This window comes from Barbus barbus, assembly GCF_936440315.1.
Source record: "Barbus barbus genome assembly, chromosome: 34".
Taxonomy (NCBI): Eukaryota; Metazoa; Chordata; class Actinopteri; order Cypriniformes; family Cyprinidae; genus Barbus; species Barbus barbus.
In genome coordinates this window covers 15,073,282-15,141,328 of record NC_136762.1, presented here as the reverse complement: position 1 = coordinate 15,141,328, position 68,047 = coordinate 15,073,282, and the positions used below count along the sequence as shown (strand labels likewise).

Genomic DNA, 68,047 nt, shown 5'->3' with positions numbered 1-68,047 from the left:
AGAGAATGAGTGGAATTGTCCCTCAGGGGATCTATAGTGCACTATCTGATGCGATACTGTAGCTGACGGCTGCATGATTACAATTTTATCTCTGATAGTATCGATCTTGGAAGTAAAGTAGTTCATAAAGTCATTACTGCTGTGCTCTTGGGGAATGCCAACACCTGTTGATGCTTTATTTTTCATTAATTTAGTGACTGTATTGAATAAATACCGGGGGTTATGTTTGTTTTCTTCTAGAAGAGACGAAAAGTAATCAGATCTAGCAGTTTTTAAGGATTTTCTGTAGGATAGGGTACTTTCCCGCCAAGCTATACGAAATACCTCTAGTTTTGTTTTCCTCCAGCTGCGCTCCATTTTCCGGGCTGCTCTCTTTAGGGTGCGAGTGTGCTGATGGAGTTTTGGGGTGATCACTTCCATTTGGAACTGCCCATGAACCGTTCGATACACGATATGCATACCATTACACCTCTAATTTCAATTGATATTATGTACATGAATACACAACAGTGCATCACTTCTGTTGCAAAACAGCCTGGGTTTTTGTTTATTTGTTTTTTTGCTTTTGTTTTAGGTCAGTTGTATGTTATGATGTCCCCGCAGGAGGTCCTTACTGGAGCCAACCAGAGGTCTATTGCACCTCGTACACAACCTTACAATGCGTAATGTTGCTTCTTCTAGCCTCGTTTAATACATTTATCTTTTCAGTTATTGCTGTTTTGCTTTCTTTATTTGCATTCTTATTTTAGTAACCACGATGAGTAATAAGAAATTAATTAAAAATAATGAACTCAATTTGTTATTTTGATGTCAGTATAAGTATGCCATAAGTCTATTTTATATTAAATTGTAAAAACTGCCAGTCAGAAGTATGGAATAATTAAAAATTGGATGTTTTTGAACAAATTCCCTTATGCTCAACAAGGCTGCATTTAATTGATTAAACTGCTATTACTAGTGTAATATATTTTAAAATGCTAGTTATTCCTGTGATGGCAAAGCTGAATTTTCAGCATCATTACTCCAGTCTTCAGTGTCACATGATCCTTCAGAAATCATTCCAAGGTGCTGATTTGCTGCTCTTGAAACATTTCTTATTATCAATGATGAAAATAGTTGTGCTGCTTAATTTTTATTTTTTAAACCGTGATAACATGACCATTCAAAGCTTTGAGGTAAGATAGATAAAATAAAATTATATAAAAAAGAACAAAAATTCAGTAAGGATGCATCAAATTGATCAAAAGTGACCGTAAACACATTTATAACATTACCAAAGATTTCTGTTTCAGATAAATGCTTTGAATATTCTGTTCATCTAAGAATCTTTAAAAAAATCTATCCCGATTTTCACAAAAATATTAAGGACCATTATTAATAGAGTACCAATAGTAATTGATAAGTGAGCACCAAATCAGCATATTAGAATGATTTCTGAAGGATCATGTGACATTGAGGACTGGAGTAGTGGTTGCTGAAAATTATTTTAAATTGTAATAATATTATAAAATAGTACTTTTCTTTCTGTAATTTTAATCAAATAAATGCAGCTCTGTGAGCATAAGTGGCTTCTTTCAAAACAGAATTTAAAAAAATCTTAATTAAAATGTTTGACCTGTAGTGTACAATGTATTTAAATGAGCTGTTTACTGAACATCTGAATTAACAGATTAGCGTAGGAACAAAATGAACCCAAGGAACAAAATCATTTGTTGTAACATACTTTATAAATATTTGCAGTAAGACAGAGGGGCCAAGGACTTCAAGAGATGATAAAAGGCGAGCTCAGCACAATGAAGGTAACTGAAAAATAATTGAAAATGACTTGCGATTAGTTGTGGAAGTTATATGCAAGTGATTATTTCCAAACCACTTTACAGTTGAGCGAAGACGTAGAGACAAAATTAACAACTGGATTGTTCAACTCTCCAAAACAATTCCAGACTGCACCATTGATTCCACTAAAACTGGACAGGTATTTGTTAGTTTTGTGAATATAGATGTAGCAGCTGGAAGTACTGGATTATATCTAATTTTGCTGTTGTGTGTGTTACAGAGTAAGGGTGGGATCCTATCAAAGGCCTGTGATTACATTCAGGAGCTGCGACAAAGTAATAGCCGGTTAGGAGATGAACTGAACAGCCTTGAGAGGTTGAAGATGGATAACCAGCTTTTACGGCAAGAGGTATATTACTGGTTGCACCAATAAGGGATAACTTTAATTATCTAGATTAAATTAATATAATAATTTAGGTCTATATAATTCACTTTCTCTTGAATCATTATTTTGATTTCTCATTGATTTTGTCATGATGTTTTTTTTAAAGGTGGAAGATTGGAAATCTAAGAATCAGATTTTGAGGAGCCAGCTCCGGCAGCATGGCATAGTTGCAGCAGCGAGTGCAGATCCCCAGTGAAGAGTTCAAAGCATGTTGGAGTTTTGGAAATTTAGAGCGAACATCATTCAGTGCAGAAGACTCGATTTTCTGATGTTTTTAAACAGCCTTGAACAACGCAGGACTTACATAATGCAGTATTCAACAAACTGGTGACGATTCTCCATTGGGATCTTGCCTTTTGTACATATTTTATTTTTTATTTTTGTGTCCCTCATACTTTTGTGTAATTTAGCATTCTTTTTTATGTACCAGAACAGGTCAGAGAAATTTGTTTATTTTGTACTGTTACTTCTAAACTTTGTGGAAATGTTAAATCTTTGTGTTATTAATGCATTTTCAAATATTTCATACTTTTGAAGTTCAGGTTTTTCAGCTTAATTTGTCCGAATAATGAGCATGTCAAATAACTGCCTGTTAATTGACAATTCACAACATGGTCATAGTAGATTTCACTATGCAGAGTACTGAAATAAATAACACATTTTCCCATTACGCTATTCTCTAGATTCTGAACTGAATCTGTTGAACATCACAGCATCCACAAGTGTGTTGTTATATTATAATAGATTTTTCAGATGCCAAATATTAAGTATTTAAGAGAAATATACAAACAATCTCCCATTCCTGGAGATATTATTTTCTATTTTTGTTTGATAGCAAATATCAGGCAACTGAAAACACTCAAGACTGAAAAATAAAGGCTCATGCAGCACTGCAGGGACCTGCCTTTTAGACCTTCCTTTATAAGCATGAACATTGTGGCAAGCCAATTGAATATTTATTCCTTAAAACTAACGTCTATTTTTACTAATTAGTAGTATCTCTTCTAGGTATCCTAGTACCTATTAAGTAGACATGATGATTTAGATACTAGTGTATATTTCGCTTGATACATATAAATTAGCCATTCTGCCCAATCAGTATTACTCATTAAAAGCAATCAAAACTAGAGAAATTTTAACTATTACTAGTGACATTTGAGATCAAGATTATACTTTATTTTGATGGTCCCATAAAGGCCTCTATATTTCAAACGAAATCAAAGAATGAACCAATATGACGTAATTTCGAACAAAATAATTTCATTTCAGCAGTTCGATATAGCTTACAGCTTATCGGGGCCTTAAGTAACATTGCACCTACTAGTGGCGGCTGCTGGTCTTTCAAAGAGGGGAAGCTCATTTTTGGCCTACATCATAAAAATTGTCAATTTATTTATACGTAAATTCTGCCATCGTGTGCAGTTTGCTAGCTGGCTAGTTCACTGCCTGGCCTACTGTATGAATGAATAAATGAACAAACGATGTAAAAAACATATTAAACTCGATGGAGGAAATGTGGGAATTAGGTTAAACTGAAACAAGGAATGTGGTGTATAATTGTGTGTGAAATGTATAATGAAAATTGGCCAGCAAATTCGCCAAGCAAATATTCTATTCAAATTATCAAGAAATAGTTGCAGCAGTTTGTCTTTTGACTACACTTGCAAAGTCCACTATGGGACTGAGCTCGAATCAATGTTGCCAACTTCTTTCGATGGAAAGTAGCTGAAGCCAGTTTGAAAAGTCGCTAAATGTCGCCAGATGACGTCATGCGCTAATTAGCATATCAATGACGTCATCGCGCCATATTGCCTTTTACATTTGTTTGTCTCTCTGTGCTCATACTGTATTTTGATGTAGCCAAATTCTCAATAAAACTGTTTTCCTTTATATATTTTACTGTTTATGTTGTCAGTAAACGGGATAAATATGAAATAGTGACTGAAACGCAGCCCTTTAAGAATACATAACCAGCTCTCCCTTCCAAGAAGTTAGTCTGCACAAAAATCCTAATTTATAATCGAGCCGTCGTCTGATGAAATCAAATATTACACACAAGGTAAGACAATTCCTGTGCTGTGGTTTCGGCTATAAATAAGATGCATGTAAAATTAGAGAAACAACATAATATCTATTTGAACTGAACGCGCTGCTCCTCTCAGCCGCTCACTGAACAGAGAAAGAGGTGCGTGCGCGCTCACCTCACGCCGTTGAGGCAGTACCAGTGATCACAGAGACTCGCTAAGGTTTGTCGCTAGTCACTTTTGGGGAAAAAGGTCGCTAGGGTGGTCTGAAAAGTCGCTAAGTTGGCAACACTGGCTCGAATAGCTTCAGCATCAGCGACTTCTTATAGGACACAATCGCTGTCAATCAAAAGGAGATGCAGTCTTTCGACAGACCCTCCAATCATCACGCAGAAGCCCGGAGTCCAGCCCCGCCCACTCCTCCAATCACCCCCAGAGACGCTGAGCGTCCGGGGGCGGGACATAATCGCAACATTTATCCAATGACCGTCTAGTTTTGAAGCACTGAAAAAAACTGTTCAAAGCAGCCCCATAGAAGTCAATGGACGCTGGGCTTCAACAGGGAAATACACTGTGATGCTACGGGAATATATGAGAAGGAAATCGAGTCACCTGCTATATGTAGCTGATTCTGAACTAACTCGTCTTCGAGATGAACGTGTTCTAACGCATTTTTAATCAATAAAATGTTAACACAATAGTACATATTTGACCATAATTTTTTTGACATTATAGGGGAAGCCGAGCTTCCCTTGCAGTCTTAAAGAAATCCCCACTGGCACCTACATACTAGCTCTCAACAGAGTGTTGTTAGAGTATTGGGTTAGTAGACTGGTAGGGTTAGGGTTAGAATAAATCAATGTACTTGCAAAGTTACTGATAGTCAGGAGAATGTCTGTTGGGACACCATCTCAAAAAAGAGTTGGCAGATTTTAATCAGATAATAAGACAGTCTACTAATACTCTAATGAGAGTTAGTAGACATGTAAGTAGGGTTGGGCGATAAATCGATTTTATCGATTAACTCGAATGTGTAGTTTATGTCGACTTGTTTGAATGAAAATAGTTTTTTCTAAAAAAAAAAAAAGACGTGTACTACAGAACTCCAATAAATACGAGATAGGAGATAAATATCAATACTTTCTCTCGCAGTTATATCATTAGGTAATCATAATTGTGGGCATCAGGTAGCCGCTATTATGCATGGCATTGAAACTGCTTTTGAATGCACAATGGCTTTTTAGTTTCACTTTCGAGATTGGCGATCGCACGTATTCTGTTTTTACTATGGAGCGGCAGTAGCCTACTTGCCACACATTTTACAAGATTAGATGTTTGTCATGGTGCTCAGGATCTGCAAATCATTCGTCATCGTCCTCAGTCATCTCTCCTTACTCCATGTGGTAGGCAAAGTTAAATTTTATGTTCTGTAATGCAGTGTTTTCCATACATTGATTTATTTGTGGCGGCCTGCCATAATATCAAAACTGACCGCCACAAATAGATTTATTTATTTTTTTAAGTTTTGACTTCGTTGAATAAGCAAGCGCTGTACATTTCGGAATCGAATCGCGGTGCGGGTGTCTTTATATCACTGCATTTCTGAAGGAAACAGACTGTCTTCAGGAAATTTTGGATGTCATTTTCATTTCATCTTGCATAATGTCTGATAAAGCAGCGTTTGTGAGCAGAGCGCTAATTTGTGTACAGCGTTACCGAAGAAACCTCTATTTCTCTTGCTCTACAAGCGCCTCCTGCTGGCAGAGAATTAATTTGCATATATGCAGCCACAAATAAAGTCCAAGTCTGTGGGAAACACTTTTGGCTTGTTGTTTCTGATTGCACTTTAACCCCTATCGGTGAGCACTGAGTGTAAATAGCAATTAGATTCTAATTATACTAATAAGTGCAAATAGCTATTTTTATAGCTATTTTATACTATTTATACTATAAGTGCAAATAGCATATTTTCTTAGCAATAGATACTATTTACACTAAGTGCAAATAGTGATGGATTCTATTTACACTATGTTAAAATAGCTACATTTTCTGCTATTTATGCTAGGCTATTTATTGCAAATAGTGGCAATTATCTGCACCTCAGTATTGTAGTACATTATAAAACCGTACGCAATAATAACATATTGAGTGTAAATTATAGTTTTAATTATTATAAGACATTATACTATTATATGCACATTCTCCTGGTCAGTCTTTAAGGTCTTCTGACCTGGACCTTCTAACTTTTCCTAGAACACGTCTTAAGACAAAAGGTGATTGTGCTTTTTGTGCTGTGGCTCCAAGGCTCTGGAACTCTTTCTCTCTCTAACACTTAGAACAATGGGCTCTGTAGACTCTTTTAAAAGACACCTAAAGATGCACCTCTTTGGACAAGCTTTTATTCGGTCTCTAATTTGTTTTGTTTTCATGTTTTTATTTTATTTTTACATATTGAATGTATGTTTGGTTTGTTTTACTGATAGTGTTGTAAAGCACTTTGTGACTCCTTGTCTGTGAAAGGTGCTATATAAATACATTTTACTTAATTCAAATTATTAAATGGATGCCACCTTATTGGGACAATAAAGCCCTCCCTACACCTACCCTAACCCTACCCGATACTTTTATTTTCAACTTTTTGATTATTTCCTTCATTTTTATTGAAAATAAATGCTTTTCCAATATGAGATTTGAAAAGGGAGAAAAAAGTTTGGTAAAAGGTGGGCTCGAACTCAGGTCGATCGCATCAAAAAATATGCACCTTACCATCTACAATAAATTTCTGCTATAGCAGCATCTTTTTGTTGACTAACTCAATCGCATGTTGGTAGGCGGAGTTAGTGTAAATAGCCTTTGCCAACAAGGCAGCCTATTTGCACTTAGTGTAAATAGACACTCCGTAAAGTTCGAACTTGTTTTGAACAATTTCTTTGTCATCTGCAGATTGATTTTAAGTAGGGGTAAAAAATCGATTTAAATCGTAAATCTGATTTTTTTGTGAATTTTTTTATGATTTGTTTTTTAGGCCATATTGCCCAGCCTTACATGTAGGTACAACATTAATAATTGTCAACAGAATGTTCAAAATTGACCATCAAAATAAAGTGTTACCAAGATCAATTCTTGTGTCTATTAAATAACTATCTAGTCACGATTGGAATACTTTCTAGCGATTAAGATAACAATTCTTGTATAGAAACATATACGGGTTTGTTTAAATAGTTCAATGTTAACCCGGCTTGCCATATTACAAAGAAGCCTGTCTCTTTAAGGATTTGCAGGGTTTCCGGTGACGCGATTCAGTTCACGGTTGTAACTGTTATTAGTTGCACTATGGACTTTCCGCAGACCCTGTGATGAAATGTTTATGTGTCGCCATTTCTAATAAATATTAAGCCAAAACAATGATTTGCATACTTTTAGTTGCAGGGCATGGCACGATTTTGGAGACACAGATCAAGGTAAATAAGCGTTTTCATGTGAGCTGCAAAAAACTATGATTTCTTAACTTTGTATGATTTTGAAACCAGCGCTCGTGTAACTTTAATGCCACGTTATAAATGTATATTCAAAACAAGAAAGAAAAGAGAAGGAGAAAGTGTGCTATGGATAAGAATATGCTTGTAATGAAATGCTGAGCTTGACTAACGTTAGTCTCTGTATCGCCAGAGTGATGTTACAGGTCATGCTCATCTGACCGGAGTGCCCAAAGCTCTGTTACCTGGAGTGGGGGGAAAGAAAATATTGGATTTCTGGTGGGAAACTGTCAACACGTGAGTCATTATATTTGTGGTTCTGTACTTTTAGCATAATTGTGAAAGGTGTTTTCCATGCAAACAAATGCAATACAGTATTATTTACCCTCTCACTTAGGCGCCAGCTCTTCAGTGAAGTCTACCTGGTTACAAATGCTGATAAGTAAGTCATAATTGGCTGTCATTTGTCATTTATGCCAACCAGTCCCCCCCCCCCATGTTTATGTTTTCCTTTGTGTAAATAAGGGCAGGAAGCGTGGTTTCTTTTAAGTGTGTGTGATACACAGTGGCACCTATTAAACTTACTTAAGATTGTATACTGGTTCAAAACTGCATTCAATTCAGATACAAGCACTATGAACGTTGGGCAACAGCAAATGACTTTCCAGTGGAGAATGTTGTGAATGATGGCAGCACAACTTTGGATGATAGACTCGGGGCTGTCGCAGACCTTGAGTTGGCCATCCGAAGCCGACAGCTACAAGATGACATCATGGTGGTATGGGCTTTTTTAAGAACCTATTCGATTTGACCAAACAAAAAAAAATAGCTGAAAATGTACTCACCCTCAGGCCATTGCAGATGTAGATGAGTTTTATTCTTCATTGGAACTGAATTGAAGAAACTTAACATTTAATAATTTGCTCACCACAGGATCCTTTTTGAATGGGTGCTGTAAGAACGAGAGTCCAGATAGCTGATAAAATATCACAATTATCCACAAATCCAGTCTATCAATTAATGCCTTATAAAGTGAAAAGATATGTTTTTTTAAGACACAAAGCCATTATGATTGTATTTTGTATTTTTAGTGCTTAATCCATAATAAAGCTTCCTCCAGTGAAAAAGTGCATCTATTCTTGTCCTCTCACATCAAAATCCACCAACATGTTTGTTTAGACCTGTTTTGAACCGTTTTTGCTTTAAACGGTGGCTGATCTGTACATATTTCTTTTCTGATTCAGGCGGGAGGACTTTTTCACTGGAGAAATCAATATTATAGATTAGAGCCTCTATTAAAAACATATTTAAGCTGGAAGCAGTGATTTGAGATGTGGTTTAAACATTGTGATGATGGTTTTATATACAAACAAGCAGCTGGAGCCATGTGGATTTTTGTCATCATTGTGGTGGGGGTTTTTTTTAGCTGTTTTGGACTGACGGCAACCATTCACTGCAGAGGATCCATTGGTGAGCAAGTGATATAATGCTAAATTTCTCCAAATCTGTTCTGATAAAGAAACAAACTTATCTACATCTTGGCCTGAAAGTGAGTAAAGTTTCAGCAAATTGAATTTTTTTTTGGTTTCTTATTCTTTTAAATCTTAAATTGTTTTAAGTTGTGAATTTACGTATTGCATTTGCAGATTGCAGGAGACATGCTTTGTGCTGATCAGAACTTTGATATTGCACAAGTCATTCGCTTTTTCAGATCTAAGGTAAGAGAGGTTTGACCTATTGATTGTGTTGTTAAAAGTTTATTTAGTGGGTGAGATGTCATACACAGTAACCCAACCAGGTCCATACTGATTTGTACTTTCCATACCCAGTAATTATCGCATTTACTGTATGCTCATACTGCACACACGTAACTGTATTAACTCTCACTCATTACTATTCCATCCACTCATTTACCTTGTTGAAATAATTGTTCTAATTCTTACTCAATTCTAATTCTCATTACCTATGTTTGATACTTCAGCCTGGAGAACTTGCTATATATTATGAGCTGGAGTCGGGAGAGAAGAGCTACACCAGAGGAATTGTTGAAGTGTGTCCAAACACTCATCGGTGAGACATGACACATTATTGTAGTTTTCATGGAAGAAATATCCTCTGATATGATCTTATAAAATTAGCCAAGTTTAGCAGATTTTATATCATTTTTTTCATCTAGCCATTTTCACATGCTCTGAATAGCAGGGTTTATTGTTCATTAATTTTGTCATAAAATGGACATTATCATAAATCACTTAGGCAGACTCAGGACATCATCCAAATGCAAAGTGACAACTGTTATTAAAAATAATAATAAAATAGACATTAGAAATGTTTATAAGTGGCCAGATGAAAGAAGTACCCTCTGATATTATAAAATTAGCCAAGCTTATTAGATTCTTCCTTTTTTTATCATTTAGGGTCAAATGGCAGGTTCACGCACTCTAAATAACAGGGTTTAGTCTATTCAGTTTGTCATGGAATGGAAATATATTTTTGGCATTATAAATTGTAGACAGATGGGTATAGAAAATAGAAATAAGACATAGCCATTGAATATAAAAATACCTAAAATAGTGACAGAAAAATTCAGACAAACATCTATTTATGTTTTGTACTGTTTACAAGTAAGCATAAGCATACACATAGACATATGTATTAAATACATTTTTGGGTTTTGGAGCCTAGACTCTGCAGGACAGTGGTCCTTCAGGAGAAGGATTGGACACACTAGTCTAAGCATTCGCTACAAGCCTCTAATAAACGTGTTGTCACCAGGGTCATGCGATTCCTTGAGAAGCCTCAAGAGGGCATCACCGCTTCTCGTCTGGCCAGTGTGGTTTTCTACTGCCTGCGCAAAGAGTCCTTACCATACATCTCTGAATTCCTCATTCAACACCTAGACGTTAATGATAGAACGTTTGGCAAGTTTTGGGTCAGTGTTTAATGTATCTTTGAATTTAAAAATGTGAAGCATCAAGCCTTTGTTTTGTGTGACTTTAGATGTTTACTGGTTGTAGGAATGGCTTATAAATGAGGAGAAAGTTCCTGTTTATGGGATGAAGTTACCGACAGGATTTCAACTAATTGGACAAGTGGTGGGTACAAATGTAGCATTATTTTGGGTTAATTTTATATATTTACATGACTTTACATGATATGTTTGTGACATGATGTAAGCTTGGTAGTCTTTGCAAAGAAGTCTCTTATGCTCACCAAGACTGCATTTTTTTAAATCAAAAGTCTTCATTTGACAGTCTTCAGTGCCACATAATCAATAATTCTGAAATCATTCTAATATGTTGATTTGGTGCTCAGAAACATTTATTATCATCAACATTGAATGCAGTTGTGCTGCTTATTATTTTTTTCCAGGATTCTTTGATGTTCTAAAGGACAGCATTTATTTGAAATACAAAACTTTTGTAATATTATAAATAGCACTTTTGATGAATTTAATGCATCCTTGAATTAAATAAAAGTTTGAACAATAGTTTATAACACATTATACATAAATTTTATATTAATTCACGTTGTGCATTTTAACATCTGTTAAAACATCTGTTACAGGGTCTGTCTGATTACACGAAATGGCTCGCACACTATTCTTCAAAGCAGCAGCTGTCCCCATCTAAACCCATTACATGCTACTCATATGCCAGGTCAGACAGAACACATTAGCTAGTATCCACAAATGCCTACTTTTCATCACTGTACATAGGTCTGTGTGTTGACTCACAGGGTTGGACTCATGGGGAACCCCTCTGATGGTTTCAATGGGAAAACCATTGCTATGACTATCACTAACTTCTGGGCTGAGGTCACGCTCATGGAGAGCCAGACTCTGGTAAATAACTACAGATTGAGATAAGATATCAAGGACACGAGGAAAGCACTGTTCTTCACTTATCTCGTTCATTTGATCAAGGTCCTTCTACCTCATCCTCTGAACGATCCCACGGAATTCGGAAGCTTGCAGGATCTTTTTCGGATCAGCCGGAAAGAAGGGTTTGACCAATCATTTGTCTCTGATTTTTATTGCTTTGCTTTGGAGATGGTTTGCAAAAGGTTTGTGGTTCAACAAAAATGATTGCAATTAATTGTCTTTCAGGTATTTGGGAGGTCTGAGACTTCTACAAGCCACCTGTAAAAAGTTTTACCAGTTCTGCTCTGAACAAGGGTGAGATGCTGCAATACAATTGTAAACATAAGTTGGCATGAAATGAAAATTGAACTTTTTCTGTTAAAACACTGACTAATGTGTATTTTATGCTAACAGCATTGCTCTGTCCAAGCAGAATTTTACTCTCAAGTATGACACAAATATTCCTCGGCAAGTGGTGAGACTTATTCATATTATTTGCAGTTGTTTATTTAGAGTTGAAGTTCTGAGGGTTTATTTTGATGAAATAACTTTGTACTGCGTTTCTTTTGACTTCTAGGGTTTAGCTGGCAGTAGGTGAGTTGAACATTGACTACAAACATAAATGAAGATTAACAGTCAGTTTCTCCCTTTTTGATTTACAGTTTAACAATGTATGATAGTATTCAAGTTTCAGTATACTTGGCATTTGATCTTGGAAGTGGATGTTTGGTTTGAAACACTGTTATTAGGATCAAATTTTAATATTGTAACATTACCTTTTGGGTGTTTTCTGTGTAGTGCGATTGTGTCTGCCACCTTGAAGTGCCTGATGAAGTTCTACAACATCACAGACAACGTATGCTAAGCATTTACCAATCAGTGATTTGATTCACAACTTTTTTATGTTGAAATAAACTATTAGCTACATTTTATCCTGGGACAGGATCTTCCTAAACCAGTCAGAGCCAACTTCATCCTCAATGTAGAGACTGATGAGCTGTTCATCACAGCTGGTCTACAGGATAGAGTTGTGCAGGTATGTACATTGATATTAATTTGACTCATCAATGACTCATGATGAACATGATTGTCTCTATTAACTTTCTAATAGGTCTATGAAGGATTGGTTTACATGGACTTCAACAAAAAGCTGATGGATGAAAGGGGTTATGGTACTGTTTTTGAACCTAAATATTTTTCTGGCCAATATAAATGACAGTTTTCATTACTGAATATAAACCTGGTATGTTCATCATTCAAAAGTGTGGGGTTGGTAGACTTTTTATGTATTGGAATGAAGCCTTTTCTGCTCACCAGGGATACATTTATTTAAGAAAGAAATAAAGAAGTATTTTCTATTTGAAAATATTTAAAAATGTAATTAATTCCAGCCATTACTCCAGTCTTCAGTGTCACATGATGTTTCAGAAATCATTCTAATATGCTGATCTGCTGCTCAAAAAACTTTACTTATTATTTTCAAAGTTGAAAATGGTACTGTATTTGTACAGCAATAAAAACTTGAATTTTAAGAGGCTTTACTATATGTCAAAATGTTAATTTCTATAGGAGAGTACATTCCCTTGGACATGAGCGAACTTCCCTTGTTCTGGCTAGCCTATTTGGGCGATCCAAGTGATTCTGGACGAATTCACAGTAATGTTAGACAGCGCTGGTTGAATGGTAAGTCCTACTTCATCCCCTGGTTTATGTGCTAATTGTAAAGAAATGAAGCCTTTCATAAGTCGTCCCCTTTCTGAACAGGTGAATCTGCTGTTGTTGAAGCTATGAAATCATTTGCTGAACTCACGGATCAAGCCAGGTAGGTTTATATTTGAGCATTTGCCCTTCAGTAATTGTAGCGTTATATTTTTCATGCTGTAATAGCTCTTGTGTCTTTAGGCTGATGATACACGGGGCAACTTTTTTGAGCAATGTTTTTTGGGCACTTTCCCATTGAAAATGGGTAACACATTTCTACCTGGATACTTTAGATTGGTTGTGGGGCTTGTGTCTCACCTGGTTGCCTGTTGACAGCAACATTGCTCAAAAAGTTGCCCGTGTATCATCAACCTTACTGTTCGTTCGGGAGAACAAGTGGTCATTGAAAAAGATGCTTTTCTTACTGTATGCAGGGCTGCCTTTCAGTGTAAAGACTGGCCCAGACTTGCACAGCTCATGGATGAAAACTTTGAGCTACGGCGGTATGATGCCATCCATCAAACTCTCATACAAAGCTGGATAGAAGTTTGACAGCATTTTTTTTAAACAGTTTAACTTAGAAATAGCCAAAAATGCCACTGTTGAGGTTGCCATTTGTCTATCAGGTCAGTGTATACTGATGACTGTTTGGGCCCTGGAAATCTGAAAATGGTACAGCTTGCGAGACAGGTAAATAAATGTGTCAATGCATCATTTCCTAAAGATCTCATAACTGATACCTGAGTTATTCCATGAATTTCTTTACTAATGGCATGAGAGGTAATATGACGTACAGAAAACAAGCAGCACATCTGAATGATTCTTTGTTGTCTATGTAGTTTGGATCTGCAGTCAAATTGCCTGGCAGTGGTGGTGCTGTGGTTGGATTGTGTATGGACCCTGAGCGGCTGGTACGGTGGATCTTTTGATTTGTTTTTAATTTACATTATGTGTGAATTACTGTAATTAGGAGGAAACAACCTACTGTGTAGAGATTCTACTCAGAGATCGTGTGCCATTAGAAATTGTTTCTATGGCAACATTAATACTTCAATATTTTTGCTCATTATACCATTATAATGTATTTGGTTTAGAATATTTTTTTTATATTATTCTGACATTACGAATGCAATTGTATCAAACATAAATATACACTTGAATATACATGTTTGAGTTTGGTGGGATTGGTAGGATTTTAAAATAATTTTTTAAAAGAAATCTCTCATGCTCACCAAGGCTACATTTTATTGGATTAAAAATGCAGAACAGTAATCATGAAATATGAAGTAACTTTTTACTAGTTTAATGTATTTTAAAATGTAATGTCACATGATTCTTCAGAAATCATTCTAATAGGCTGATCTGGTGCCCAAGAAACATTTCTTACTATTATCAATGTATGTTGCACATTATACACACAAAATTTTTGTCATAGTGTATAAATCTTTATTATGTTTTACCACTAGGTGGAGATGAAGAGGGCTTTCCAAGAGGCTGCATGTGTGTTTTGTCTTATTGTGCCTTATGACCCATCAGTGCAGAGTCATAACTGATCACTCAGTGAAAAGATTTAATTGTTTGTTTGCCAAAAAGCTGTTTGCTTTAAAGTCTCTGCTAGAGGAACATTCCTTGAAGAGAGAGTTCAAAATAAATAAATAAAAGATAATAAATAATTGTCATAATTTACTCTGATGTATGATTTTCTTCTGTGGAACACACAAAAAAATATATTTTACTATTTTTTTTTTTTTTTGTCCATACAATGAAAATCAATGGTAACCTTTGTTTTTTTTTTTTTGGTTACTTACATTCGTTTGTGTTCCACAGACAAACAGTAAGTTATACAGAGGTTTGAAATGACTTGAGGGTAAGTAAATGATGACAGACTTTTCATTTCTGGGAGAACTATTCCTTTTAAGTTTGTCTTTAGTTTTGAACTCGCCACTGTTTTCCAATTTCAGACTCATTTATCACAGGTCATTGTTTAACAGAAGGTGGGGCCCCAATTGTTTCAGATAGAAATAAGAAACAAATGACTTTGCATTGGTAGCCTTTCACACCCATCCTGTTCTTGTGTCATATAGACATTTCTGTGCAGAGCTGAAAGTGTTTACTCCAGTAGACGTGATTGCGAATGGAGTTATTTAATTAAATCTATATATTATTAGTCAACACTACCAATTTTGTCATATTTATGTCAATATGATAATGAATCAAATAAATCCTTTGACTCACTTTACATTAGTAGCTATTGAAATAGGCTACAATACTATAAAAGCAATGGTATACGTGTATTTATTTTGCTCAATTACTTTTACTTTACAGCTTTAGACTTTTAGGTACATTAGGCTAATTAAAGCAGGTTAGTGTCAAGCATAACGAGTAAACAGGTCTGCTAGTTATCAGCCTTTGACACTCATATTACTTGGGCTGTGTCTCAAAACCTCGTGACCTGCCTACTTAGACAGCATTTTTGGGCATACAGGCTCGTTGCTCAAATGTGCTGCCGTATCCTGACTTGAAACCCGCCAATGGTGTCCAAAATGTTGTATGGTAAGTAGACAGCTCAATAGGTTTTTGAAACACAGCCATTATCTGTAGCTCGTTCATCTACTGTATAACTACTGTATACAAACATACGCTGCCGCTGTCAGGAGGAGGGACGATTATGCTTGTAGTCATAGTGTAAATCGCTAAATAAGCAGATGTGGATGTGTGGTCTTCGACTGTCGTCAGTATCCTTTGATGGGACTGAAGGATGGCAGCAAAAGAGGATCTTTACTCAAAGATTATTCCGCGCAGACTGAGACAGAACAGTTGCGTCTCTGTCAAACATGGATCCAATCTGGACGTGCTGCTTTCGATGGGATTTCCTCAGCAGAGAGCGTAAGTGCCATATTTATCATATATAATTACGTTCTTAAAATATTCATTATATAAATGAAGAAAATGTTTCGTTCCTCAGGGTTTATCTGTAGGGTGTCTCAACACGTTATTGAGCCTAATTGTCATTGAGGTGAAGTGAACTACTTAGATTTCAAGTCGTAATAAAGTCAGAATCTGCCAACAGTGATTATCCTGCACTGCAAATATGTGGTTTGTTCAAGAAATACTTTTAATTGTTTGTCATTCAGAACACTGACGTGCTTTTGCAGCCATATTCAGCATCTTACAAGAGAAAGTCTGCAAGCTATTTTTGGTAATTGTGTCAAAAAACCCACAGAGAGATGTAAACTAGAGGATTATGTCTAAATCAGTGATGTCATTTGCCATTGTCTTAGCATATCTGAAATATATATTAGCCTATACATGTAAAAAGAAAATCAAAATGTATAATTACAAATATAAAATTAGAGAGAGAGAAAGAATGTGAATGAAATCTAAGTAAAACCAAAAAAGTAATAAAATATGAAAAAAAAAAAAAAAAAAAAAAAAAAAATATATATATATATATATATATATATATATATATATATATATATATATATATATATATATATATATATATATATATTTTTTTTTTTTGTCAGATGCTTTGTAAAATGTATGTCTTATTTAGGCTATGAACTGCCAAATAGTGTATTATGTCAGTCTTCAGTATGCCCTCGGGCAATTAAAATAAATATAAATATTGTATGTAAAGGCACCTATGCTTTTGTATTGACTGTGTCAAGTGTAGTCATATAGTCATAGGAGTTATTAATATGCTTTTCCTTTGTCTCCTTTATGGATGTATTGACCCACATAATGACAGTGAACTGCCCTGATTTCCTGTGAAAGACTCTTTCATAGTTAAGATCTTTCAGACTTATCAGTTGCCCTGGTGGCCCCCTTAATTTTCATGTTGGCCTATTTTTTTTTTTTATTATTACATTTCATAAGGCACTAAAAATAAATAAATTGTTGTAATCATTTAATTTTCCATTACTGGAAGCATCACAACCAATATCATGTTTATTCTGATTTTGATATACTCAATTTGTAAGTGCTTGTTATACATCATGTTCATCTTTGTGTCATTAACGTCACTGGTTGTATTTTTAAGTTACAATAAAGGAAGTTCACTTTCATTAATCATTTCTATAAATTACAAATTGTAATTTTATTTTACAACACTATTAATGGTTAAAACATGTTTGTGTATAGAAGATATGTAATTACAATAATATTTAAATAAATTAAAATAATAATAATAAATTTAGCTGCAAGCAGGGATTCCGGGGCCAAGCCTGTCTAAGGGTTCCGAGCTTAAATACAACAATGTCACTACTGTAGCTTTTGTTGCTTGACCCCTAGTGATAACAATAAACCAACTTACAAATAATCATTTCACATTTCTGCATTTGGCAGATGTTTTTACTCAAATCAGTTTAGAGCATATCCAAGTTATCCACTTTTATTTGTCAGTACATATGTTTCCTGGGATCAAACCCATGACTGTTGCATTGCTAACAAACCACGATACTGCTTATCGATCCAGTACTTTAACGGTATTATTATTGGTGCTTTTTGTTTTACATATATGACAGATTAGGAGCTGAATTAACATTGCTTTATATTCTGAAATGTAAAATACATTTTTAATTAAATGAATATAAAACATCAATTTGTAAATGCACAATTTGTAAATCTCGAAGGAGCTGACTACCCACTTTGTGACCGTTTGTCACTGCGTCTGCTTGCTCTCGGACGGCTCTCTTTGAGGAATGAGCTTTCACTAGCGTTCCTCATGGTGCCGGTCCCGCTTTTGCAGAAGAAAAAGGAAAAAAAAAAAAGGGCGGCGCGGCGGCTGCGCTCATGGGAATCGCACATGGATCTGGTGGAGGGAATGAAGACGGACGAGCCCCTATATTCTTCCTTTCCCATCAGATCCAGCGTCTGCTCTCTGTGTTCGGAAGCCCGCCCCATGGTTTCTTCCCCCCAGAGAGAGGGCTCGACGCTCCGCCTGACTTCCTCTGAGGAGGTGGACGTGTAGGACATCGATGAGCTTTGTAAAGCTGCAGTGTTTGCACAAGCATATTATGAATGACGACATCATTATATTCGCGCTGTCAGCTCTAAAGATTAGGGGCTGATTGTGCTTCTCCCCGCCGTACGATCTCGCGGTTCCGGTCCGCCACTGCTGAGGCACTGCGGCGAATGAGATCGCGGGGATTGCAACATGGATCTGGCGGACGGGTTGGAGACGGGTTTTATCTCCACCTGCATTCCCCAGATCTAGCACTCTCGCTCGGGGCTGGAAGCCCACGGTGCGGTTCTTCCCCCTTTGAGTGAGAGCTCGCTGTTGCAGCGTGCGTTGCCGAGGCGACACGTGCATTACGTCATTCTCATTCTTATTATGAATCCTTTTAAATATCAGACCGTATTTGCTCGTCTGGTTGTCTTTCTGCATTTAATTTTGAGAAATTAAATGATGTATTTCATCTAACTAGGAGAAGTTAGATGTGTAGATATGTATACATATACATATATGTGTGTATAGGAGCCTCTTGGGACAGTTCTCAAGTGAGAGCACGATGCTTTACCTCTCTTCCTCTGAGGAGGTTGAGCTGATCAGCAGGGGCTGCTGGGCGGAGCAGCCCCAACCGTGTTCCAGATCCTCATTTAGGGAGCATCACTTCTTGTACTCCCCATAATACTGGAGTCAGAGTTGCGCTCCTAGCAAGGCTTCTAGCAGAAGGCGGTTCTGCAGACCGTCATTCTCGCTGGATAGTCTTTGGCTAAAACGTCCTGCTGCTTATGACCCAGGACTTCTGAGGGCCGGCCTCTCTGGGAAAGAGCGGCGTACATCACATTACACGGTGCCCGTCTCTCCTCAGTGCCCTCAGGAGATTGGTCTGCCAACCCTGCCAGTGTTCCAGGGCGCAGCGGTCTCCAGTGAGCGCTTCTCTCAGTTACTTCCGCCTGGAAACGTAGCGGAGCTGACAAGCTCGCCACCCCTGCGGGGGTCTCTAGAGCTCCTGGTTCGGCCGTCTCCTGCCGGTCCTCTGCTTCAGGGCACCGAGCTATCAGCTCTAGGTACACCAGAGGCCAATCTCAAGAGACTGGTTCCCTCAGTAGGCACTTGGCGATGTGGGAGCCCATGCCAAGCGTGTCTCATTGGGTCCTGCCTTGCAGGTTCTGGTTCTATCAGCCTGATCTTCCTAGGAATGATGCGGGTCTGAGGACCGTCGTTTCAATAGGAGGCTTCAGCTGAAGCATTCCTGATGCTATGGCCCATGACTTATGAGGGCAGGTCCCTCTGGGGACGAGCAGGTTAAACCTCATTATACGGTGTCCGTCTCCCCCCAGTGCCCTCGGGAGACCAGTCTGCCAACCCTGCCAGAGTACCAGGGCGCAGCTGGCTCCAGCGAGCGCTTCTCTCAGTTATTTCCGCCCCGAAGTGTAGCGGAGCTGAGAAGCTTGCCACCCCTGCGGGGGTCTCTAGAGCTCCTGGTTCGGCCGTCTCCTGCCAGTCCTCCGCTTCAGAACACCCAGCCAGCAGCTCTGAGTACATCAGAGGCCAGTCTCAAGAGACTGGTTCCCTTAGTAGACCATCTGGTAGCGTGGAAACTACTGCCAAATGTGTCTAAGTGGGTCCTGCGTACTGTAGAGAAAGGCTATCATATTCAGTTCGACGCTCCGCCACCTCCTTTCAATGGGGTGATTCCCACGTTGGTGGGCCCCGAGGAGGCTCTGGTCATGGAACAGGAAGTAGACACTCTCTTGAGGAAGGAGGCCATCGAGGTGGTCCCTCCTCATGAAAGAGAGTCCGGGTTCTACAGCCGGTACTTCATTGTTCCAAAGAAGGATGGAGGGTTGCATCCCATTTTAGATCTGCGTCCATTGAACCGCTCAGTCATGCGACTGAAGTTCAGGATGCTTACACTCAAACAGGTCGTGTCTCAGATTAAGTCCGAGGACTGGTTTGTCACGATAGATCTAAAAGATGCATACTTCCACGACTCCATCCTTCCCACTCACAGGAAGTCCCTGAGGTTTGCTTTTGGGGGCAAAGCTTACCAATATCGGGTTCTTCCCGTTGGCCTTGCACTCTCACCCCGCACTTTTACATAAACGTTTGGTTGATTCTAGCTCAATCGGAGCAGCTGGTGATTCGACATCGAGGTGTCGTTCTCACGCACTTGAAAGAGCTGGGGTTAAGACTGAACGGCAAGAAAAGTGTGCTTTCTCCAGTACAGAGAACCACTTATCTAGGCGTGGTGTGGGATCCGACCATGATGCAGGCACGCATGTTCCCTGCTCAGATTGAGTCGATCCTCACCTCAGTCAAGAGCGTGAAAGAAGGCTGATCACTCACTGTCAAGCAGTTTCAAAAACTGCTGGGTCTGATGACAGCTGTGTCCAACGTGATATTTTTTGGCCTGCTGTACATGAGACCCCTACAGTGGTGGCTCAGAACCAAAGGATTCTCCCCAAGGGGAAACCCACTTCGCATTCAAGGTCACGCGGCGATGCCTACGTGCCTTAGACATGTGGAGACGTCCTTGGTTCTTGTCTCAGGAGTTCTTGTCTGGGAGCTCCTAGTCGAGGCAGGGGCTGAGGCCCGGGGTCGTCCAGCTCCACTGGGACTGAATGCTATGGTACAGATATGGCCGAGGCTTCGTCTGATCGCTCTGCTCCCGGGAGTTCTGGCGAGAGTGCACCGGGACGAGGTCAGTCTACTACTGGTAGCACCGTTCTGGCCGGTCCGAGTATGGTTCTCGGACCTGATTTCTCTCCTCCAATCCAATCTCTCCTCCTTCGATCTCCAATCCAGAGCTCCCTCTATGAGGAAACTGTACGCTTCATGGTGCGGAGACCGCCACCTCGACCCAGTTAACTGACCAATTGGTACAATGCTGGAGTTCCTGCAGGCCCGTTTCTCCGCAGGGGTAACCCACTCCACCCTGAGGGTTTACGTGGTGACTTTATCGGCCTACCACGCCCTTCTCGGTGGCCTCTTAGTGGGTAGGCACCCCCTAGTTACATGTTTCCTCCAGAGGCTGAAGCCTCCGGCCAGAGAGCAGACATCTCTCCTCAACGGCTCTCCATGCGAGATTCCTGTCAGGAGAGATCTCCTCTCACAGGCGGGGGGCACTATTGTCCACCCTCGCCCAGAGCTGTGGAAGCTGTGGGTGTGACCTCTGAGGAGGCACAGCTCATAGCTTCCGGTCTCTCAACCGAGGTTGCTTAGACCATCCTCCAATCCAGAGCTCCCTCTACAAGGAAACTTGTCACTTCATGGTGCGGAGACCGCCACCTCGACCCAGTTAACTGCCCGATTGGTACACTGCTGGAGTTCCTGCAGGCCTGTTTCTCCGCAGGGGTAACCCACTCCACCCTGAAGGTTTACTTGGCGGCCTTATCGGCCTACCACGCCCTTCTCGGTGGCCTCTCAGTGGGTAAGCACCCCCTAGTTACATGTTTCCTCCGGCCAGAGAGCTTATGCTATGTGATGGATCAGGATGCTATTCCATAGCCTCGAGTCCTCTGCTGTCCCCCTTCTTGGGGATCAAGACTTACTTCTCAGAAGTTGGCCTTTGGGACGCAGGCCCGACCACTTTAGCCACTCGTGGCCTTTTTTCTCTCACCCTCGCTGTGCTCCTGAGGGATACACACAGGGCAGATACTTGGAAGTCTGGTGGCGTGGGCATCTCGTTCCCCTAGCGTTTTCGACGCAGCTCGAGTGCCTGGAAGCGAACGTCTCAGGTTACGTAAGTAACCCTGGTTCCCTGAAGGGAATGAGACGCTGCGTCGAAAAAGCTAGGGGAACGCCTTCAGCGTGACCGCGCTCTGAATACATGTGTAATCTGTCCATTGGAAGGGCGAGACGTCACAGGCGGGTGACGTAATCGACCAGGAAGCATAAAAGCATGTGCGGTGGAACCGGCATCAGCTTCTAGGAATGAAGCAACCGCCGGCAGGGATGCTGGAAGTATGGTCTAGAGACGCAGCGTCTCGTTCCCTTCAGGGAACCAGGGTTACATACGTAACCTGAGACGTTCGCTTCCAGGCACTCGAGCTGCGTCGAAAACGCTAGGGGAACGAGATGCCCACGCCACCAGACTTCCAAGTATCTGCCCTGTGTGTCAAATGGTTCAAAAGATATTGCAATTTATGACAAATTTCAAAATGGCGGACACGTGGTTCAGCCAATCCTGGCTTGACATTGACATCCTCTGATTCGACATGACCCAAGGAATCCATAGACACAAAGATTGTAATTTTCTGACTGACTGTTCAAAAGTTATAAGCGAAAAAGTGAATTTTTGGTATCTCACGACCCATAGGTGGAGCTGTTCCCAACGTTGGCATGGACCCTCAGATCATGGTGTTGATGAAGCGTACCAAGTTTCATTTCGATTGATCAAAGTTTGGCAGAGATACAGCCTCTGAACCAATTTTGGGTCGACCTCATTAAGTTCTCAACATCATAACTTTTGAACAAAGATAAATAGAAAAAATCTGTTTAGTCATTTCTGTTCAGCTCAGTCCAAAGATAATCTGAGCCAATTCTGGGAAGAATTGGATTAATTTTGAAGGATTTGTAGTGACACGACAGAATACTGTACTTTTCAAAATGGCCGCTACTGTAATGTACTGTAAAATTTTCATAATTTTCCTATGTTCCCTTCATAGAGCTGCCATAGACTCCCATGGGCCAAAAATAATAATAATAATAAAACGTACAGATACAATAGGGGCTACAGCCCTTCGGGCTTGGCCCTTAATAATAATAATTTGAAAGTTTGGCCCCCTTAGCATGCAGATGGGTCCATATGCCTTGCAAACTCTGCGACCCCCATATCAACACCCCTACCTGACTGAACCAACTGATATACGAAAGCCATCATACTGATCCATTCAATGTAATGAGGGTAAATGTGTCCTGTGACATGCGAGGAGGAACATCTGTGCTCATTAAAGCATGAATGATTTGTAAGTCACAAGGTGTTTTTTTCCATTCTTATTTTGGCAAGTAAATGAGAAAACCCAAGACTATGCAGTTGTTTTTTTTGTAAAGATTGATGAAAACTGAAAATTCTGTAATCCTTTGTTCAGCCTCATGCTGTTCCAAACCTGTAGGATTTTTTTACTCAGTGGAAAACAAAATTAGATTTTTATTTTTTATTTTTTTGAATAAAATCACTCTTGTCGATATAATGACATTGAATAAGGACTGGAAATATCAAGCTCCAAAATGACAAAAAGCAACCAAAAAAAAGTAAATATAATTTTGTGTGACAAATATATTGAAATTTAAGTAATTATTTACTGAATCATTCTGATGAGCATCATTCTATTCATTAGAATCGTTCTGATCAGTAGAATTATTCCATTCAGTACCACTTTGATCATCATATAATCATTATGATTCCAATCATTCAGATCAGTAGAATTGTTCCAATCATCATAATTCCTATCATTAGAATCATTAAAATCAGTATCATTTTGATCAGTAGAATCAATCCGGCCATTAAAATCATACTTAACAGGAGAATCATTTCAATAAGTAGAATCATTCCAGTCCATAGAATCATATTAATCAGTGGAGTCATTCAGACTAGTTCTTATGAACTGCTTCAGATTATTTACAAAAGTATTATTCATTCATAAATTGATCAACTTCTCCCCCAACGTCTCTCATGAACTCACCAATTTCATGGTGGTTCAAGTTAAGGTGGATGTCAAGTGAATAACCGCATAAATTTGTAGTGTACGAGTCATTTGAACCACTTTTATGATCATTTTATGGTGCGTTTCTTTTTTCCATTTTGGAGCTTGACAGCTCTAGTTCTCTCTTACTTTAATTACATTAAAAAAATATTTTTGTCTTCATACAGGTTTGAAACCGATTTTAAATTCTTGGTTAAACCGTTAAGTCTGTTTACACTAACCAGTCTTTCTTGTTATTCTGTTGCTCATCCATATATCACCGTTACTGTCTTGTCATAAGGTAGCATTTACTAGTAATCAGTCTGTGCATATAATAACGCTGCATCATCGTGGTTTTGTCTCAGGGTCGGTCACACTGTGTAAATGTTATCAGCTTCCTTCCTGAAATATGACACGCAACGCATGAGATGAGATAGCGACCATGACCTCCCAGTGCATGAATACACAGATCCTGATCATCTTCCGTATTAAAAGGCCACATTATGTCCCTCGCAGCCTGCGAGGATGCATTTCATGTTCTGTGGAAACAAGTGGGCCATCATTATAGCCACACAGTTGGCTACATTTGCTGACAGGCCTGCAGGTGTTGGCTGGCCATATTTTGGGATGGACAGCTGTGCACTCTTCTCTTCGTCGGTCCCCCCATGTGGCAGGGATGGCAGCTGGTACTTGTGGGCCTTGGGGGTTAGGGATAGCGTCTATTTGTTGCTCTTGCTGGGCGTCAGTGAGATCAATCGTATCTTTTTCTTTTTCCTCTTTGGCTCAGCTCCCTCAGTGGCTGCTGGGATAAAGGAAACAGATGTAGGCCAGCACGCGAGCATCAGTAGAGAGCAAACCTCCTTCACCGCTGAAAAAAACAGACACAGGCACAAGAGTGGGATACACAAAGGCAGTTGTTATACAGTCAGTCTACTCTTCCACTCCTCCACTGTTTATAAGGGGCCTGTATCAGTGTGTGTTCTCTCATTTGTCCACCATCTGTGGCGGTTGTGCGGTTGCCAGAATGAGAGCCATGTGTCCAAATGCGGGTGTCCTTCCACCCTCCTGCTCACACTCAAGCTCTGGAAGACACACAAGGATACAACTCCACCCTTTGCTCCACAAAATACTCATATCAAATGATCTATAATAACAGACAAAGCAATAGTGATCATGTAATAAAAACAGTTACTCACACTTGTGTGTTGTGACGTTACTGTTGGATCCAATATAGTCAGCACAACATCATCTTTAAGTTACAATCTTTCTGAAAATCCCACATTGAACTGTGCTTTGTTTGTAAATCCTTTACTTCCATAGTAAAATTAGTGAACAAAGGACCAAGTTTTTACTGACGCGGTCTGGAACTTCATTAAAAATAAAGTTCATCCACTCTTTCCTAATGTTGGGATCAGAAGTACAGCAATGCAAAGACTGCATTTCCACAGCTTGGCACTGCACAGTGTCTTGTTGTCTCAGGAGCCATCTTTATCGTTTGGTTTCCGTGTAGACCTGCGTTCACCTCTTGTTATTTAAAATACGTGGGCGGGGCTAAACAGGCAGCGATGAGGAAGCAGGCGTTGATATTCCTCTGCGGAGGCGGTGCTTAGCTATACTATTACATCATAGAGTAGAACATTTCAAAACTGTCGTATTGTCAGACTATCTTCAATATAAGCTGTTTTTAGACTAACAGGTTTTGATTTCTGAAAGTTACAGGATGTTTTTATAGCACAATGACCTCTTATATTTCAAAAGATCAAGGTAATTTTAGTTTCTCAATTCATTACCCCTTTAAATGTAATTTGTTTATTTTATGCAAAGCTGAATTTCCAGCAGTTGTTACTCAAATGATCCTCTAGAAATCGCTCTAATATACAGATTTGCTGTTCAAGAAAGATTTTTTTGTGAAAACTGATACGTTTTTCATAAAAAGCTCAATTTTATTTAGTTTTTTTAAACAAAATTTTATTTTATTTTTCAGCATTTATTTGTAATAGAAATCTTTTGTAGCATAATGTCTTTACTCACACTCTTTATTAATTTAATGCATCCTTGCTGAATAAAGTTATTAATTTCTTTAAAAAAATTCTTAGTGATCCCTAACTTCTTAAATATATTACTGTTTAGGTGCATTGATAACTTTTATCATATATTTTAATCAATTTACTGCAATACTGCAGTAGTAAATCTTTTAAATTCACTGTAGACATTGGAGCATCTGTCTGTAAAACTAGTTGTTGGAAGTGTTGTTTTGGATTGAAATGACTCTCTTGAGAGTCTTGGCAAAGATTCAGGTTAAACGGAAGGTCTGTAAACGGGAAACTTAAGGATGCAGAGCTCTGAGCTGTGGGATCTCCCCAAAGAGCCGAGTTAAAGGTGTGTTCATGCCTGTTTGGTCAGCTGGACGATAATGAAAAGACACTTTGTTGAGATTTTCTGGAGTGATTTATAAAAAACAGTTAGATGCATCGTTAAATAACGACAAAAATAGAATTGAATAAATAAAAAAACTGAATAATAAAATTGACTAATCTTAATTGTTGAGACCTGTAAAAATAATCCGGCAGCTGGTTGCTGTTGCAAGTCATGGTATGAATATCCACAAAATATTTAAATCTTGTCATACTGTGTATCACTAATACCCCACAAAGATGTTGCTCTTGTTAGTGAGCTGTGGCAGAAAAGCAGTAGTACTAAATGGTCAAAATATGAAATGCTTTTAGAAATATAATAACTAAATCACTTCTCCATTTTACATCTATATTTTTACTCATGAAACACGTGGATGTAGATGTGTAAATTCATTGAGCCATATATAGGTGGAGGACTTGCTGATCACAGATTTATATTTCCAGTCATATTTGACTCAATATTGTACGTGTCACCGGAAATTGTAAAGAATCACCCCACTGCACCTTCATCAAATTGTATATGAGTAGTTCAGGGTAAATTGGAAATAGCTTGTAAAAAGGCATCTGAAGACATGACATGTTGTGAGTGTGGTGTGTGGGCGTTTTTTTTTTCTTCTTGATTTAAAATGCACATTTGTTTTTTTTGAAAGGAAAATATTACTCAAATATTAGCAAATAATAGTATGCTAGTCATTTTACAGGACATTTAGGGTCATTTTTACTGTAAGAAGTATACAGTAGTAACATGACTTGATCTGGGCAGCTTTTACTATTTATGAAAAAGTGCAGGTCTGTTTTGATAAAACGGGAAAAAAGCATGTTAAATGCAAAAATAACATGCCTCTAACAATAGTATATCAGTAATATTATATATTTAAAATAGCAGAAAAAAACTATCAAAAATTAAAGAGGACAGAATGCTTTTTGTCTTTTGTTGTTGTTGTGAAAGACCATGAGCCCAATCAAACTCTGATATTTTTGCACATATTCACCTGAAAATCTGGCTAATACAATATTTAGGCAGTACTCTTTCTTGTGGATGGTAAAGCTCAATTCTATATTTTGTTTAAAAAAATCATTATTATATGTCATGCTCATAATTTGCATGTTGTTGAGCGATCATAGAAATTTCAAATGTTTCGATACATTTCAATGTTTGTATTTTCATAAACTCTTTGTTAGATCATCAGTTTTTTTTAATATCTGGTTATTTATTTATGTTCAGATATGTCACGTGTTGACCGCTGTTAATGAATCCACAGTAATTAATAATAATAATAACTAGCAGTAGTAATACATTTTATTTGCAATGCGCCTCTCTCATACTTAAAGCTGTAATGTAATCAATTTTTCAATAGACACATTGCAAAAACCTATCACGGATTTAATTTGAGACCTTCACTACTATGAAACAAAGATAAAATGTTTTTGCTGGTCTGTGCTTTATCTTAGAAAAAAATAGTTCAAGCTGCCACATGAAGTCTGTTTTTAACTCTCATTTGCCTTTCCCTGTCGTCGATCATATCTGGTGAACCCTATCCTTGCTTCTGCTTTCTACAATGTTGTTAACTCAATTCTTTATTCTAAGAGATCAGGTTGACATCAAGTAAACATACAAACTGGCCGTGGCCTTTGGTGAACTATTTCCTGTTTGTGGTAGCTGCAGAGCAGAGCTCAGGGGGAATCCTGGTATACCCTGGGGTTTCGCTTCAGTGGTAATAGTTGAAAAGAGGCTCTGTGAGGTCTTATGTGAGGACCTGTTCACACAGGCTGAAACACTAATACACGCTACAATCCCACAGTCATTGTCTCATTTGGTTGAGCTTTCAGAACAGAAAACATTTCACAGTGTATTTTTGTTCAGTGGGACGGTTATATTGGTCACAAGTTTGGTCAAGTTTCAGGCTTTCTGAAAATGGAAATTAGGGTATTCTTTATCATACTTGCAAAATTTTCATGACTTACAGGTTACACATATTATTATTCATGAGGCAGTTAAATGAGGAACATGAATTTTAGATGAGAACTAAATATTTACGATAGCACAACTTTTTTATATGCACATTGCAATATTGCTTAAATGTAAGAATGTCCATTTAAATGTCTGCCACATTAAATTTCCTGGTTTATTAAGTCCTTTGACATACAAAGGCGCCTAAAGACAGATTGTGAGTGTGTGGGCAGTTGTTCTTTTTTTTATATATATATCTTGATTTAAAAGCATATTTGTTTTTTGTTTGTTTCCTTTTTTATGGAAAATAATGCAGTTATGCATATTACAATATTGTTTAAAAGTAAAAATGTCAATTTAAATGTCTGCCAGATGAAACATCCTGGTTTATTAAATCCATTGCCATATTTAAACAGGGAGAAAATAAAGGTGATGAGCCAGGTCATGCTGTAATATTGCAAAATAAATAATAATCTGGTGTAGAAACAGTTTTCACTCAAACATTGCTAGTAAATTTTGCACATAATTACAAAGAAATGGCAAGTAAAGAGACAATTTCGGAGTAGAAAGCCTGAAATAGTATTTTCCTATAAAACGTATTCCAAAAATTTTGAAAAGTCCAACTATTTTGTAGTGCATAGTTTTCTTAAGTTTTAAAATTAAGACAGAAATGCATCCCATATCTTTTGTTGTTTATATCAAATGTTGTGTCCAAATAATAATTTGGCATATGTCACCTGATAGAGGCAAGTCAAATGAAGGAGATATGTATATCTTCAAAAACCATTAACAGAACTGTGCAAGATCAAGGAAAATATGACCCAGGCTGTATTACTGAAACCTTTTCTATTTAAAGTTCATCCTAAAAAACTGTATTCTTACTTCAAGAAGCAACCGCAGTGTGTATGAGACACTGATGTGCGAGAGAAGTGTGAAAATCACCTCTCTCACGCAGCTTCTTCTCTGGCTCATATGTTAGAAATCATAAAAATATAATCTCATCTCATTTTACACGTTTTCCGCTGTCACAGACCTCATGGAGTCAAAGTGAGAGCGCATAGCATATTAGATTCAAAAATGACACACAGTCCACCGGAAAATATTAGCATACCTTGGCTCTTATGCAAGCGCTCATAGAATTCAAACATGTTGTCTTCGTATGCTCTCTCAGGCCTGCACTGTACAATATGCTTAATGAACTTGCTTGCAGTGGTTCCACACAGTGAAGCATTGTCTTAGCATTAAATTTAACAATAAACTTTTAGTGCATTTTAGTTAACTACAGATCATTTATGGTAACCACATGGGTACCCCCCCCCCCCCCCCCCCATTTATCTGTTCTCGATAATCACACAGCTGTGAAAAAAAGTGTGCTTAAATGTATTGAAATTGTACTTTTATTGTAATAAAAAAAACTTTTTAAAAACTGTACTTGAAATAAAAGACAAAATAAGTGCACTTTAAGAGAATATACTTTTATGTCAGTTTCTTAATGCACATTTCAAAAAGGTGCACGTTGTAATAAATGTCAAATTAAATGTTTTAATAAGTACTTTAAAGAAGTACACACTAAATTTGATGCGTTGACTAACAAAGACAATAGAAGTAATTATGAATTTACATATAAACATGTATGAAGTACCAGTGGCCAACATTGCATTAAATATAATAAAATGCATTAAATAATTTATTAAATCTTCTTCCAGATCATGCAAGAAACTAAAAATCCCAGGCATGGTTTCAGCAATGCTACATTAATGGTATGAAAAGTATTCATGTAGACCAAATAATATAATTAATAGAATAGAATAGAATATATATATATATATAATGTATTTTATGTTTGTAAAAGTGTATTTTTTCTTAAATGAAATGCAAAAATATTGCATTTTCAAAACAAAAATAAATAAATAATAAAACATGGCTTTAGCACACTGGCATGAAAGGTGGGAATTAATAAATAATGTAATAAATAATTGAATAAAAATTATTTCTTTCTTTAAATAAAGGCAGGGCACCAAAGTACAGTCCAGATTTTATAAATGGTCTAACTATATTCCTATATCATTCTTTGATTTTGGATGCAGAATGAATGATCCTCACTTGTAGATGCTGATAATTCTAAAAATATGCTCTCTTTACAGATTGAAAGCTCTGGCATCAACTGGAGGCAGAAGTGTGCAGCTTGCATGTGACTGGTGAGCTTTTCCTACACTTACCCTGCTTGAGCTGGCTTTTCTTGATGAATAGTACCACCCTCTAGTTGTTCATATGAGTCAGTACAGTTTTTCTATGCAAAAAAAAAGCAATTCTTGTTGACCATTACAATTACACAGGCTTTATTTGCTGGTTTAGCTGTGCTGTAGCGTTCATGATCATGTGCATGTATCTCCATAGGCTTTTCTCTCATTTGGATGACCCTTTCCTGGATGACCCTTTACCCAGAGAGTATGTGCTGTATCTTCGCCCAAGTGGGCCCTTACAAAACCAGCTCTCTCATTTCTGGCAGCAGTCTCGCTTGACTTGTGGAAAAAACAAAGCTCACAACATATTCCCACACATCACACTCTGCCAGTTCTTTATGGTGAGTCACAGTTTCTATTTTAATCTTGATGTATTAGTCTTATGTTGTGTAATTTTAAATTTCTTCATTTTATGTGTTTGTAGTGTCCAGACAATAAACTAGTGGCTCTGTGTGAAGCTCTGCAGTCTGCAGTGAATCAATGGAGAGGATGCTTCCCCAGCCCTCTGCCCCTGGAGCTCTACACCTCCACCAACTTCATAGGCCTCTTTGTGGAGGAGCAGGTGGCTGAGACGCTGAAGAAGTTTGCGGCTGACTTTGCGGTGGAGGCTGCTGCTAAAGCTGGTGGGGAGGCGTGATCAGAGCATTTGTCACAGATGGTGCCTGCATAGTGCTCTCGTTTAATTTTTCTCTAATCAGCTCATTACTCATCCTCATGGCGTTCATTATCCATATGACTTTCCGTGGAACACAAATGAAAAAATGTATCAAGTTTCCAAGACGCTTTTTTTTTTTTTCAGTATAATGAAAACAAGGTATTTACAAAACTAAAACTATCAGCAAATAATGACTCTTAGTCTGTTCTGTGTTGTTACTATTAACTAAAACAATTGAAAATAGTTTTCACTTAATTAAATGATCAAACAACCTAAAAAAATATATAAATATTGCCTTTGCAACTAAGTTTAAGTACTAAAATTACTAAAACTGATAGCTTAATTGAAGCTTAATAGAAATATTTTTTTAAATGACAAACATTAATACAATTTTTAATAAAATTCAAATGAAAGCTGAAAATATAAATATAAAATATTAATACATATTATAATAATAGTATATAAATAATACTGAAATAACACTGTTCTGTTCCTCTCACAAAGCTATCATGTGGCTTCTGAAAACATATATATAGTGCACATAATATAGCAAACAATTGTATGAACTACTTTTTTATTATTTTATGATGCTTACTTGTCCTTTTTGGAGCTTGACATACCCTGGACACTATATACAGTATATAGGCTATGCTTTCAATTCATGGATTGCAAATACAGCAAATAGATTGACCTTTTTTGTTTTACTGAAAAAAAGAAAGACATAAGGGTGAGTAAATGGTGACAGAATTTAAATTTTTGCGTGAACTATCCCTTTAAATCTGTACTTATCAAAAGATGTAAATCAAACCTGCTAGATGTTTTTCCTTTCCATTTTTCCCTGTTTTAACCGTGTTCTAACTGTTTTACCGTGATACTTATTCAATGATCAAAATACTGTGTATTTGAACAGAGAATGCTCATGACACTATTTATTTCATAGATGTTCATGTGGAGCCCCATAAAAAGCAGCTTCATTTGACTCTAGCCTATCACTTCCCAACCAATCATTATTCTGTCTTGGAAAAGTTGGCAAGAGGGATTGAAGTCAAGCTGGGTTGTGATTGGCTCGCTGCCCTTTTCTCACGAGACATACGATTTGCAAATCACGAGGTGAGTTGAGCCTTATGTCTTTTAAATCTTCTATTAGTCTTATTTTTCTTTCAGTTTAATGTTTAGCTAGTTCACTGGAATGCACTTTAATGCAGACTTACCTCTGTTTCATTGTCAGACTTTGCGAGTTATGTACCCCTACACTCCTCAGAACGACGATGAGCTGGAACTGGTGCCTGGAGACTTTATCTTCACGTCTATAGTGGAGCAGATTAGCACTAGTGAGGGCTGGGTGTACGGCACGTCTCTGGGTACAGGCATCTCTGGCCTGCTGCCTGAGAACTATGTGAGCCCTGCTGATGAGTCTGACACGTGGGTCTTCCATGGGTAAGTTCTCCAAATGATCTGCTTTGCAAGTTTGATTGTTCTCAGTGCAACTTATCAGTATTACTTGCACATACTTAGGATTCAAGGGAAGGTTCACCTAAATTGTACTCATCAGCTCTTTGAGTAGGTACTTCTTTTGAATTCGTTATTACTTCACAAACGTGTGTAGTATAATTTTAATCCGGATCTACCACATTTGGCATGTTTTCCTACCAGCATCAGTTGCATCGCTTTACTTCCATTCACAAATACTCTCCTGTGGCCTAATGGGATAGTAAAGTGTCTATTGGGTGTGTTTATCTCCATAAACAGGTCACACAGCTTCTTTTGTACTTCCCCTTCGGAAAAGGGTTGCAAGGAGAGCAAATCATTGGATGGGCTGCTCAACATTCGATGCTTTGAAAACTCAAAGTTGGGAGAATCTGCCATCTTGAGTGTTATTTGCCAACCTATGCAGGTGCCTGTTACTGTACATTACAGCAATCAAAGTAACATTTCACTTTTCACTTTGGGTTTGTGCAGTTACAGATGATTTGATTTATTAAAGCATTTTTGTGCTGTTGATGATAGGTGCTTCGCTCCAACATCCAGTCTCGGAGCCCTAAAAGGACCTTGTTTGTATGTCGGCATGGAGAAAGAATGGATGTAGTGTTTGGGAAACACTGGCTCTCACAGTGTTCTGAATCTAAAGGTAATCTGAACAGGTGGATCATGGTGCCTCGCTCACATGGTACAATTAGTTTACAAGCTCAGTTTGTCTTCCTGTACTGTAGGCAGGTACGTGAGGAGTAACCTGAATATGCCTGCTGCACTACCTGCCTGGGGTGGCGCACACAGGGACTATGAAATGGATGCTCCTATCACAGTGGTTGGCGCTACACAGGCTAAGATAGTGGGTATGTCTGCTCAGTGTTATGATGTTGAGATTAATTCACCAAGTGAATTGTCTATCATGCTGTTTTTATGTCATCCGTCTGATTTCCAGGTGAGGCTATGCTGGAAAGTAATACCACTATTGATTTTGTGTACTGCTCACCCAGTCTCCGATGTGTCCAGACAGCTCATGAAATCCTCAGAGGTACATACTGTAGTCCAGAATCTGTTGGCAGCAGTGGTCTACATGTTTACTGGAAAATTCCAATAGGAGCATGTAAATGTCTTATAGACCAGGTGTTTTAAATATTTTAGATGCCATATAGACTCCATTCTTAAAATATTAAAGGCAGCTATATTTTCATGTATAAAGACCAACTTTATATTGTGAAAATATAAAGATATTATAAATACACAATTGTTCAGACAGCAAGATTTTTGAAAGAAAATAAAGAATACTTTTATACAGCAATGATGCATTAAATTATGTATGTTTAATTATACAATTTAAAATGTAAAAATGCTGTCAAAGAATCCTGAAAAAAATCTTGGTTTCCACAAAAGTATTAAGCAGCACAAGTGTTTTTATAATAAAATTGGTAATAAAAAAAAAAAAAAAAAATATATATATATATATATATATATATATATATATATATATATATATATATATATATATATATATATATATATATATATATATATATATATATATATATATATAAAAATATTGAGCTGCAAATCCGCAATTTAGATTGATTTTTGACTGGAGTAATGGCTGAAGAAAAATTTCTGAAAAATTTGCCATCACAGGAATAAATTTCATTTTAAAATATATTAAAATAGAACACTAGACTAAATTGTAAATGATTACTGAATTGTAATATTTCACAAAAAATGTTTAAGTCTGTATTTTTTATGAAATAGATGTAGCTATGGAGAGCACAAGAAACCAACCCCAAACTTTTAAACAGTAGCTTGTTTATAAAATATAATCTGGAAGATATTTATTTCTGTAAATTTCTTCTATTCTATCCACGAGTAGATTAACATTATAATTCTGGCCATGCAATGCTTGTATTACACTAGAATTTTCCAGAAAGTTCTATGCTGCTTCAGAAATGGCACACGGTTTTCTACTGTACATCTTTATCTACATGTTCACTATATTCGTCTACTTGTCATTACAATTGTTATATTTAAATGCTCTCCAACCCCATTGTCATGTGCACTTTTTCTAGGAATGCAGCAAGATGGCAGAATAAGCATTCGAGTGGAGCCTGGGCTTTTTGAGTGGACTAAATGGGTGTCAGGAACATCTTTGCCTGCTTGGATACCCCCCACAGATCTTGCTGCAGCCAACCTTAATGTAGACACAACATACAGGTAACAGATGGACTGTTCATATACAGTGTAGGAGCGATTTACATTTCAAATTCAGTCCTGATCGACAGTTGCCTTTCCGCAGACCTCACATCCCCATTAGCAAACTAACCATCTCGGAGGCGTATGACACATACATTAGTCGCAGTCACCAGGTGACCAAAGACATTTTGGCATACTGCAAAAATAAGGGTGAGTGATTAAAAATATTGCTTTTAGTACTTGACACACAGATCTTTACTAACACCCTCTTTTTCTTTTTTTTTTACATCAGGAAAAAATATTCTATTTGTGGGACATGCTTCTTCTTTGGAGGCCTGCACTCGCCAGATCCAGGGCCTTTTTCCTCAGAATCCTAAGGATTTTGTGCAAGTAGTCCGAAAGGTTAGTTTCACCCTTTTTACTTGAAACATTTGATCTTTATACATGATGCTTAATGGGAGCCGATCTTTCCGTCCAGATTCCATACCTGGGTCTGTGTGCCTGTGAGGAACAGGGGGAGTCAGGAGTCTGGCAGCTAGTGGACCCACCAATTCTTCCTTTAACTCACGGGCCCAACCACAGCTTCAGCTGGAGAGAGACCTTACAGCAAGAATGAGCTTATCTGCAGGGTCTGTCCTCAAGAGACTGAAATGTTACCTGCACTGGAAGCACAAAACTGAGAACTTTTTTTTTAAACAGATCGGTCACATCCAGGTTTAAGTTATGCAAATAAGATATGGGATGTGGCAGAATTTTTGTTTGCAGGTGGACAGAGGACACCGCACTGAATAATGAACATTTGTGATAATGTTTACTGAGCCTTTAAAAGGCTTTCTCAGGGCGTTGGCTATCACTTTTAAAAAGTCAAAATGCACAGTGGCATAATGCAGCACTTATTGTAAAGATTAAAGATCACTTCCTGCCATGCAAATATGTGCAATTTTGCAATGAGATGTTAAAGAACTTAAAGGCAATCATGTCTTAATCATTTCTCTTGCAAATGTAACTTGAATGCATAAAGTGTAATATTTGTTTTAGCATAGCTGAATGGATATAAAATGTATTTGTAATATCTTTACATTAAAGCTGAAGTGTGTAATTATTAAAATAAAAAATATTTTAAAAAAAAGTTTTGTATTAATGTGCACAGACAAACTGAATGAAAAGCCAAATATAGGTTGTTGTTTTGTTTTTTTTCCTGAGAAGTGTAGATGTAGTGGCTAACTGTTTTATTGTTTATGAACCCTGACACAGCAATATGGCTTAACCAATGGCGTGAGTTTAGGGCGGGGCTCTTTGGTTTTTCGACCAATGGCAAACAAGGGGAGTCTTTGGGAAACCTGTTTGATGCGAAGGAGCTTAAGCTTTATGGCGTTTCCAGTGTTATGAGCAGGTAAAACAGGGTAAGTTTCCAGCGATAAGCAATTTGTCAGTCCACAGTGAAAATGTAACATGATGTGTCGCAACAGACAGACAATCGGTATATTTGATGTTGAGGAGGAGACAGATTTAATAATAAAAATTAATTAACAGTAACACTTGGTCAAACGAAAATTATTTTTTATCTTGGTTGCAATATCCTATTATGCATATCCAGATTTTTTAAACTAGCCTATTGATTGAGTTTCATATGCATATATACAGCAATTTAATAAAGGCTTTACATTTCACTAGATAAATTACAATATGGCTCCATTTAGCACAATCAGAGATAATGTAATATCATTTGTCATGCTGTTAAAAAAAAAAAGAATATTCCAAACTAGTTCCATACTTTAAAATTGACAACGGCTTATTTTTGTCACATTCTTCGACTAATAATAATAATATTGGAAAAGTCGGTATGTTTTTGAGCGTGCATTATGCATCTGCTTTTGTTTGATATTATATTGTTTCTTAGAACTTTTAGGAATGGGGAAAAAGTAAAGTTGGGTTTGTGTGAGGGCGCACAGTATCTCGTTATAGTCAAGCATCTTGTGCTGTCATCTAATCTGCAGTCAGCTATTCCAGCCGATAGAAATGATAATTTCAGTCAAAAGTTGTTTCGCGCATTTATCAAGTAGACTTACATAACCATTTTCCTCGAAGTCAGTCAGCGGGAGTTACAAATATGCGAGTATATTAACAGTAAATTATCAAATATCCAATTAAAGAAGGCTTTTTCTTGTGTTTAATCCATAATATCTGAAATAAACTTTTTTTGTTTGTTTTTTTCTTCTTTTTTTCTCATTTTTAGCTTCAGACTGAATCAGGCCCTAAAGCCACAGGGTAAAACACAAGGAATGGTCCGGTTTCTTAAGGACAGCCATATTAAATCTGTAAATTAATGTACTGGTTTAACCTCATGTATCTTGTCACATGGCTTCTTCCTTCGACCTGTGATTTGTGGGCTAATCTGATCTATTAGACATTTGTTCTCTTCGATAAACATGCCCTCTGGTAACATCCTGAAATTAGATTGAACAAATGCAACACTGATGTATTTGTTCAATTAGAGAGAGCCGGTCAGCTACTGTTAGAGATCCTTAAAGGAGAGAGTGGTTTCAGTTGCAAACATGGAAATATTTTAGATTAGTTAAGTAGGCGCAGTTTTAAACCACTATGTACTGCAAGTACATTTGGCAAGTACATTATTTGTGATAAATGCAGACAATATTGGCAAATACCTTTCAGTTTAGATTTTATTGGGAGAATTAACATAAATTACTCTCTGATGAATCTTTCAAGGCCTAGTGGCATTTTAAGACTTAGTCATAGTAATATTAAATACTTACAGTATACTTATCACAGTGATGAACCTGAAGCAGTTGACTCCTTCTGTGTAATGTCCTCTAATTACACAAGCTGTAAGCAGCCTTTTTTCTCCTTCCTTTTTGTTTGACACCTGCAATCTTTCAGACATGGGCCGGTTGGACCTTCCCCTGATTAATGGGCCTGATTGGCAATAGAAGAGACTGACAAACGATTGGAGGATTTCATTCCTCTAAAAATCCAAGTCATTATTGGAGAGCAGTGAATCTCTGCAATCTAATAATGCTCTCAGTGTTCTTTTCAAGCTTTTAAACTAATTTGTGATTGATCACTAATTATCGGTGATGGAGCCTCTCGAGACAGCACTTTCCAGCTCTGAACGTTTGTTCCTATCTTAAAACAGTTTGAAAGGAGCTATAACTTCCAAATGGTTGAGTCTGCTCCCTGGTGGAGCGTCAATAGGCCACCGTGAGACGTTTGAGTGAACATTGATGTTCTTTGCCAATATGCAGTATTGCCTCTCGACAGAATAAAACACCTGGAACTGGCTGTCTGGTTTTGATGGGACCGTAGTCGGCAATCAGCAGTGTTACTGCTCTTATTGAACCTCTTATTGGGTATTTGTATAGTGCTCCCCACATGCACTTTAGCAGCCAGACGTCAGTTGACAAATCCACATTCTGTAATTGCGTGACCATTGATTTCAGTTCCAGTCAAAAAGAGAGAAAAAAGGGAAGTGCCCTCTTAAAGACAAGACATATATTAGTGTAATGCCGATGGCAAAGGCACGTATATGGAGTGAAAAGAGCGCGCACACACACACACATACACATACAGAGTGTGTGAAGACACTGAGCCCCTGGCTCTCCATTTATGAGTCAACAGATGTCTCACTGGAATAATGTTTTCTTTTCAGTGTTGATTTTGATATTGCCGTCTTGTTCACTTTTCTTTCAGAGACCGAATAAGTGAGTTTTATAGCTTTTGTTTGTTCGAGGTTTGCAAATCTTTCAAGAGGAAGTTCTGTTTCTAAATTATGGACAGATTATACAGTCCTCCTAACCATCCTAACCACAACATTTCAGGTAAGTCTGCCAGTTTTCTTGCTTTTTATGTGAAGAGAAAAAAACATATATATATATATATATATATATATATATATATATATATAATTTTTAATGGATTTTATTTAACACTTTTGTTAAGGAGTAGTACATTAACTTGAATTTTAAAGACAAGAAAAGGAAAATATATTTGTTTCATTCACACATCTATTAGGTTAAAGCCTATTATATAGGCTTTGAAAAGTGTTTATTTTAATTTCAGATATCCAAAAACTTGTTCAACATGTCTAAATATCATAGGGAATGAAAAGAGCTGCAAATTGTATCATGCTTCAGTGCTAATCTGAATAGTTCTCAGGAACTTCCATTTATTTCCAGTAGGAGGCAATAGAGCTTCATACTATGCAGGGCATAGCTGCTCCATTGCTTCATGCAATCAGTGTAAGACCTGTGAATTTTCTACTTTTTTGCTTGTTGTAAAGCTCGTTTAGTTCAAGGCCAGTTTTTAGACTCTAACATGCATTATGGGGTTGTGCAGGTGTTTCTAGTCTATTAAGAAAAAAAGAGCTTATGAAAATTTGCAATTAATTAGCCATTTACAGTCTATGGTTTACACAGATAACTTACTATAATAATTTTTTTTTTTTAAATATGCAAAAAAATTGCTAACAATATAAAATATCTTTTGACGCAACAGTGTCAAATACTGCCATCTGCTGTCTCTAATTCTTTTAAATGAACATCATTAGTTTCATTATAGTTTTGTGGCAGAAAGAATATGCAAACATTTGAAGTGTGGTAAATATAATTTGTTTGCTCGTAGAACAAATGACCTGGACCGTAGCTGCTGCTGTTTGCACAGATCTTTGTTCCAGGCTCATAAGGTTAGTAGCTTTATTAATGCACACCACTGGGAGAGATTAGGGTCTGATTTACTTACCATGACAAATTAAAATAGTCCACTCATTGTTTGAAGAGATTTAGCTGTTTTAAATGTGTCCTTTCTTTCTTAATTGCAGATGAAACCTAGATAACCACATGCTATTCAGCATCAAGGGGACAGGCAGCAGCTGCCTTTGCATCGCAGGGTTAAGCCACATTCTTATTTGTTTTCACTTCGTAAAGTCATAGGGTCAGTGCAGTGGCTCGCCGGTCAATGCTGCTGTGTTATGGCAAGGCGTGACCCAAGAAAGGCAGTAAATGTACCGCCTTTGTTCTTGATGTAGTTTTAATGTACGGACAATGTGAGCTGTTTGTCTGACTAAAGTGGCGATTAAAGCTGACACATAGGACCAGGGCTAAGAGCCACTGGCTGAATCCACGCTAGGGTCTCTTAAAGCCTAATTGGCATTATTTTGGCTTTGAAGGGTCACCGGCTTAAACCTTTTATTGTGGTCACCGTAATGACAATCTTCCTCCCCCACTTCTGCACCTCCCTGCACCGTTTTGTTCTTACCCAGTCAGACAACCACCTTCACCTCAGCGCGAGTGCTCTTTTTACCTCCTTTTTTTCCCATAACCTTTGACCTTATGGACTGATCTGCAATTATCTAGAGCAGTCCTCCCCTATTTAATTCTCTCCTTTGTAGTCACTCTGACACCCGCCAAACTAATCGGGCAATTTGTTTATGGAAAACATTGGAGGTTTTGTGTAAACACCTTTTGAAATTGTTTCAATAATATTACCTAATTAATTACATTTTGTAATGAACTTGTATTCAACTGAATAAACCATTTAAGATGCCCTTTTAAAACTCACTTTTACAGTGTGCAAAAATAGCGAATATGATATTATAAAGACAATGTGATGTTTAAATAATAAATAATTGGCATTTATGTTGTCTTTATTCTAAGGTTAAAAGAAATAATAAAAATATTATCTATACTGTTTTTAATTCAATTCAGATTTATTTGTATAGCACATATTACAATAAATCCAAGACAGCTTTAAAGAGAATATTGAAATACAAATCCGAGTGAGCAAGATAAAAGGATAAATTTGTGAGGAGAACCCCCCCAGATCTGTTTGTTGCCACCTGGGGGGCATTCTGAAAACCCTTATTCTAGATAATGATGCTCCAGCCTTTTAGAAAATGAATAGAAACTATTTGAGGTAAGACATTAACTTTGTATTTGTTTTGTTCCTACAGGGACATGGTATGATGGACAGGTATTAAGAGGGAAGAGGAATGAAGAGAAGGAGGTAGGTTCTCGTTGTAGGGTGGCAATCAGGGAAAGACAGGAAAAAAACTGTGTGGGGGAAGAGAAAGTGAGAGTGTGTGAAAGAGGAGAGAGCTAGAGGGAGGCTGAGAGAATGTCTCAAAGGACTAATGTCCTCATTGTACAACCTGGTTTGAATGCAGACAGATTCTCTAAGAAATTAGGGCAGAAGAGAGAATCACCAGTGCATTGCAGAAACACCCTGCACAGATAAACTCCCTTTTCTGATATGGACAGCACAAAATTTAATACCTGATGTGGAAAATCTCATAATTCATTTCTTAATTTTTATTAGAGAAAAATGTAGATTTTAAAAGATAAATAATCAACCTGTAGTTTTGTTTCAATTTGATTTATTTTGTAATTTTCTCTGAATAGAAGCTTGTTCCAGCTAAATCACGTTTTCTAGAATGAGTCTGTTTGCTCTTCAGGCTTATCAGCTCAGCATGTGTTTGTGAGAGCGGGCTGGAGAATATGAGCAGTGATTCCATGGGTCGTACGTGTTTTTGTCTGTGATAGAGCAGTCTGTGATAAGTATGCATTTATGTGTGACTACAGCAGTGGTTTGTTTTGCTACACTCGCAAAGCAAAAAAGTCTCATCCGGTTGATCAGTGAAATGGCAAATACAGCAGCATGAACACTGAGACAAGGCGCTTATCAGAGTTATCCAGACAGCCGCACACAGATAGAAGAGTGAAAACAGACATGCACATATTTAAAAACACCATGGGAGGTGTGTCTCGTTCTTCCCTTGGGTGGATATGCGTATGAAACTTCATACTGTAAATTGGTGTTATACTATTACTTTAAATATGTTAATTATCCATAATTGATTTTTTTTTTGACCATTTGTATTGCTTACTTTTCTCTTAGAGTTCTGTGAAGTTTGTGTTGTAGTTGTTTTGTTTGTGGTCATTTGTGTTTGTATTATAACTTAACATTGTTAGCATATCTTAACATAGTATAATAGTAAACGTAATACATTTCAGTCCTTTTAAAGTAAAAAAAGAGAGGGAGATTTCAGACTGAAAGGCAGACATGAAACTACAGTAGCACAATGTGAATCAAATGTAGAGGCAGTTTAATGACTGCTATAGAAAAATGGCAGAATAAAGTATTCTAGATTATAATATAATATATTTTTCTGTTAAATAATATAATAGGTAAATTAATAGTTAAATGTTTAAAGTATGAACATACACTGCCGTTCAAACGTTTGTGGTCAGTAAGGTTTAAAAAGAACACTATTTAGAAAGGACACATTAAATTGATCAAAACTGACAGTAAATCCATGCATAACGTTACAAAAGATTTATATTTCATATGCTGTGAATAAATCAAAAAATGTATCAAAAAAATAAATAAGCAGCACAACTGTTTTCAGCATTGATAAGAAATGTTTCCTGAGCAGCAATTCAGCATATTATAATCATTTCTGAAAGACCGTGTGGAACTGAAGTCTGGAGTAATCATGCTGAAAATTCAGGAATAAATACGTCACAGGAATATTACATATTAAAATATATTCAAAAAGAAAATAATTATTTTAGACTGTAATAATATTTTACAGTATCACTGTTTTTTTATTGTATTTTTAAACAAATAAATACAGCCTTGGTGAGGTTTTTCAAAAACATAAAAAAATCTTACTGACCTTGAATTTTTTTAAAGGTAGTGTATAAAGAAATAATTTAAGACTTGTTTGAGAACTTGAGAAGAGCAGTAACACAAGTAGGTATTTCACATCTTACTTAACCAGTTGAACACTTTTGCTCAGGTGTCTTTTTACCTCACACATTCCTATTATTTGCAGAAAAAACACTTTGTTGGGAAAGCCAGTCATTTTGAGATGCCCCGGGGCACATGAAGGGTCAGGGGGTTAAGTTAGGTGCCGTTCTCCCAGCAGTAGTTTCAGTGGAAACCGGGAGCCTCATATTTGTGGTACAGACCTCTTGCCATTTAGCCACCTGCCTCCAATAAAGAAAAGCAAGCAGCCGGCAAACTTCAGCGCTTGCCTCAGGCAGCTGGACTTGTTATTGATCGGGTGGGGGGAGGCTCTTTCCCTCCTCTCCTTCTGATGGAGGCTGGACTTTGGTCTGAGCTACATTCCTGGGTTCTGTTCAGCTCGGAGGCAGAAGGGAGGGAGGATGTGGAGGGGAGGAGGGACCCAGGGGCTGGAAATCACTTGTCATGTGCGTATAAAAGTGTGCCTTTAGTTTCAGAGCATGCTCACTGAGGCACGCTCGGCTCCCAACAAATCCAGCCCCCAAATTTGAAATGGAGGGAGGGGAAGTTACGGTGCTGACTCTTGTGTTGTTGCACTCTGTGTCTGTTTTGCTCCCACCCTGCGTGGCTCCTTCTGCACCTGTGGCTCTATGGTTGAAAAGGTGAACGTGGATTACTCTGGAAAAAATGGACGGCATTGACAGGAAGCCATGTGAGATGAGTGTGTGCGCTCTTTTTCTGAGTTCTAGTGTGTTTTGCCCCTGTACAGTTTGTCAGTTAAGCCAGGAAAAACTTCATCAGAAATATAAGCAGCAGTTGATCTAAAAATGTGAAAAAGAATGAAGTCAAAGAAACTTTGAAGTGTTGTTGAGCTTAAATGGAAAAAATTGGCTTGTTTGCTTCAGGTCGGCAAGCAGTGAAGTATAAGAAAAAGTCAGTAGTGATGTGTGCCTTCTGTTTACGCGCTGGCAAAATGAGGTTAGGAGGCTTGGACTTGTGTAATGATGTGGGAAGACACGTGGATACATTCTCAGAACTCCTGCATTAACACAGGGCTCAGAGTTCACCTAAATCCTCGAGAAGCATCTTATCACCGCTTCATGTGTGGCTGCTCTGATTCAAAGTGAATAGCTGTTTGAGATGTGATGGGAGGGCGGAAGAGATTTGTCTCTACTTGTAGTGCCACGTGGGTATGATAAAAAACGGCAGATTTCATAAAGTGGGTGTTTTTCTGAATTATTTCTGCATCTCTTTCTGTAGTCATGTGACGTTGTATGCTCTTGTGCCCCACAAGCTGTTGTCAGAGATTCTTACCACTAACATATTCTTGTGTGTTTTAAGAATCTGTGCTCTCATTGTCTTTATACATTATTTTGTGAAGATGTGAATGGTTAAAATGTTTTGTAGAGTGATGAACACTAATGTACTTGTCACCTGCTGCATCTAAATTAATGAAACAAGGCAGAAATACTATATATAATGAGTAACATATCCAACTCTAATGGGTCATTTTCTGTCATGCTTTATAAGCTCATTAATGTAACTTTGTAGTGCAAAGATATTTTAATTTGACTTTATTTAACTGCATGTTACAAAAGTCTAATCTTATTGTTATTTTAAAGTATCAGCCCAAGAAGATGATGTCATTTTCAAGCCCCCCTGCTAAGACAATATATGTTTTAGTTTAAAATCAAGCTAGATTTAAATTGTGGACTGAACAACATCAAGTCACTTGTATGACACCACAGTATTGCTGTCCAGGTCTGTATAGTTAGTTTGTCTTTTAAACCTTCAAATCTAACTATTTTTGTGCTATTAAACAGAAGCTGTGTTCATACTAGTAATACCATTATCGACACATTTCATTGAGGTTTTTTTGAACACACTTTAACACAGATTCAGATTTATTAATCATATTGTTGCACCTTTTGTGTTTGCCATTTAATTTTTTCAAAATAAAAGCTATTTCTTTCTTTTGATGTCCAGAGGGGAAATAGCGGACCGTCCATGAAATCATTCTCCCACCCAGCTGTGCTGATGGGCAGCTCCCTTCTCCAGCAGGAGATGTAGAGATGAGCTGTTTTTCGAGATATTAGACCGCTGTTTGTTTTGCGATAAAGGCTCACCAGACATATCACTCATTCCCATTCATCGATACTGGGAATTCACAGCTAGGAAACTCTGTTTGGCAAGAAACAGCAGTATGAAAATCCCATAACCCACTAATGTTTTCTTTTCATTGTACCCTTTGGCACTGTTTGTAAGTAACTGTTGCATAATACTACTTATGAAAAGCATGTTTGCACTCTAAATCATTCTTAAGAACTTGTTCTAGCACTTAGATAATTACAGACATTTATCGCCTTAACATTATGAGTTTCTTAACTTTATGAGTGTTATTTTATGGACACAAACACTCTTGTTTAGTGGTCAAATATGTTTGCTTTGAATAAAAGCAAATATGTATTGCAAGAAAACCGTGGGCATGTTTTCATTGCAAATCACTGAGTTCTGACCTACTAAAACATTTAGTAAATTCATAAATTTGCTGAAGATCCTTGAGCCATTCTTGATAATAAATGCAGATAGCTCGATCATTTTCTTTTGTCCTGAATACTGTTGTCTGAATCTTTATCCCGTACTTAAGTTATTCTATGCTTTTTAGATAACTGTCTAATGCCAGCAAGTTTTTCTATTGCGTTTAATAATTAGATGTTATACTTAAAAAAACAACAAGTTTGCAACTTGCAACTCCTCTGATGGATGCAGTGTCCTCCAAAGTTGCTGAGAATGAGGAAGATGTTCTATTATTAAAAAAATTATAAATTCCTAACTTAAATCTAAGTGGTGCCAAAGTGACACCATTGTTGCACTTTTTAGCCACCAACCAATGAATTGGTAGAAATGACAACTCATAAAACAGAAGTTGAAATAAAAAATGATTGTGTTAAATAGATGGAAACAATGATATTATGAAATTATGTTAACATTTTATAGTGTCACGCATACGTCTCTCTAGAAATCTTGTAGCCAGACTAAAACCAGGAACTGTATCTTGTCCACTGGTTTTCAGGTGGAGGGTTGTGACCCGAAAGTCTGCTCTGATGGTAGAAATTAGTGAAATTACTTGTAAGAAGATGCCAGCATGGACCTATTGTGTAACATGCATTCATCCTTAAAAAAACATAAACCAAATTATGTAATGTATAAGAAAATATGATTTAACTTGCATTGAGGACAAACATGTTTTTCCTGTAAATTATTTATCTGCTGAGATTATCATTATTTTTTGTTTGTTTGTTTATTCATCATTTAGTTTATAATTGTTCATTTATATTTAAATATATTTATATGAATTGTTAGATTTTTAAGACATTTTTTGTTTACTTTTGTATAAGGGGAGGAAAACCTGTATTGGGTCACTCAGTGTCTAATGTTAAATCTGGGCGCTCAAACAGAACCAGTTAAAAACTGTTAATTTGGACAGTAATGATGGACAGTAGTGGAGGCTTTCTTTAGAGACAGAGGGATAAAAGGATGTCACTTGTTTGTAGAAACTCAGTGTAGATGTCCTGAAAAGTAAATCTTTAAGGTTTTGGTTCCTTTGTATTCAGGAGAAATGTAGTATTTACCATAGCATAGCAAATTAACAGCTGTTGCTTTTTTTACAAATTAGGTTGCAGGATGACCTCAGCCTGTTATTATGATGTCTTAGCTCACTCTGCTTTGGGCCAAAGTACATTAGATGTGTCAGATCTTTTGTTTGGTCTGGCAGACTCACGTCATTGCTCACGCAACATTATCGTCCTGACATCAGCTGTGTGTTTTGAGTGTGAGGTGAGAGAGTTCTGTTGTTAACACAACGCTAAAAGCATGCCACAGAAGGCCCCTGAGCTTTGAAGGAAAGCAGTCATTTTCCTATTTTCAAGAATGTCCTGAGTATTATATGAGGTGTTTCCTTTCCCACAATAGCAGGACACTGTGGTTACTGTTGGAAGCAATATTATTCCTGAGCTCTTTGTTTTCTCAGCAATCGTACCTGTCCCTGTGATGGATTTGAAGGCTGAGAGTGAAATGAGATCAGCTGATAAAAGCAGCATATGCTGTAGTGGAAGCTGGTATTGTTCAGGTGTGAGGTCCTAGAAGGTTATAGGCAGCAGCAGTATTGCTTTTTGACTTTGGGTGTTGTTTGAAATGTTTTATGTCTTCCCTGTGGTCCAAGTTCAAGTGCTGCAACAAAGAAAAGGCTCATAGTTTACGTTTTATAATTGACATAGTTTACAGTCTGAATTGAAGGCGATGAGATGAAAGTGTGTGTGCAGCAAAATAACAGATCTTTCTTTCAGGTGTCTTCACAGGCTGCATGCAGTAACATACAGCACAACCAATGCAGCTTAATGTATGAACAAATTACATTTCTTTGAATAATTATTCAAATATTCATGTTTATAATTTTATAATAATTTTACACATTGTTATAATAATGTGTTTTAGATATTTTTATTACACTACCCTTACACTAAACTTTGGGGTATGACGTGTGAAAGAAATTCATATTCTTATTCAGCAGAATCAATTTCAAGTTCAAGTTGAGCTTTATTGTCATTCCGCTACATGTGGGGACATACAGTGGAACGAAATGTCGTGCCTCGCAGGACCACGGTGCTACATAAATACAGACATACAACAATGAAGTAAAAAAACACTATAAACCTATACACAACTAACCTACTGACAGATTTAACTATAAGTATACTATATATAAGTATTTACCCTATACAAACTAAAAAATACTAACTATACGAATGATGATCTGAGATGACCGAACACCTGAGAAAAGATGATGCGAACCCCTCAGAGGGCCTTTTCATTTGATATGAAATGATACAGGCTACAGCACACGCCGGCACCTTTGTGCGTGCAATTGAAGAGCACGGGCTGTGACCACAGTACAGTTTCCGAGCTCGCACCTGCCGCTGATGTGAAGTGGAGCACGCGTCTGAAATGTCAACCCTTTGATGTGCTCGTAAAGACGTTCTGTGACTGGATAAATGCACATCTTGTCAAGAACAAAGAGACAAAAGTAGCAGTTATGAGTGGGGAGGCCAACCCTAGGCTCCGCCCCTGTGTTAACGGCGTTAAATAATTTTAATGAGTTAAACTGGAAAAATGAATTTTTCCAGTTTAACTAATTTTGACAGCACTTATATATATATATATATATATATATATATATATATATACATATAATAAAATAAATAAAGGATACTGCATAGATTGGGCACTGTAAATTTTTTTTAATTAATCATTTTTTTGTCTCTCAGTAAACATTACAGCATTAGTGATTAGATCCTTTATTTCAGACGTAAGCAAAATGGACCAAATTAATCTGAACTGAATCAAGCTTTTGAATTGTAATTCAAGGCCAAGTTCTGCTTCCCAGCAAAGTGGAATGAAAATGGAAAGCAAGTTATTGACAAAATGTCCTGTTGCTCTTGCGACTGGTTAGGACAAAGACTCTAATTTAAATATAGCTTGTCATTTTATTACCTTGTGCCTGGTAGGACATTGTGTTAGTTACTTTCCAGAAACCCCAGCCTAAACTACTCAGCACTTATTCTGCATTTCAATTTCTTGTATGAGTGTGCATTATTGTCATCATTTTTTAAACTGATTACCCCATCTTTCTGTTTTTTTCACCTCTGTTTACTCATCAGTAGCAGCAGTAAATGCGGTCATGGAGTCTGCTGGGCTTTTGCACTAGTGGAGTTTGCCATTAGTCAGGTTAACAGCTTCCTCCGTGGTTCTCCTGTCTCGATCTCTCCCTCTCTCTGTGGGGTGTTCGGAGTGCCAGACACTCACAGGTTGCCATTTTATGGGTCTCTGCAGAACCAGATTTATGGGAATGATAAAAGCTGTGCAGAGCAATAATGACACAGGCAGCTGCTCTGAGCCTTGTGCACGTCTTGTGCTGCCGCATCCCCAGTCCTCTGCAAACTCAGAGAGAAAGACATATAAATGATGTCCTGTGGAAGACATTAGACGATACGATCCCCTTACATGTGTGGTGCTTATCTAGACTGCTGTCTCAATGAAGAGCTTTGTGGCTATGAGCTTTGATCTAATGCTCCTGGCCTCTTATAGTGTGGTAGTTTTTGGTCATGTACTGAAGTAATCCATGCTTGTAAAAGCCCATCTCCCAGTCTGCGATAACATCAGTCATTCATCACTATAAAATAAGAGGGAACAAAAAGCTGATGGGACTTGGGCAGATAGAGAGGGGAAGCGGCCGCCACTGTCATTAATAGCCTGACAGAAGTGGAGATTGATGCCGCTTTGTGTTGTGTAATGGTGCAGCAGACCACCAATGATAAAAACAGATCATAAATCTACAACTATCTGCTTGGTACAACAATTTTATGTGTGCGATCTCACATATATTGGATTCATTTGGGACATATTCCATGACCTTGGTAGTGGTTGAACAATATGGGATTTTCAGTGGCCAATGCCATTATCTCTAGAAAGCAGGCTAAAGTGGCGAATATACTTTTTTGAATCAAATTTTTAAGGAAATTGAATCCTTATTTTATTCAATATTTTTTTTAAATGGATTTACTATATTTTATGGGGATCTCTAGTACCTCTGTTAAGGGTGCACTATGTATTTTTTGCCTCATTAAAAAAAGTCCCAATTTACACAAGAGGTGATTTTACACTTTACACAATTTTATTTTAAATAAATCTTTATTTTCAAAATGTTTAAAATTATGTACACTCGTGTGAGATGATCAATCATATATGTAGTCTAAGTTAAACATTTAATGCTTGATAGCGGGTGCGATTTTTGAAATCACATAATCAGCCGAACACAAGGTACACTTCGGTTTTGACGCGAAAGCGTAGCCTTTCAAAGTATAAAGTGTCTGCACAGTTTCTCTCTAGAAGATACAGCTGATTAAAAATGTCTTTGTACTCTTTTAAAACATGAGCATGAGCACTCATCAACTCTGGCATCTGTTGTTGTTACTGTCTACAGTAGTTTGTATTGTAGTTTCATCTCATTTACGTCACACACACTGTACACATACCTTGGCGTACACATAAAAACCAAAGTATATTTTGGGCACTTTCACTATAAACACTATAAAAAATGACTGAGTGCATTTTTAAAAGGCCAAGTGCGCAGGGCTACTGACTGATACTTATCTCAACATGACTACATTTTAGCCAACTATATTCAGGATGCTTTGAATTCTTTTTACCTTCTTGATGTCCTTGACTCATATTGACCTGCATAGTCATTTTTTGAAGGACGTTTTCCTCACAGACTCCCTTTAAACCATGCGTTCTGTCAGCCATGAATCATTTGAGTGTCACAAGGGTCCACATCAATTTGTTCTGTGTGTAATTTCTCCTGTTCTGCTCCTCTGACAGCAGTGTTTCTTTGTCCACAGCTGGAGAGGAGAAGGACAAGTATGGGGCCCTTTGTTACCATGCTGAGAGAGACGGATCAGGTCAGTGCAACTGTTGTCATTTCATTCTCCCATCGTATATCCCCCAGCAACACCCCAGCTAGACCCATCAAATCAATCCTGAAGAATGGGGTCAATCTTGGGTTTGCCGGCAGATTAGCTGCTCAGGCAATAAATGATCTGTGAGGATGAAACCCAGGCCAAATAGCACTTACAACCTTCTTTGAAAACCCTTTCAGAGCTACAGTTTATTCCAGATGGGCACATTTTGTTTACCTGCACAGACCTTGAGTGTGCTTGGGTCGAGTTCAAGCATCTCTTGTACGTGTTTTCAAATTGAAACTTTTTTATATTTATAAAAGCATCTTTCAAGTAACTTGACAGCAGTCCCTCTCCATTTGAAGCTCGTAAGCCTCTCAAAAATAAACTCTAATAAAAAGCATAATGCCCCAAGCATATTTGAAAAAGAACAAAAGAACTTAATTTGTCCAAAAAAATAAAAATCTTGCCTGAGATTTTAACTTGGTGGTGGGCACACTTTGCCTCCTGTTCAGTCACTCTCTCATGTCTTCTCATCCCTCTTTCCGTTCCATCATTTTGCTGGAGGATTCATATGCTAATAGGGTTCAGGAGATGAGGTGGTTCTCACGTTCAACTTGAAACTCAGGCTTTTGTGTGCCTAAAGCACAAGCTGCAGAACAGAAGCTAGAAGTGAAATTAAAATCTGCTGAATGCCTCAGCGGGATGGAGAGGGGAGTGAAGGGGAGGTCCAGCAGCTGCTGATATTGGATAAATGTGAGATGCCCACTGTAGCGTTCCATGCCCTCCTAGGGGACCGGCTAAACGAGGCATGGCTGTGTATTTCTTTAATCTTACTGCAGGCCTGTTCCTGGTCTACTGATCAGTGCCATTCTGTGGATGATTATTTAGCAAATGGTACCCCACCCCCATGCATACCCTGCATTTCCATGGCATTAACTGTTCTGAAAGTTCCTCGCACCACTTATAATGCAAGACTGATGTTTTGTTGGGACAATTTAGTTATCATGAAAGTGGCAAAATTCAAAGGAGTAGTTCATCCCAAAATTACATTTCTGTGGTTATTTATTTCACCCTTCTGTGAAAAAAAAAAAAATAGTTAGAAAAATGTCTTAGTGTTATATTGTCAATATAATGGATCTAATATTGTTTTGGACTCCATTGGTGTTAATTGTATGGGGGGGGGGGGCAGGTCTTTAAAAAAAATTTTTTAATGTTCCACAGAAAAAGGAAAGTCATACAGTTTGGAGCAACATGAGGGCGAATAAATGATCTTTGGATTTTGGTTGAACTATACTTATAAATAGCGTTCTGACTGGTTAGCAGTCGCTGTGCAGAGTGAGGCCAGTTTTTTATCAGGGGTTACTCTCACGGTGTGCAATCTCTATGGCAACTACAAACCTTCTGTGCTAGCTGATGCAGAGTGTGCACACAATCGGGCCTTCAATGATTAATATAGCCTTTTTTCTTTAGCTCCAATAGATGTGACTTAGGAAAACACAGGACCAGGCTTAAAATAACAACTCGAGCCTGCAATTATGAGCAATTTTGAGAAAATGTGTGATAATTGTACAGTATAGGCCTAGACGTTTATTATTCTTCTCACCCGAAGCTGTAAGACTAAATATATGTGGCACTTTGTGACCAATCAGAGCAGCTTTGTGAAGGATATAAGGAATAGTTGTATGTGATTAGATTGACTTCAGTGTGCGTTTGCTTTCTCTGCTGGGATAATTGTCTTGGGTTTCATCGTTCATCAACTGTACCGCCCGGTCTGTGTTTGTGTAAAGACTGAGAAATGGAAGAGAAAAGACATGTTCTCCAGACACTGATGGGAATGCACAACCACAGAACACAAGATTGAATGCCATTTATCCTTGCTAATCATCACCTTCCAGACCCTGGAATGCTGTTGCGTGCTCACATATCAGCCCACGGTCTGAGAGGATCCTACTACTCCCTCGTGTTATAAATGTTGTAACATTAGCTGGGTCAGAGATCCAAAGATATTGCAGTCACAGGTGTATGTCTAGTGTCCAGGGTTTTATTTTTTGCTTCATTATGTCGATGTTTGGCTGTTTTTATTATATGGTGTATAATATAAACGTGTGATCTGCAAACAAATGATGCTGAAATAACTATTTCTGAACTGTTTTTACAGTTAGTTTTAATCAACTGGCATCAATGTGGTATTGGTGAATTAGGGCCCTATGAAATTCTATTGTTTCCCTAATTCCTTTTTAATTTTTCAGGATACCTTGTATGTATGTGTGTATATATATATATATATATATATATATATATATATATATATATATATATATATATACAAATATTTTATATTTATTTTTCAGAAATACTGTGTTGTGTATTTACTTTTTTCTGGTGAATATTATATGTTTTAATGATAGTTGTATTAATAGTAATAGTATTATTACGTTAAACGTTAAACCAAACTTTTATTTTGATGGGTTGTCGTGAAGACCTTAAAATTTCTCTGTTTATATGATATGACGCTAGTTTTTGTCAAACGTAATGCTAAATTGCTCATGAACTGACTCTCAGAGCAGTTCTAGACATAATAATAATGTTCATGTACTCATATATGGAGGCAGCAAATCTGAAATCACCATGAGTGTCACATACTTCAGGATGAGTGTATTAAACTAACCTGCACCTCTGCGCCATTCATTCACACAGAGAGACACAGAACATGCAGGATTCAAATTTAAATAGTATTTTGTGGCTTAATATTCACAGACACTAGTCCATATCGTGTTTTGATTGAAGTGTACTGACCTACTTTTGATTAATTCATCCAAAATTTGGCAAATTCCATTTATACAGTAAATTCTGTTTTTATGTCTGGATTCCACGATTCCGTCCGTGTTTTTTCTGCATCACGGAAATCATAGTGCCCTAGTAAATGTATCAAGTCTGTTCCCCTCAAGTTCACCTGCCCTGCGTCCCAACGTTCTTACTATCCATCCTAAATAGTATGTGAGATTATAATGAGTGTGTCCCAAAGCATAGTATGTTGAAAAGAGTATGCCAAAAGTCCCCAGATGGTCTACTATTTCAGGTCGATTTTTGAAGTGTGGATCCATGCACACGCTAATGGCTAAAATTGCCCACAATCATTTGCGCTTTGGCAAAGGATTCGGTCCAGAACAACAAACACGGGGTTACAAAAAGGGGTTTGAGTTACTAATAATCAACACTTAACCTGGTAAAAAAAAAAAAAATGTTTTATTGTTATCCGTGTTATATTTCATCTGCAACAGCAATGTAAACTTTTATAAACATCCATTTGGTCGTTAACGTTTAAAAGCATCATTATGCAGAAAACATGAGCAGAGTTCTCCACATGAAAGACCCGAGACTGGCAGATCAACAACGAGCTGCTACTTTTCTCTCCAGTACAGTAGGAAGTTAAATGAAATGAAATGTGGAGGATGTTAACTGTCAAGATGATTGACAGGCCAGTTTACCGTGACAGGGTGCGTGTAACAGGTGCGACAGAGCGGTCCGTTAAAGACGCAGTTGTGTGATGTCATAGTATGTCCCAAAGCTTACGTACTCTTCTCCTACTCACTTAAGTGTGTACTTTTTCTTCACCAAAAGAGTACATACTTTAAGGGCGTAGTATAAGTAGGCACATTGGGATGCAGCAATGTTGTCCTAGCAGAATATTTACAGGTGTAATTTATCACCTTAATTATTATCATTGTCAGACATCCAAAGAGCATGCAAATATGTTTATCTTAATTTTAATCAGTATATCTCCTGTTTCACGTTACAGCAAAATTGCTTGTGGAAAAAGTTTTGTTTGAACTTGTACTTGTGCTGTACTTCTATAAAATAAATGACTCTCAGTTTGATATTTTGTTATAATACAAAGACATTCATACATTTAAGTGTGACTTATGCTACATTTAAAAAAAAGTTTGGGGTTGGTAAGATTTTTTTATGTTTTTGAAAAATGTCTAATGCTTTATAAAATATTATTACAATTCAAAATAACTTTTCTCTATTGAATAGATTTTTTAAAATGTTCTGTGGTAACCATTTTTTTTTACTCAAGGATTCTGTGATGTATAGGAAGTTAGAAAAATCATTTTTAATTTATAGGGGACCTATTATGCTCCTTTTTACAAGATGTAAAATAAGTCTCTGATATCTCCAGAGTTTGTATGTGAAGTTTTAGCTCAAAATGCCCAACAGATTATTTTTTATAGCTTGTTAAAATTGCCACTTTTAGGGTATGAGCCAAAACGTGCTGTATTTGAGTATGTTGCTTTAATGCAAATGAGCTGTTGCTCTCGGAGAAGAGGACGGAGCTTCAAGAGCTCCAGCTCCGCATGAGCAGTGCTAGCCTTTGCAAATAAACATTCCTCTATTAGTACAAGCCTGTTATCTTTACAGAAAACATACTCTGTTTAAAAATCAGTCATCTGATTGTACTGTGCATAATAAATTCCCATTTATGAATTACACAGACAGGGAGCACAGCGTGATAAAAATAACAACATAGCTGGTCTCATGGTGCATGGCATGCTATCACAAACTTTATAAGTCCCACTCTTGATTATGAGCTCAACAAACTGAAGCGATCGACTCACATTGCTTTCATATGCAACTTTTAACTACCACATTCCTATTCACAATCATTCATGGACAGCACCAGTGAAAACAGGCAGAGACGATGGTAGCTTTAGCATCATTAGCCTTACAGAGTGGCAAGAAGCTCTTTCAGAAGGGCAATTTGGAAAATAAACGTGTGGTACTTACTTTGTCTGGAGCTGACGTTCACACAAGTGTTGGTATTGATTCCTACACATATTAGGGACTTTACCAATTTTTTCCAGGACATTTCCTTAGACAATGAAACTTAACCACAGTGTCCTCGGCTCAGATGGAGGGAGTCTATGAAGACTCCTATGTTCGTTAGTGCATCCCAAAACACAACACTTGAAATGCCTCTTTGGCACTGACATTGTATATCTCCAGCAGCTACAGCAAGTAATCAGTAATCGCAGAGTCGGACTGCTGCTTGTCATTCAGGGCTGTCTATGCTTATAGGCAGCGTCACAAATGGGCAGGATTTTTTCCCCTCGGTGATGTGATCAGAGGGAGAATCTGAAACTGCTTGTTCTGAGAGACTGTTTATGATTTTTTTAGATTATAAAAAAAATTAGTGGGTCGATTTTTACCATTATAGGCTGGTTGTTTTCACACACTGCAGCCACACAACTGTGTTCAAACACCTTATAAAAGTGATTTTTGCATAATAGGTCCCCTTTAATGATTCCTTGCTAAATAAAAGTATGGATTTGTTATCTTTGTTATTTTTTAATCTTACTGACCTCAAACCTTCGAAGGGAAGTGTAAGTGTCCAAATGCTGTGCATATGTGTTCAAACATGCAGTTATTTCGTGCAATTTATGCTTTATAGTATCTCAATCCTCATTTTTGTCGATAACAGAACAGCTGTTTCCCATTTACTATGGGGGGAAAAAACTGCTCTTTAAAAATCACTTGTATGGCCCAAATTTATCAGGAGACATGAAATGGCCTGAATGCTTGACAGCCAGGACAGAGCGATTTCACTGCATCCTCGAGAGAAATATGGGAACAATTATGTGACTGTATGTGCTTTGTAGAGAGGGGCACATACTGTCCGATGGGCCAAAGGGCCAGAGCCCAGCCCTGCTCCATGTGGTCCATTTATTAATTTAATTTGCCAGCCCGCCATGAGAGGAGTCAAAGGGTGCACGACTCTCCCGGGCCCTAATAGCTTTTAAGCAGGATGACGAGGGCTGATGGAGGGAGATTTATTTATTCTTTTTTGCCCTAAAAGCTGGCCATCCTCCAATCATCACAGATCTTGTTTGTTTTGTCACGGGGTGTGATGGCTGAATGTGTCTCAGAGGGAGTTGAAGAATGACTGCAGCTCTCCCTGCGGTCGGGCCCTCACAGCTGCTCTGAACACCACACCTCAACTCAGCCTGGCTAAACTCGAAATATACATAAGCAACAAAGCACAGTAATTTGAATTTATTTGTATCTTCTTCTTAGGTTAATACCTCCTGGCAGGGATTTGTGAGATTTTTATATACAGTGTTAACAGTAACAAATTATGAATTATGTGAATGGTGTAATCAAATCAATTAAGTAATGCCAGCAAAGTATTATTTGCGTTTGCAAAACACTTGTGACTTGTTATTTATAGTTTGTTATTTTAATGTGTTATTTTGATTTGTTTTTATTTTGTAATAATAACAATACATTTATTTTTATTATTTTACAAGGTTTTTAAGGGAAACTCTTTCTAAATCACCCTGGAACCTGCTTAAGTACCTCTAGGGTACACACTCACCCCTGGCTGAGAATCACAGCTCTTGACCTACATTCTCTGTAGTCAAGGTCTGCAGTATTTTTGGTCTTGCTGTGCCTTTTCTCCATCTGCTAGTCAACATATGCTCAGTATTCACTGTGTGTGGACAATGTTAGGTAGAGTGAGAGAGAGAAAGAGAGGGGATAAAGTTGGATACAGAGGGAACTATTAATCTTTCCATATTATTTCACAGGGCAAAACGTGTCTGCCGCTCACACTGTTGCCAATATGACAGGTAATTATTTTAGTCTTAGTGCTGGCACCCAGTGCTCTGTCTTTCTCTCTCTCTCTGGGCCTTTCTGCCAAATGACTTTCTGTTCAGCCGCCCCAGATAAGTGAGAGGAATGTGGGCCAGTGCTTTGAGCTGTTGGGCCTTCAGCATCTCTTTCCTCCTCCTCCTCCTCTGCTCTCCACTCCTCCTCCTCCCTCTGTCAGATATGTCTGCTGTCGGGGCAATGAGCATCTTTACCTGGTGTTTGACAGCCGGGTGTTTGGGGGGGAGGTGGTTCTTGATGGCTCTTGTACGTGGAGACGGGGCTTGTAAATCACCTGGGTTGGTTTTTACAGCTCTACGTCCTGAAGAATCAGACGTCTGGAGGAGACAGACAGGTCTGTAAATCGGTCTGCTTTGTTTTATATGGTTATGAATATGAAATATGAACGTGATTTAAATCTAAATATGTTTGAAAATAGCAGTTGACCAGATCCTTGTAGGTTTTTCTTGATGTAAAAGAGGAACGATATGCTGAAAGTCTCGGTTCAGGCCAGGCTTTGCGTGAGTGGCTCCCCGCTGCTGTGAGATGAGTTGTGAAAGCTGAATCAACAGGACTGTATTTACTGAGGACAGGCTGCACCCTCACATCTGACAGCCTCATCTAGTTTTCCAGATCAGATTTCCTTGCACACCATATAGCCAAGCTCCTGGTGCTTAAGTGGGGACAGGTGCACACTGCAGATGACCACCAAGGACACAGGCCGAGCTTTAGAAGAAGGTTGTCTTAACCTTAGTGCTTCACCAGTGCCCTTTGAAGTGACTTTCTGCCTGAAATATGCATACTTTGCAACAATAGAGTGTGCGACACACAACATGTGCATTCATAAAACCGCAGATGAAGAGTACCCAGGTGACTGATTAATTGCGGAAAAATTCTTATCCAGTGAGACCAAGAGAGAGGATTTGTGAATGACAGTGTGACAACACAACTGATGCTGGTAGGTCACGTGAGAGTGACAACATTACGAATGTGGTACGTCCGAATTTCATTCATACCCATATTCATGCTATATAGAACATGCTTTCTTAATAGCCATATAGTAAGTTTCAAACCAAATGTAGTAGATACTAGATGGGATTCATGAATGGGCCATTGAATCATTGACTCGCCCCATTCGTTCAAAAAGTTCACAAATTAATTTATTAACAAAACACTGTTTTGTGCTGCTCGGGGATGCACCATAGTTTCACTCTTACTTTGTTTGGAGCTATTTTCGTTGGTGAAAATTCACTATTCGGTCTAAAACGTGACCCTGGACCACAAAACCAGTCTTAAGTCGCTGGGGTATGTTTGTAGCAATAGCCAAAAATACAGTGTATGGGTCAAAATTATCGATTTTTCTTTTATGGCAAAAATCTGTAGGATATTATGTAAAATATCCTACAGATATCCTACATGTTCCATGAATATATTTTGTAAATTTATTACCGTAAATATATCAAAACTTAATTTTTGATTAGTAATATGCATTGCTAAGAACTTAATTTGGACAAGTTTAAAGGTAATTTTCTCACTATTTAGATTTTTTTGCAGCCTCAGATTCCAGATTTTCAAATAGTTGTATCTCGGCCAAATATTGTCCTATCATAACAAACCATACATCAATGGAAAGCGTATTTATTCAGCTTTCAGATAATAGTATAAATCAATTGACACTTAAGACTGATTTTGTGGTCCAGGGTCACAAATGTAATTCTTAATATTAACTTGTATAAAATCAGTATCACATTTGCAGTTGTGCTGATTTTCAAGAAAAATGCAGTCTTGCTTTTGTGATATTGCTTAACTATATCTTGATGTAAATGTAAGACAAAACTAATTCAGGGACATTTTTGCCTCATTGAATTTTGGTAACTGTTTTTCCAACTCTATTCATTTGTTTTTTGGCAGAGTGAGTTACAAACTCTGTGTACATGGTTAAAATAACAATTACAATATTATCATAGACAATACGCACACCTCTACCTTTTTTCTCTTACTTTGTTCCTTTTCTTACATTTTTTACCTTTCCTTCTTCCGACCATTCCTTTTTCGAGCCTTCTTTCTTTCATCCTTTCTTTAAACCTTTCATATTTCTTTCTTTTTCTCTTGAACTATAGTAAAGAGCTGTGTAAGCAGAGGAGGCAGCTTATGTGGGGCAGCTCTGTCACACAGAGATTAGTGCAGGAAGCCAGGTGTGGGATGAGTCCTGACTGGTGCTGAAATACTACACAGTCGGCTCAGATTTAACCCAGTATAGACCGCACTGCAAAGGATCATGGGCACCTTGCACTGAAGAAAGACCGCTTTGTCTTGGTTCGTCTTGATTTCAGTGTGAAAGAAGAAATTGAGTTGAAAATGCAGTACTTAAAGATTTTTCAAGACTGCATAAAAGCCAACTGTCATTACATGGCGTGTTCAGTAAAAACACGATAGTATGTGCTCTAATGTTAACATTGTATGACACATAATATTTCACAACACTGAGCGGTTTTGAACAAGGCCTCCGGTTTGAGGCGGTGTCTTTCAGGAGCTTGACGAAGTAATAAGTCCAGACTTTTCATTGAGCACATCTCATCTCCTGCCACACTGACTTTCACAGAAACAGAACTGAATAGATGTTTTGTTCTGAAACATGTAGCGTGCTCTCCTCTCCTCTGTGCTGTAATGTAAGTATTCAAGCCGCCCAGGTTCTCCACTCGTTTACCCTAAAGCATATATCACCCACTAGAGTCGTGTTTCCATTCCTGAGAAATACACAGCCCATATGCTGAGTTTAGAGTTGAAGAAAAAATATATTTTAAATGAGCTCTCTTGAGTACACTAATTTATTTTAGGGGGAAATTCACAGTGTGTTATATTTTTGGTTATTCAGAAGTAAAAATATGCAGTGTTGATCAGGGTGTAAAGTTATTCACCTCCCAGAAATGTTTGGCCTGCTCCCACTAGCTGTTATTTGACCAGAGCAATTAGGAAGGAAACATTTGTCATTGGTGAATCTGTGACACATGCAACAAAACAGACACAGCTGCACACAAGTTTTCTCAATTTCTCCGAGCATTTAGCACTTTGTGTCCAAGCCCAGACCAGTCAGATATCAATATAATTGTAAATGCTGTGGTTCTGTAGAGCTATTACAACATTATTCTGATTCTTTGAGCATCCCGACCAGTCCTAAAACAGGAACTTTAGCTCAGACAATTCAGAAAGTTTGGAGCTGGGCTATATGTTTGTTCACCCAATAGGAGAAGGGATGTGTTTCGGAAACTTGTTTGACAAACATGTTTTTGCAGTTGTATTCGGTGATGCTAGTGGTACAGAAATTACAGCAACTTAAATGTCACAAGCCAGGGTTTCATGCAAAGTTGCAAATTTACCTTAAAATTAGAATGTCACATAAAACATTTGTGAATATGCAGTGTTTCCATCTGACAAATCAAAGAGAACAAAATCATCACTTCCTGATAAACTGGCACTAAATATCACAAAGAAAAGTAGGAGAAGCCACTGAATATAATACTTTTCATATGTAATAAATGACTTGTGCCTCAGAGCGAGCAGACAAAACACAATGAATGCGGTCATTGCTTTCGTTGATGCCTGCTGTTTGGGAATGCAGTCGTGTAACAGTTCTGGGAGGCAATAATACAGAAATACTGATGCTGTGCAACTAGATCAGTCCACTGGTTAGTCAGGTTATGCTGGCACATCGCAGAAGTCACATGACTATTTTGATGCGCATGGAGGATTTTATTCGGCAAATGCGTTTCCATCTCCCATTATTTGCATTAACCCTTTTTTGCACAAGACAAAAACCACCTCAAGTGAGCGTAAAACCTTTTTTTTTTATTTGCCATTTCCATCACTCGTTCCTGATGTGTTACTTCAAAATGCGCATTAAATGCACACTTCTAATCATTTTTCTCATGAGAAAAAAACGTAGTAGTCTCGTAAGTCTCATAAGTCTCAACAATGAAACAGTCTCTTCGCAGATTTGCCAAGTTGCAAAAATTGCAATCAAATTTCAGAGATCTCAATATGAACTCAAAACATTTCTCATTAAATTTCCTGCACCTTTGTTTAATTTCATTTCTCCTAAAGAATTTTAGGAGAAACATCTGAGACAAATGTGATACCTCAGTAAAACATGACTGAGAACATTAAATCTCATAAAATAACAACCTCCAAGCAGTAAAAAATTCCTCTAGGGACAAATGCAGAAAATGTCCAGAAAAGGCCAGTCTGCTCTTTCACTTCAATCGATCTCACTGCAGTGACGTGTGTAACTGTGTGTATCTGAATTTGCTCGTTTATGTTCAGCCAAGGCTCCGGCGTTTGACTGATGGCTGCATAGAGTGAAGGCACGGGGCTGTGATATGCCAGACGTTCTTCTACGGCTTGGGCACAAATATCACTCATTCACCCACTGCTGACACTTAACGCTGCGCAGCCCACATCAGCCCTGCTGAGATCTACATTTAACACGCTGCCCGATGACACCATTCCAGTTGTAGAGATCTCAATAATTACCACAGCTGGAAACTGCTGGTTAGAATCTAACCTGGCAAGTTAGTGCTAAAGCCATGATAATCACTGCAGCTCTTCTGATACTGGAGACCAAAGACAAAAGTCCTGAAAAAGTCAGATTTATTTATGACAGATATGCCATTTTATTTTATTTCATTATTTTATTTTAACCAACATATTGTAGATAACTCTGTCTGTAAAAAAAAAAAAAAAAAAAAACATTATACAAATCTTTCCTGGGCAGGTCATGTGGTTCAGCAGTGCTAAGAAAAGTATATTAATTTAATATTAATTTACAGTTTAGTAGACGTTAGTATTCAGTTTATACAATTAGCCTGAAAGCTTTTTAATGAGTTATTGTAAAGACAAAACAAAAGCATATTATTTTACTGTGATTGATGATGTTTAAAAAAAAAAAAAAAAAAAAATTTTTGCATCCCCCCATGTTTTGGGATCTATTGTATCTATCTGATAACAGATCAATGTTTATTCCAGTATTGCTCAATGCTGCTTTGCTGCAAAGGTTGATTGTTTTACATCCAGGTTTGCATGGGTGTGATGAGATGACCCTGTTGGTGTGATGATAAATTGGTGGAGAATGTGGGATGTGGATGACCAGTAATTTGAATGACTGAATAAATGATCTGTTATGCAAGATCAAGGCATTTGTGTAAGTTCGGGGCTTTCCGAATGGCTCCTCGGCGTAATGCTTGTGTCTGTATCTGCCGTGAAACAGGGGTACGTCTCAATCTGCCGTTGACACAACCGCAGAGCCGGATGAATAATGCATTTAGTACAACTGAAAGCCTTAGAAGTATCGAGTAGCACCATTCCTGTGAGTATGTGCTCCAGACACCACATTTCATGCTGTTTCTCCTTCCCCTCCCCTCTTCTTTAAATGTCCTCCTTCTCCCTCTACTTCCCTTTTTCTTTCCATAACATAACATTAAAAACGTTATTACCACAGCATTTTAGAACAGAATGATTATTTTAAAAAAATATGCTTTTTCTGAAAAAAAGAGCTGTGCTTGCTCACAACGATGCTACAGTGTTGTGAATGGTTGCCAGGGCGTTGCTATGTGGTTAGGTGTTCTGAAGGGTGTTCATTGTGATTTGGTTCTTAACAGACTCAAGTCAACACAGCTACCCTCTATTATATTTTTATCTCTAGATACGGCTGGAGTACTTCAATTTAAGTCTAAAGGATTGTTTTATCTTAGAAAAGTAATAGTTCTCTTAAACAAAGCCACATGATTTCAGGAATCATTTGGGTCTATAGCACAACAGTTTGGGGTTAGGTATGTGCTAAACTTTAATTATTTCTGGGGTTATGGGTTTGTTCAAATGCCAAAGATTTCCATTAGAATTAAAAAAATTACACACTAGAATTATTTGAATTAAAAAAGTCATAATAACGTGTTTATAAAGTTTTGAGAAATGAAGGTGGGTTTGTTTATTTTTATTATTAGTTTATTTATTGAGGCTAACAGAAATTAAGTGCAATTACTATGTAATTAAAATGTAATTCACCCAAGTACTACTCAAGCCAAACCTTGCTTAGCTTCACTGATCAAGTGTATGCATTTTTATATGACTGTAAGTAGTAATTTAGTCAGACTAAAGCAATAATTTGTCCAACTGAAATTGTGATGCCAGATTTACAGATGTAGACTTCGTCCAGCGTCTATACATGTTAATTAAAGTTTTAATTGCCCTTGGTGTTATGTTCAGTTACATTTTAATTGAAGGTGTCATTGGTACAGTGTAATTATACATTTAAGTACTGAGTAATGTTAATTAATTACATGTACTTACTATATGGTTTGGGATAGGATTAGGGTTTGGTTTAGGGTTACTTGCATGTAATTAGGCATTATTTATTGTTATTATAATGGTAAGTACATGTATCATGCGTAACGAAGACACCTTAAAATAAAGTGTTATCTTATGTTCTTATTCCAAAAGAGGTGCAAAAGGTGATGCTCAGCATGCATTTAATCCTTCAAATATTCAATTATGCTTTGTCACGTATACTTGGAAAGACAGATTAAAAACTGTACCTTGATTACGCCAAAACCCTCTGTAGCTCAATTCGAACTCTGCACGTAAATGCACTTATTCTCTTTGCACATAATCATTCTTTACTTGACATTTTCCTTCCTGGTGAAACTCATTTCTTACCTCTCAACCTGATAAAGCATTCTGCACCCTTGTTGTCATTAGGTTCGTTAATTTAAGTTCACCCCTGGCCATTTTTGTGCGGCACATTTCCTCCTTCCTCTCTCAACTCGCCAGTATCAAGGGGCACAAGAACGGCTCGCAGACCGAACGGGTGAGTCACTGGCACAGACAGACTAATAATGACCTCCGGGACTGTTCTAAGACAAGTGTGTCTCTTCCGTCACACTTTTGTTCCACCTTTTAGTCTTCTGAACTGCTCAGATAGATTACTGTGAGAACTGTTAATGAGCTTCTAAAAATGGCTCTGCTAACGAGACATTGTGAAACTCAGGTTCACGCAAACACGGGCAGATGAACATACCTGAATAGTGTATTTACACAGGACATTCACGCGCACACATCTTTATACTTTTTCAACTCTTTCTCTTGCCGAAGGTATTATAGGAGGTGGTGGGGGGGGGGGGGGGGGTATAAATGTGTGCTACGACTGTGGAGGCATATCTAAAGGAGTGCAGATACAACACCAAAACACTCACAGCTGACTTTCCACGCTGCTCTCGTCTCTAATGGCAATACGATGCTGTACCGGTCCAAGCGCTCCAGGAGAGACGCACGCGGTCCGAAACTGAGAAGCGAGTGTGAGGCAGGCAGATAAAAGTGTTCTCTGTGCCTGCGCTGTCCTTCAAACTTCCTGATGGATTACTTTAAAAAAGGGGGAGAAAATAATCTTGAGGATGAATGAAGCGCTTAAAAAGAGAGAGTGAGAGACGGGACAAAAGGTGAGCGCAGTCCGACGATCTAACTCATTCCATTCATCCTATTTTTCTTCATCATCCCTTGCTAGTTCACGCTTTCACCCCACCCCTCCTTTTTTTGCACTTGCCTTTGTCCTTGTCCTCTCTGTCTGTCTGTCTGGCCGGCTGAATGCGGGTGTCAGAGAGAGCAAAGGTCTCTGCACCGAGGGGGCGGGAGCGCAATGAAGCCATTGTCGAAGCCACGGCTAGGCATTGTGTACATGTCCAGCCAACTGTCCCCCAAAACTGGGCCTCTCCCGCTCTGAGCCCCAATACTGCAGATGGAAAGGGGTTGAGCGGCTGCGGCACGGCGGTACAGCAGCTGTTTGCTGCTCCGCTGCGCCCCGTTCTGCGAGCTGGGGTGCCATTCAGCGCCGAGCACAGCTAAAGGAGCTGCGTCACAAAGCGAAGCCCTTTGCTGATTCTTCCGCTCAGTTCTTATGCTCGTTCATCCCAGACGTCTTCGGGGGGTTTACAGTTGTGTTTTGGCTTTGCCTCCGTTTATGCACCTGTGCTAAGCTATCAGCTGTTGTACTGAATGCTTATGAATCTGAGTGTAGCGAGAGGTTTAGGACATTTACTGTATGTATTTATTTTTTTATCTGCATGTGGATTACAAACATTCACACAAAGCATATTTTTCTTTCTTTTGCAAAAAAATGTGTGAGAAATATGACTTAAATATGTATACTTATAGCGCATATACATGTAAAAGTTGGAAAGTTGGAAAAACCTCCAGACCCCTATCTGAGACATCACACAGAGAAGGACCAAGAGAGAAATTAAAGCAGAAATTAAATGGCATATCAAACCAGTTTATTAATTTGGGCAGAGGTGGACACATAACACAATTTGATTGTTGTAATACATTCTTTAGACAGTTTATTTGAGACTTTTGAGATTTGAATAAAAGACTACCTTGATGCCCTTCATACATTCCAAACCTGTACAATGTACTTTTTTCCTACAAAACACAAAAGAATATATTTTGAAGAGCGATTTTGTCAATAAAGTGAAACATCACTGCAAAGTTTTTTTTTAAATATCTTAGTCATACAGGATTGAAACAACATGATGGGTAAAGTAAATGTTGAGTAAATGTTGATACAGTTTTCATTTTTGGCTGAACTGTTTAAAATCAACCTTTAAAATCAACATGAAATCAATTCCATTTCGACTGACATCACTTAGCCTTCTCACCCTCTTCCCTCCAGCCACCTGTCATATCGAGACCACCAAAATCTTATAAATCCCTACAGGATAAAATCAAATTTAGTCATTTTAACTTGACAATGTCAATTTTCAGAAGTAAAATGGACTTTGAATGTTGTTTTATGTTGATTTTAGCCTCTAATTTGTACCAAATTGGACTTGTTCAAGTATTCTTAACCTGGATGAAATAGGGCTATGAAATCCAGCTGTTCTAATCAGTAGTTCTTTGTATCTCATAAAACAGTGGATGAAGAGAGATGTTTTTGCCTCACTGCATTTTTCTTGTTATTAGGTTAAATGAACTGGAAATATTAAATTGTCAGTTTAAGCTTAGAGAACTCAGTATTGTCTTTTTGAATTCCACAGGGCTACAGATATTTGTATAGATGTTTCTCTTTGGTGCTGTTCATTTGCAATGGAAGCTTCTCTAGTTGCATTCAGGTACGGCAAAAGCATGAGTGATCAATAGTGTTTTTCATGTTTGGCTGTAGGTGTTCAAATGTTTCAAACTTTAAAATTTAGTTTTTAAAGTAAACAATCCCATGTCTTACATCCTGATTGACAGGTTAAATCGGAAGATATATATATGTTATTCACTGTATTATAGCATGTCCAGTCAGATTTCATGTGGTCACCGTGCAGTTTTCATCTTTGTCCAGGAGAGGGAGGAAACTGAACGTCTTTGCGCAAATCTGGAAAATCTACCCCCTTCCCTGGCTCTGAGGCATACTAGTGAAATCAGTGGTTCCGATCCAGATTGATTCCCTTTGTTGTGATACAACGATAATCTAAAAATATTAGGAGATACTGTTTAAATGTTTTGAAGCGGGTTGCCTAATTTTCTCTGCATGAGTCTAAACTCATCTCTTCATTAATGACCAATGTTTTTCTTCTTTTTTTCATTATATTTTTTTGAAATATAGATTATGAAGATAAAAGATTTTACTGCCACAATTTCTTCATTAATTCTATAATAATAAAAAACGTTTTAATTTAGTTCAATTTATAAGAAATACATAAAAACAAATATTGTATTTATTATTTTTTTTACACTAAGTTTGTATATAACAATGAATACAGTCGTTATGATAATTCACCCAGTATCTGTGTGGAGCATCTTTTTGAATCCAAAATTTGGCAGATCTTAAGTCTTAATCGTATCTCATAACGGATATCTTGTTAAAAAGCCGTACAGCTTTGGGCAGGAATCAGTTTTGTTAGCTGGCTGCCTGCCTTTTAACCAATACAAAAGACAGAACATTTTCTTTTATCTCAGTAACCTGGCAGAATAATGCTAATGTAATAAAGATAAAAATCGAATCCATTCCCAACAACAAGCCTTTGAGCTTGGAAATATTCTGAAGCGTATCGAAGCCTTCCCTTAATTTTTTGGATTTCATTCATTTTATTTAAATTGTATTCCAAATTATTTATTTAGTTTAATATAGACTGCGTTAAAAAGGAGTAAACAGTCAACATAATAAACAGAAATGATTAAAGTTTAATTTTAAATAAAGATATTATATTTTTTTATAAGTTTAAAAACCTTTTCTCATCCAATAAAAACAAAAAAACTAAGCAAATGTCCTTCTACGAGATCTCCGTGTTGTACGCATCACTTCGTTGCTGCCAGCAAATTTATTGAGCTACCGACTCCCATGTTTTAAGTGCAGGATAAGATTACGGAAAACTAGGTTGTGATATACGGTACATGGCATCCAGGCTGGCCTTGCAGATGAGCGCCTATAGTGATTTAATAAGTGATGGGGTCCAGAGTGGCCGTAACGGGGCAGGCGGCAGGTAGAAGTGCGTACAGTGCAGCCGGGACTTGATTTGTTTCCTTTCCTGTAAGCCCCTCTTGCGCCCCCCTTGCCATCCCCCTTCTCTCGGAGCAGTGTAAACACACAGCTCCAGAGGAATGTTGGACTCTCTGACCTCACAGCAAACGCTCTTCTGCAGTTCATTCGGTTCAGCCTGGCCGCGCTGTGCTCTGAGAGAGCGCGCACATGCACACTTGCACGGGCTGCCAGATTTCCTCCTGCTCTCGCTGCTGCAGCAGCTGCCATTGTGCACACGAGCTGCAGCGCTACCGCTCTGCATGCAACTGTTCACATTCAGCCATTATGCCCACCACGTACGCTTTCAAGTCTGGCAATTGCGCCTACGGGTGCTGTTGGTTTGAATTAATTCCAATGGCCCTTCCCCCCTCTCCGTCGGATGCACACCGCATGCACGGCTCGACCGTGTGATGCCATTGGGCATAGAACAGACAGCAAGTTCTAAGCGGCTTTCCGGACAGAGGCCCGCAGATTGGAGTGGATTGGCTAAAGATAGATCAAAGCAGACAGCATCTGTCGGTGTGTGTAAAGGCAGTGTAAAATGAATGTTTGACCTCCTCTCTCTTGCTCCGGACACTTTTAGAGCAGCCTCTAGTGTGTCTGAGCTCTGATGAGATGTGTCAGGCTTCGGTCACAACCACCCAGACGTGCAGTTATGACCAAAATATGAGACCATGTCAGTCCGGCTCTGTCCGTCTGCTCGTTGCAT

General features: G+C 37.9%; 3 protein-coding genes across 17 annotated transcripts in view; all 3 read left to right on the top strand.

Moving 5' to 3' along the window:
- The window catches only part of LOC306853838 (upstream stimulatory factor 1-like), a 9,129-nt gene extending 5,012 nt beyond the window's left edge, over window positions 1-4,117 (top strand). For 6 of the 10 annotated variants that reach the window (XM_079391481.1, XM_079391488.1, XM_079391484.1 and 3 more), the window contains exons 7-11: window positions 575-629; window positions 1,741-1,799; window positions 1,881-1,975; window positions 2,057-2,185; window positions 2,328-4,105. In XM_079391481.1, the coding sequence (XP_079247607.1) occupies window positions 575-629; window positions 1,741-1,799; window positions 1,881-1,975; window positions 2,057-2,185; window positions 2,328-2,417 (428 nt within the window). In that variant the 3' untranslated portion in view covers window positions 2,418-4,105. Of the gene's footprint in view, window positions 1-574; window positions 663-1,740; window positions 1,800-1,880; window positions 1,976-2,056; window positions 2,186-2,327 lie in introns of all 10 variants that reach the window. The other 4 variants (XM_079391482.1, XM_079391486.1, XM_079391483.1 and 1 more) reach the window with 3 other exon arrangements.
- Window positions 4,118-7,541: 3,424 nt separating this feature from the next.
- Window positions 7,542-14,987, top strand: LOC306853999 (uncharacterized protein). The gene is made up of 23 exons (XM_079391769.1): window positions 7,542-7,706; window positions 7,915-8,018; window positions 8,119-8,163; window positions 8,346-8,499; window positions 9,368-9,439; window positions 9,703-9,791; window positions 10,497-10,653; window positions 10,739-10,816; window positions 11,289-11,380; window positions 11,460-11,565; window positions 11,647-11,726; window positions 11,830-11,898; window positions 11,998-12,058; window positions 12,161-12,177; window positions 12,382-12,439; window positions 12,527-12,619; window positions 12,695-12,755; window positions 13,153-13,266; window positions 13,348-13,405; window positions 13,719-13,787; window positions 13,911-13,974; window positions 14,124-14,195; window positions 14,751-14,987. The coding sequence occupies exons 1-23, from the start codon at window positions 7,650-7,652 to the stop codon at window positions 14,835-14,837; spliced, it is 1,857 nt and encodes a 618-aa protein (XP_079247895.1). The 5' UTR covers window positions 7,542-7,649; the 3' UTR covers window positions 14,838-14,987.
- A 753-nt stretch (window positions 14,988-15,740) lies between these two features.
- On the top strand, window positions 15,741-36,393 carry LOC306853871 (ubiquitin-associated and SH3 domain-containing protein B-like). Of its 6 annotated transcripts, XM_079391535.1 has the most exons (16): window positions 15,751-15,837; window positions 16,021-16,170; window positions 29,994-30,047; window positions 30,432-30,485; window positions 30,685-30,871; window positions 30,955-31,153; window positions 32,126-32,295; window positions 32,414-32,622; window positions 32,935-33,079; window positions 33,193-33,313; window positions 33,396-33,518; window positions 33,608-33,700; window positions 34,737-34,881; window positions 34,964-35,070; window positions 35,153-35,262; window positions 35,339-36,387. In XM_079391535.1, the coding sequence occupies exons 5-16, from the start codon at window positions 30,869-30,871 to the stop codon at window positions 35,474-35,476; spliced, it is 1,563 nt and encodes a 520-aa protein (XP_079247661.1). In that variant the 5' UTR covers window positions 15,751-15,837; window positions 16,021-16,170; window positions 29,994-30,047; window positions 30,432-30,485; window positions 30,685-30,868; the 3' UTR covers window positions 35,477-36,387. The 6 variants fall into 6 exon arrangements, with proteins under 6 accessions (XP_079247656.1, XP_079247661.1, XP_079247657.1 ...); XM_079391531.1 differs by lacking the exon at window positions 29,994-30,047 and having other exon boundaries at window positions 15,764-15,837; XM_079391533.1 differs by lacking the exon at window positions 29,994-30,047 and having other exon boundaries at window positions 15,774-15,837; window positions 32,447-32,622.
- The last annotated feature ends 31,654 nt before the right edge of the window (window positions 36,394-68,047 follow it).

Bases quoted from the DNA above. Each gene is read 5' to 3' on its own strand.
- LOC306853999 (XM_079391769.1), top strand. From the start codon at position 7,650: ATGATTTGCATACTTTTAGTTGCAGGGCATGGCACGATTTTGGAGACA. The intron at 7,707-7,914 runs GTAAATAAGCGT...CTGTATCGCCAG, and splicing joins TTTTGGAGACACAGATCAAG to AGTGATGTTACAGGTCATGC. The intron at 10,654-10,738 runs GTCAGTGTTTAA...TACTGGTTGTAG, and splicing joins GAACGTTTGGCAAGTTTTGG to GAATGGCTTATAAATGAGGA.
- LOC306853871 (XM_079391530.1), top strand. From the start codon at position 16,043: ATGGCAGCAAAAGAGGATCTTTACTCAAAGATTATTCCGCGCAGACTG. The intron at 32,623-32,934 runs GTAAGTTCTCCA...CTCCATAAACAG, and splicing joins GACACGTGGGTCTTCCATGG to GTCACACAGCTTCTTTTGTA. The intron at 33,080-33,192 runs GTGCCTGTTACT...TGTTGATGATAG, and splicing joins TTATTTGCCAACCTATGCAG to GTGCTTCGCTCCAACATCCA.